The 72089-nt window shown below is 50.1% G+C and overlaps 3 protein-coding genes across 5 annotated transcripts in view; 1 reads left to right on the top strand and 2 right to left on the bottom strand.

Annotated features, from left to right (window-relative positions):
- Window positions 1-10066: 10066 nt before the first annotated feature.
- On the bottom strand, window positions 10067-20293 carry LOC142921846 (dead end protein homolog 1-like). Its single transcript, XM_076063181.1, has 2 exons — window positions 20175-20293; window positions 10067-11527 (listed from the first exon to the last, which is right to left on the bottom strand). Exon 2 carries the CDS (start codon window positions 11363-11365, stop codon window positions 10067-10069), a length of 1299 nt encoding a protein of 432 aa, XP_075919296.1. The 5' UTR covers window positions 11366-11527; window positions 20175-20293.
- Window positions 20294-22589: 2296 nt separating this feature from the next.
- LOC142921845 (mutS protein homolog 4-like) lies at window positions 22590-52116 on the top strand (the record flags this gene model as incomplete). Its single annotated transcript, XM_076063180.1, has 18 exons — window positions 22590-22889; window positions 24256-24363; window positions 24618-24733; window positions 25117-25290; window positions 26664-26833; window positions 27914-27981; window positions 28700-28774; window positions 30223-30287; window positions 34352-34529; window positions 35390-35518; window positions 42140-42243; window positions 43155-43279; window positions 44059-44259; window positions 45507-45625; window positions 46262-46390; window positions 46633-46855; window positions 50376-50464; window positions 50558-52116. Coding segments are annotated over 18 exons (2565 nt in total), but the record flags the coding sequence as incomplete, so codon positions are not given.
- A 19134-nt stretch (window positions 52117-71250) lies between these two features.
- Window positions 71251-72089, bottom strand: part of LOC142921811 (uncharacterized) — a 9131-nt gene continuing 8292 nt past the window's right edge. For all 3 annotated transcript variants that reach the window (XM_076063147.1, XM_076063148.1, XM_076063149.1), the window contains one exon: window positions 71251-72007. In XM_076063147.1, the coding sequence (XP_075919262.1) occupies window positions 71847-72007 (161 nt within the window). In that variant the 3' untranslated portion in view covers window positions 71251-71846. The remainder of the gene's footprint in view (window positions 72008-72089) is intronic.

Below are 72089 nucleotides of genomic sequence, written 5' to 3'. Positions count from 1 at the left end.
ATAACAAAACTAGATGTTAACAAAATCGTCATTAATCAGAGTAGCACCCCGATTTTGGACAATCTGAAAACAGTACTGGCTAGGGGACTAAATTTTGCTGTCACCCCAAAACACATACCAATAGATGATATCTCTCAGGTCGATGTAGCCCTCAAAGGCGTAGGACACATCCAAGCAGACGTTGCGAGAGCTGAAATAGCCACTATTCTTAAGAATGCTAAGAAACCCATTAGTAACATCAGCAAAAATGAACGCTCTGAACTCGCGAATTTAAAAAACAGAAGTGATATAGTCATCCTCTCAGCCGATAAAGGCAACGCTACTGTTATTATGGATAAAGATTCATACAACAACAAAATCCAGAATCTGCTCAACGATGGAAGTTACTCAAAAATAAAAAAATGACCCTACTAATAGCCTAGCGATAAAAACCAACAAGATCATCACAAGTCCGACCTCCCTAATCGACCCAACTAAACGTCCCTCCCTAAAGCATTCTGCTGCAAGACCCCCTAGATTCTATGGTCTTCCCAAGATTCATAAAGAAGGCACCCCACTTCGACCCATCGTATCCACGATCAACTCCCCTACCTATAGACTAGCCCGTTTTCTGTCAGATGCCTTGCTGCCTTTCACTGGCAAGACCGCCTCAGCAGTACTTAACTCAGCCCAATTGGTCTCTATGGTAAAAGACGTTGTACTGTCCCCTGACGATATCCTTGTCAGCTTCGATGTGGTCTCTTTGTTCACCAAGGTCCCAGTACCTGATACCATTGAAATAATTGAAAATTTGGTCCAACATGGACTAGACCCCGACACACCTGCACTGGTTAGGCACTGCCTCAACAATACCTACTTTACTTGGAATGGCTCCTTCTACAAACAAAATGAGGGTACCCCCATGGGATCCCCCTTATCACCAGTGATAGCCAATATTTTCATGGAGAAATTTGAATCAGATGCCATCCAGACTTCCACCCTCAGACCTTGCCTGTGGAAGAGATATGTGGATGACACTTTCGTCATTTGGCCACATGGCCTCCCAGCTCTGAACCTTTTCCTACACCACATCAATTCCAGACATCCCGCCATCAAATTCACCATGGAAGTGGAGAAAGATGGCAAGCTACCATTCTTAGATGTTCTGTTTGAGAGGAGACCTGATGGCTCATTGGGGCATTCTGTCTACAGGAAACCCACCCACACAGATTCCAGCTTGAAACCTGATTCCCACCACCACCCAGCCCAAAAGAATTATCTCATCAAAACTTTATACCATAGGGCTCATTACATTTCAGACCAACACCACCTGACCAGTGAATTAAAACATGTACACCTGGCCCTCAAAAGGAATGGTTACTCTGACCATACCATCCGCCAAGCTGTCTCTCCCTCCATACAGAAACAACCACTTGATACTCCGGTCAAAACCATCACACTTCCATATATAGCAGGCGTTACTAAAAAGATTTCCAAAATTCTAAACAAACACAAGATCCAGGTCCGGTTCAATACAGTACACAAAATTCGTGATCTGATCCCATCCGTGAAGGATGTCATTCCTGAGTTACAGTACCCCGGGGTTTACAAATTGAGTTGTACCTGCGGTGATTGCTATATCGGTGAGACAAAGCGACATGCCTCTGACCGAATTCGCGAGCACAAATCAGATTTGAAACACGGCAAAACGAATTCTTCTGCCGTGGCTGATCACTGTTACAACGCTGTGGGGGATCACGATATAATTTTCTCCGATACCAAGGTTCTTTGCAAACCCACGGGCTTTTATCAGAGATTTGTTCATGAAGCAATTCAGATCTACAAACACAGACACAATTTCAACCGAGAGGATGGTTTCAAATTAAGCAACCATTGGAAAGATGTTCTAAACCGAACTAAACATTAAACTAATTTCAATGGTACAGTATATTTTTCAAGTAGCGGTACCCCAAACTTTCGCAGCTCTTATAAATTCCCTTTTCACACCATCAATAGGTAAACTCCCCCTCCCCCCCTTCCCCCCCGCGCCAAACGGCACGTACACCACCTCTTTCCTAAAATCCGCCAATCAAATGCTAATTTTTATGCAAATTTCTTCGTCAGAACACCTTGTTTGCTCGCACACAGTTTAAAGGTCCGCTGTCTGAGCGTGGTTGTGTTTCGCTAAATTATCCCGTTTGATGATTACTAGGTGCCTCGGTAAATGTATATGCTCTGACTTTAACATAGCTATTTTTGTGACCAGTTACAAGCTAATCACTCAGCTATTTCAATGCTAAATTCTATGCTAATTCCTTTGTCAAGGGGTACCTCTGCGGATGTGTATACTTTAACTTAGCTATTTCAATGAGCCATTTCAATGCTAATTCCTTTGTCAAGGCGCTTTGTGTTTTTCTTCTCACATAGCTTAAAGGTCGTGATCTAAGCGTGGCTTCTCCCACTCCAGCGCTGTCCTCCAGACAGTCTCGTCCCTTCACCTGATGAAGGCCGCTTGTGTTGTGGCCGAAACGTCGTGATTTTTTGTTATTTTATTTTCACCTACGTGACTTTACCCAATAGAACCAAAGAGTATGGATCCTAGCAGTCACGAAAGCTTTAAATCTAAAATTTATTTGTTTCGGCATTTTTCTTTCTTGCAAGCATCAATTTTTTCCAGGGTTTTTCAGTGAAATAGAAGGGAATGCGAAGTTAACCAAAAACAAGAATCCAAGTCCCGGGCGAAGCTGGGTAGTGAAGCTCGTTACTAATAAACCCCAATGATCCTATCAAAATTAGGGATTTCTATCGGATCGTTGGGGGGGCACGTGCCACTCCACCCCCACTGGCTCCACCACTGTCACACACTGGCATGGTTCACAGGTGGTGCTGTGTCCAGACCCACGCCTGGCCACCTTCACCTGCTCAGTATTAATGCTTCCTCACTCCACCAAGTAGTTAATTGAGGATCAATCAACACAGCCGAGGCTGCGTTTCTCTCTCTCTCTCCCCGTGGTCGTGTGGATTTCCTTCCCGATCCCCCGGTCTCCCCTCTACATGTAGAGAATGAACACCTCCACGCGTCTAGAGTGAACACCACCAAGCGTCTAGAGTGAACACCGCCACGTGTCTAGAGTGAACACCGCCACGTGTCTAGAGTGAACACCGCCACGCGTCTAGAGTGAACACCGCCACGTGTCTAGAGTGAACACCGCCAAGGCGTCTAGAGTGAACACCACCACGCTGTTGACAAGCCCCACCTTACACCATTGGAAACCTCATTTGGCAGTAACAAAATGATAATTGGTTTTTTACCCTTTTATCTGGCAACAAAACTGACACCTTTTTTACAAGGAGTCATGTTTACATTGACCACAATACCTGCGGTCAGAACGCAAACAAAAGACAACAACTCTGATAATGTATGTGGCACTATCCTTGAAATTGATTGGTCCACACCCGAGACAGCTTTCTTTAGAGCCTCGTCTCACGTTGGTGTTGGACCAGAAGACGCCAAAAAGAAAGTTGTCTCGGGTGTGGACCAATCAATTTCAAGGACAGTGCCACATACATTATCAGAGTTGTTGTTTTGTGTTTGCGTTCCGACCGCAGGTATTGTGGTCAATGTAAACATGACTCCTTGTAAAAAAAGGTGTCAGTTTTGTTGTCAGATAAAAGGGTAAAAAAACAATTATCAAGTCCCACCTTATTGTTGTTATTGTTGTTGTGGGCAGATTGCTTCTGATAACAAGAGCGGTATAGCAGCTCAAGCGGGCTTGGCCTGGTGAAAAAAATAAAAACTGCGTGAATATTTACAATAAAACAAAGTTACAAAGTGGCGAGCCGGGTGAAGACAAATTAAACTTAAGCGAGATAATTAAAGTAAACGCAATCAGGCGAGGGCAGGAGGCAAGGCCCCGCGTGGCTAGGCCCCGCGTTGTAAAGTTCCAACCTGGACATCGATTCCCATGCTCGCTGCTACTCAACTGACATCCCTACGAGAGAGAGAGCGCGAGGCTCTACCTTGGTAAACAACAACCACCACCACCACAACCGCCACCACAACAACCACAATGAGAAGTTCTCACCTAGGATTTCAGTGCAGTGTTACCTCGTGACGTCACGCGGCAGCAGGTGACATGACGTAACATCCGGGGAACGATACACGCTCCTCCCACAATGAGCGGGTCCGTAACTAGAGAATAATGTTAATGTAACTCGACCCATGTGTCGTGGGCAATGAACTCGTCGGCTTTAACGAATAAATTATGTTAATGAGCTGCCGTCACTGGTCGTAGCTTTGCCCAAATAAGGATTGGCACTGGAACGCAATCGGCAATGACACTAGCGGAGGTGACGTCACGCTCAAGAGCGCGGTGTAATACCTTGGTGACATGACGTCACTAGCGAGGTACACCTCCCCCTGGCGTTTCACGCCGATGAAGTAATGCTGAGTGGTGACGTCACAGATAGGGATTGGAGTTTAACTTGATTTAGATTCATTTTCATTGCTCCCTCCCTTGGGTGCGTGGGCTCAGCTACAACAACAACGTGGACATTATTGTGTATACACTGTGTGTGTGTGTACACTGTGTGTGTGTGTACACTGTGTGTATACTGTGTGTGTGTACACTGTGTGGGTGTGTGTACACTGTGTGTGTACACTGTGTGTGTGTGGACAGTGTGGGTGTGTATACACTGTGTGTGTGTGTACACTGTGTGTACACTGTGTGTGTGTACACTGTGTGTGTGTGTACACTGTGTGTGTTGACACTGTGTGTGTACACTGTGTGTACACTGTGTGTGTACACTGTATATGTGTACACAATGTGTGTGTGTACACTGTGTGTGTGTACACTGTGTGTGTACACTGTGTGTGTGTACACTGTGTGTATACTGTATGTGTGTGTACACTGTGTGTGTGTGTACACTGTGTGTGTACACTGTGTGTGTACACGTACACACTGTGTGTGTGTGTACACTGTGTACACTGTGTGTGTACACTGTGTGTGTGTGGACAGTGTGTGTGTGTATACACTGTGTGTGTGTGTACACTGTGTGTACACTGTGTGTGTACACTGTGTGTGTGTGTACACTCTGTGTGTTGACACTGTGTGTGTACACTGTGTGTGTACACATACACACTGTGTGTGTACGTGTACACTGTGTGTGTGTGTGTACACTGTATATGTGTACACAATGTGTGTGTGTACACTGTGTATGTGTGTACACTGTGTGTGTGTACACTGTGTGTACACTGTGTGTGTACACTGTGTGTATACTGTATGTGTGTGTACACTGTGTGTGTGTACACTGTGTGTGTACACTGTGTGTGTACACGTACACACTGTGTGTGTGTACACTGTGTGTGTGTACACTGTATATGTGTACACAATGTGTGTGTGTACACTGTGTATGTGTGTACACTGTGTGTGTACACTGTGTCTGTGTGTGTACACTGTGTGTGTACACTGTGTGTGTGTGTACACTGTGTGTATACTCTGTGTGTGTGTACACTGTGTGTGTGTACACTGTGTGTGCACAGTGTGTACACTGTGTGTGTGTACACTGTGTACACAATGTGTGTGTACATAATGTGTGTGTGTACACAATGTGTGTGTACACTGTGTGTGTGTACACAATGCGTGTGTGTGTACACTGTGTGTACACTCTGTGTGTGTACACTGTGTGTTTACACTGTGTTTACACTGTGTGTGTTTACACTGTGTGTGTACACTCTGTGTGTTTACACTGTGTGTGTGTACACTCTGTGTGTTTATACTGTGTGTGTACACTGTGTGTGTACACTGTGTGTATACACTGTGTGTGTGTACACTGTGTGTGTACACTCTATGTGTGTTTACACTGTGTGTGTACACTGTCTGTGTACAGTGTGTGTGTGTACACTGTGTGTACACTGTGTGTGTACAGTGTGTGTGTGTACACTGTGTGTGTACACTGTATCTGTGTACACTGTGTGTGTTTACACTGTGTGTGTGTGTACACTATGTGTGTGTGTACACTGTGTGTGTACACTGTGTGTATGTATGTACACTGTGTGTGTGTACACTGTGTGTGTGTACTCTGTGTGTGTACACTGTGTGTGTACACGTACACACTGTGTGTGTGTACACTGTGTGTGTGTACACTGTATCTGTGTACACTGTGTGTGTTTACACTGTCTGTGTGTGTACACACTGTGTGTACACACACAGACACAACCTCTACCGTCAGCAGTGGATGGGTGTAGCGAGGTGCAATGCCCCCCCCCCATCTCTGTGATTAAAACACACAAACACCACTAGCCTATAATAATAAAGTGACCAAAAAGGACAAAGAGTACGTTTGACCTGTCAACTGATATAAATTCCACATTTATATGGCGTAGCCCAGTCTCTCCATTGGATGACTCCTGTTAACCTCACACAGAGTAGTATTCAATTTATTGAGCTCTGATGCCCAAACTGTATCTTGAAATTGCAACCTTTAAAACTGTGAGACAAACGTTTTAACCACATCACTTTCCAGCCAGATATCTCTGCCCAAGTTGGAGCACTCTACCAATGAATCCAGTCATCTGAAATTAACGTGATTGTAACATGCATTCGGAATTCCTTTGGTCGCCCAAATGAGCCTCCGCACCTTGGCATGGATAGCGAGTCCTGCACTCACGTCAGAAGCAATAACGTCCAGCTATTTTATTTCAGCATGGCAGATTTTAAGCCATGTTGACTTGGAATAAACCTCCCCAGGTACTTGGTCCGATTGAAACTGTAATAAAATTGTACCCTTAGGGGTTAGCCTGAATTGAACCCATGAGATCGGATCCAAGCGTAATGCATCAAAGCAGCACTCCCATCTCACTGGTTTGTACAAAATATCTGTGCTATACACCATACTACTTTACAGTAATATACTACTATACTTTAGCTGGAATGTAGCATGTTTATGGTAGAGTGGACTATTTGTAAATTTGATTGAAAATCCAAAGTGTCTTCAGTTATAAGACTCCGTCATTCTTCAAGCTGCATACCAATGTTGAACAAACATTTACATTGCTAAAGGACATTTGCAGATGATACATTAGTAATGTTTGAGACAGAGGGACATGCCAATGCACGTGAATGTTTTTCAACAAAACATATCAAAACTATACAGTTGCAATGATATTAAAATTAAATCCAAGCAACATTACCATTTTCCCTGCTCCTTGAGTTTGTGCTCAATACTTTAACGTGTACAGGGCCATGGCGGTGTGGGGGCCGATGTCCACCCCACCGCCCTCGCTAGGCAGGTGGGGCGCGACGTCCGCCCCTTCCGCCGCCTCCTCCACCGCGTCGGTCGGCTCCCGCCGAGCCCCCGCCGACCGAGCGATCGGGCCCCCCGCGCTAGCGCCCTCTCCGAGGGACAGACTCGTGCTGCTGGCTCACGGCCGCACGGAGTAAACCCACGCACCCCCGCGCGCACCGCGGCTATCGCTAACGCAGCGGACAGCGGCACGCTAGCGCCTACACCGGCGAGCGATGACCTCCACGAGCATCCGCGCGCACCGCAGCCGTCGTTAACACGGGGCCCGAACGGTCTCGCACCTGCGGGCGATTATCTCAACGCGCGTCCGTGCACGCCGCGCGCCCACTACGGCTGACGCAGCACGCGGCGGCCCACTCGCGTCCACGCCGACGGGCGATGATCTCAACGCGCGAGCTCCGGCCGCGGCTCCGCCGCGGAGCCGGTCCGCACGGGAATCACACACGCAACACACCGATGCTCTCTGCTAACTTTTATTCGTGGCGCAAACCCCGCACCGCCCGGAGGGAATATTCTACGAGCGGAGCCTAGGCCTACCGCTACCCAAGTCCGCAAATGCTCGCACGCCCCATCACGTACCTCGCGGCCGTGCTCACGGCGTCTCGCGGACGCCGTGAGAGTCGGAGGGACGAAGACGAAAGGGAACTTTGCCTATCGCCACCTCGTAGCGGCGCTCGCCGGCGTCGCACAGATGCCGCGAGCGGCTCGAGAAGGCGGGGAGCGTCGCGCGCGACTCGTCGCCGCCGATCCGGCGAACCTTCGCGCGCCCAAACAATTTGAAGCCAACTCAGGGGCGCCGCAATGTGACTCGCTCTGCGAGGGTCGGCCATTCTCCTGGCACCGGGAAACCGCGGGACTTTCATCCCAGAGACCCTTCGGATGAAAACCCGTCGTGACGGGCAAACCCCCGCCAGGACGCTACGTGTGCGCGCTGCAGGTGCGTGCTCGGTGTGGGGGGCCACGGGGGAGTCGAGGCGATGGCGGAGTTGCTCCAAGACCGTGGCACCACAACGGATCGGGAATTGCGTTGAAATCCGGCTCACGCAAAAGCACAAAAGGGGCGACCCAACGGGACCTGAAATCAAATCGATTCGCCGAGTCGACAAATGTGCACATTGCCCCGGGGATGGCAACTGACAGTCGAGTACGGAAAATAGTGATGTGAACAGATTCTGTTTATGTGCGACACAACTTCACGCCACATGGTCCCACGGGGAAAGACGGTGGCATAAGTAAATACAAAACGAACCAGTAAACCATTGGTGATTGAATTTAGATTTAAAGCTTTCGTGACTGCAGGGATTCATATTCTTGGTTCTTTCGGTAAAGTCACATATAAGGAAAACAATAAAATAATAAAAATATAAAACAATAAAATTCTCACGACGTTTCGACTGCAACACAAGCAATCATCATCAGGTGTGAAAACCACAGCAAGAAAATTTGAAAAAAAATTGGTAATGGATCAAAGCTATGAAGGTGATGATCCAGGAAAATTATATTATGATGCTGTGGGAAAAGGTAATAAGTTACTCTAAAGTGCCTGGCCATGGAAACGTTGGTAATGATTAGGAAAAAGTCTTAAATATGTTGACGTGTAAATCAGCAAATCAAATTAAATCCACAGAGGAGGGAAAGAAGGATCCCAAGCATGCGACACTCAGAACCAAAAGTGGCAGAGACTCGGCCGAGAGAGTGGAGAGAGAGAGAGGAAGATACTTTTCAGGACTTTATTTCCACTAAAAAATGTACAAAAAAACATTACAGGAAAAAAACACCTAAATTGAAAATCAATAAAACATCAAACTCTTAACAGCGGTATGTGCATGAAATACAAATGGCACCGGGATAGAAGCTGTGGAAACGAGGCGGTGCACGGACATCTCCGTGTGCAGCAAAGTTGTTCAAGGGTTTTTCAATTTTATAAAGAATCAAATGTTTTGACATCAGAATGCGATGTGAACAATATATATTTTTCTCCCGTACAAAACGAAATGTCAAACACCTGAATTAGTTTTTTTCTTCAAGGATTCTGTTGTCGTAGTTATGTATGCAGTCTGCAAGTTTTTTTTTAATGTGGGCACGTGCAAATATTGTCTGGGTACATTAAAATATATCTTTGAAAATGTGTCCTAGACACTATATTTGAAAGTTAATAAAAGTAAAATTGAAACATTAGCACAATGTAGATTTGTATATTGCAGGGTAGAAATATATTTATCATAGCGATGATCTAACATTGGTTTAATACAATTTATATGTTTACTTAGAATACTTTAGCCATGCAATAGACTAAATATAATGCTTGTGTTTTAAAAGAAAAAAATATATTTACCAGGATTAAAGTTGCGCGAAAGATTTTATAAAATCTGAGGCTTGGAGAATTGCATGCTGGGAATTAAATTGAGACAGAAAGGGGTTAATGCATGCCTTGCAGAGCAGGCGCACGTTACAGAGATTATTGACAAAACAGAATGCGATGTGAACAAAATATATTTTTCTCCGCTACATTTTCAAAACGAAATGGCGTCGACATGTAAAACACCTGAATTAGTTTTTTCTTCAAGGATTCTGTTGTCGGTTTTCATTAAAGTGTAATGACAGGGTGACACCTGCTGACATCACAGGGTGACACCTGCTGACATCACAGGGTGACACCTGCTGACATCACAGGGTGACACCTGCTGACATCACAGGGTGACACCTGCTGACATCACAGGGTGACACCTGCTGACATCACAGGGTGACACCTGCTGACATGACAGGGTGACACCTGCTGACATCACAAGGTGACACCTGCTGACATCACAGGGTGACACCTGCTGGCCTGGCAAGGGCTTAACAGGTAACAACCAATCAGGGAAGGAGGCGCATCTGGGGCAAAGGCAACAGGTGGGGCTAGCCGAGTTACTCCGGTAACCTGCTCGAAAGGTTCCACGAGAGGGCGTGGCCGGAGGCGGGGCCTAGCCACGCCTCTGGCCACGCCCTCTCGTGTAACCTGCTCCAAGGTTCCACGAGAGGGCGTGGCCGGAGGCGGGGGATTCGCATTGCTGAGGATGTTGTAGGCGAGCTGACACGCCACTTCCCGTGCTCCCTCCTCGCTGGAGCTCAGAAATTCGGGGAAGATGCCGGCGCCTCCTCCCACCCCAGGAATCGACATCTTATAGAGGAGGCCCACGGGTATCCCGGGCTCCGAGTAAGCGTGCAGCTCGAAGATTGGGTAGGTGACGCCGGCGGTCTGGCACAGCATCCGCAGCCGCACCTCCCACGACAGCATGGCCGCCTCCGGCAGTGCCTCGAGAGCAATGGGCATGGGCCGCAGGTGGAGAGGTACCCACCACAGCTGCATGCGTGCCCCCCAGCCCCCAAATTGGCTTTGTGCGGCTTTGCCGGTGCCCGTGCACTCCGGCTGCAGCAGGTCTGGCACGGCCGCCTCCATCTCCACCGCCGCGGCCGCAGCCACCCGCTCCGAGATGGCCCAGTCCACCTTGATGGTCCGGCCCCATAGCTGCAAGGTGATTCGAAGGAGCTTCTTCCTGGCCATGGCGGCCGCGCGATGGCTCCCGTACTCGATGAACGCGTAGCCTCGGTTGAGAGTTTTGTCCCAGCGACAGACGCTCATCTTGACGTCCACCACGCCCTCCGTGGCACCGCTCATCGCCATCATCACCTCCGCTCGCTTCTTGTCCTCTGGCAGCCCCCCAATGAAGAGGCGGCGATTGTCCACGCTAAAGTGGACTCCAATGCGGTGTCCGGGACGGATCTCTAATTTGTTGAGTTTCTTGACGGCATCCGTGGCTTCGGCGAGCGTCGCGTAGGTAGCGAACGCATAGCCGCGGTTCTCTCCGCTAATCTCCATCATGAGGCGGAGCTGGTAGAGCTTCCCCACCGTCTCCAGCACGGGCACCAGCTCATTCTCGTAGAGGTCGCGCGGGATCCTCCCCAGAAACACCTCGTAGCCACGGGCGGGAGGGGGCCCCTGCCAGTCGGGCGGTGGTCCGATCTTCCTCTGTCCGTTCTCCTGGACGATGTTGTACCCCGTGCGCAACATGCGGTCCAGCAAGACCTTCATATAGGCCATGCCGAGCACCGGTGGTTTGGCTACTACGGTGGTGCTGGGGCAGCACCTTGGGGCCCGGTGGAGCCCTTGACACTCCGCGCAGTCGCCTCGTGCCGACAAAGCCACGGGGGGAATCAGCTCCTGAAGAGCCAAATCCCCGGCAGGAACTCACTCGGCCCAAACCTACAGGCCAGCAGTGAAGAGAGGAAGAGAGAGAGAGTGGAGACGGATGGAGAAAGAGAGTCGCGTTTGTTCGGTCCATGGGCCTAAATGTGACGTTAGCGTAGCCTGTGCAGTATGCATACAGCGCTTTTGTCAATCCACTGCTGGATGAAGCCCTCCCCCACATTGCGCAGAGGAAACAAGAAACACAAACTCACACGGTTCCCGGCATGCGTTTGTTTGTCCTCGGAAATGTTCACCGAGCGATGATTTTGCGTTTCGAGCGGCGCTCACGAGGCGGCGTTTGACTTCGCGCGGTGAACTTCGCCCGTGATGACGTCACTGGGCACGACAGGAGAGGTCGGCGCTGACTTTTAGCGCCGGTTTTTTTCTCCCCATCCAATAGTCCATGAGACGCTTCAAAATGAGACCGTTTTGCCGGTATCAAAGTATGACAAAATAAGAAGAGTTTTGATCCTTTTTTGGCAATAAAACGGGTGTTTAGATGTTCAAACACCAAACAGAAACCTTCTTCAATGAATCTTAAGATCTGTTTTATTGCCAGAAAGGATACAACCTATTCTTATTTTTTCATAGCCCATGAGATGTCTCCTTTGTCGGTACCACGTGAGGTGGCCTACATTGAGCAGTTTCAATTTCTCTATGTGGCCAGTGATAAACAAATGCAATGAGTGAGACTATCAAGTAATTTACTTTCATTTTCCATCCAAATAAATGGGTACGACTGAAGTTTTGCTACCTTAGGTGGTACCGAGTTCTGCTCTGGACCATGAGTGGGCCGTTTAATCAATTTTGGCCAGTTTTCAACATTGTTAGGTCCCTAATAGCAACGTGAGCTGTTGTACTACAATTGTGTTCATATTGGATCATCTTTACAACAGAGCAGACATGCAGACAGAGCTAATGCTTAATGCTTTCAAACCCTCATTGTTGAAATGTGAGTTTACTTGCAAATGGAATCACAGTCCCAAATCATGACCGCAGAATGGTTGGAGCGAGTTGTTGGGGAGGGTGGTGGGTCGGGGGTTGAATTGCCATCATCAAAGCAGCACACGCCCCACCTTATGAACCACACAGAGTAATCACGTGAGGCAGACGTTGTATAGAAATGAGTATTGTTGTTGTAGCGTTCACCAAAACGATCCACGATATCTTCTTTGGTTCTTTCGGTAAAGTCACGTAGAATGAGAATAAAATAATAAATTGATAAAATAAAATAACACAAAAAATCCTCACGACGTTTCGGCCACAACACAAGCGGCCTTCATCAGGTGAAGGGACGAGACTGTCTGGAGGACAGCGCTGGAGCGAACAAAGCCAAGCTCAGATCGCGACCTTTAAGCTGTGTGAGAAGAAACAAAGCGCCTTGACAAAGGAATTAGCTTGGAATTTAGCATTGAAGCGGCTGAGTGATTAGCTTGTGACTGGTCACAGAAATGGCTATGTTAAAGTCAGCATACACATTCACAGAGGCACCTATTACAAATCAAACAGGAGAATTTAGCATTGAAATAACTAGGAGAATTTAGCATTGAAATAGCTGAGTGATTAGCTTGTGACTGGTCACAGAAATGGCTATCTTGAAGTCAAAGCCTACGGATCTGAGCTATTCACAGTAACTGGGTATACACTACACTATATTATATAGTGAACCAATAAAAAACTAAAATATAAATTACCTCAATGTTATCAATAAACTCTATATATTCTCCAATCAGCTAAGCTACCAACAATAAGTCGTTATATATCACAATTCTATATGGCGAAAAAATGGGTGGATTCTTACCCTCAACTTTAGCACGTACACCAGGCTCTCAGCCTCTCAGGGCTAATGGTTACTCCGACTACACAATCCGCAAAGCCATCACTCCAGTCATGAAGGATCCTCTTGTGGATCCACTCAAAACCATCACCTTATCCTACATTGCAGGGGTCACTAAAAAGATCTCCAAAATCCTGAATAAACACAAGATCCAGGTCCGATGCAACACAGTACATAAAATACGTGATCTGATTCCATCTGTAAAAGATGCTGTTCCAGACATACAGTACCCGGGCGTTTACAAACTAAAGTACCTCTGTGGTAGTAGCTACATTGGAGAAACCAAACGACATATCTCGGACCGCATCCGCGAACATAAAGCAGACTTGAAACACGGTAGAACGAACTCCTCTGCCGTGGCAGATCACTGTTATAATTCAGTGGGCTCACATGACATTGACTTCTCCAAGACGGAGGTTATTTGCAAACCAACCGGCTACCATGAGAGATTTGTTCATGAGGCTATTCACATATACAAGCACAGAGACAATTTCAACCGAGAAGATAGATTCTGGCTTAGTAACCATTGGAAAGATGTTTTAAACCATTTCCGTTCTTAATTTTGGTACCGCCAAAGGTGGTCTAATGATGTAGATGACTTCCCCACGCTCAGATTTTAATCTGGCTGAAAGAAAAAAATCATCCAATCCAAATCGATGTTATATCTGCCGAGTTTCCAAATCCAGAGGAAGACCCAAAATCTGTTTGCAGTAGTGACCGCAAATATGATTCATGGACCATGCGGAAACCTTAATGTCAATGCAGCAGCATGTATGAAGGACATAGAGAGCAGCAAGAAATATCCGAGACAATTTATTAAAGACACACAAACTGGAGATGATGGATATCTTCGCTATAGAAGGTGAGCTCCAGCAGACGGTGGATACACAGCAAGACTGAAGATTAGAGGCAACACGGAAATCGAAATGGACAACAGGTGGGTTGTTCCGTATTCTCCGCTTCTTTCTAAAATGTTTCAGGCGTAGATGTGTTGACCACGCTCCACCTCCTCCAGTCAGTGTGTGTATCATGGTGTGTCAGTGTGTGTGTCAGTGTGTGTCCGGCAAAACAACCCCCTACCTCCTCGCGGTGCCGGACGGGCAACTCTGTCGTGGACAGTGCTGTGGGGGGAGATCCAATTTTGATTGGCTCCTCCCCTCATGGCATATGTGTCCACCACAGGGGCTAAACGGGGGCTCTGGACGGGTGCGAGGGGCTGGTAACCCCTCCACCTTCAATTAATTACCACGAAACCACGAATTAAACTGAAATATGTAACTAATAAGCTTGTGCCGGAGGCCCCGGGGGGCCAGGCGTCTATGACGTCTCCTGGCCAAACCCCAATTGGCGGAGCCAGGAGATTGAATACCTACCCTCGGGGCTACTCCAGAAACAACGAAAAGCCACTACGGGTGGCCACGTGGAATGTTCGAACGCTCACTGCAGAGGAGAGGCTGCCACTCCTCTGTCGGGAGCTGGACCGGTACCGCCTGGATCTATGCGGCATTCAGGAGGTCCGGTGGACCGGCTCTGGCTCCTGCCACCATGAGGGGTGGACAGTCCTCTACTCGGGGCAGCAGACTGCCAAACAACAGGGTGTGGGTCTTCTTTTGAACAAAAGAATGAAGGGGGCGTGGGAGCATGGCGTGGCGGTGAGGTGTGGGAAGCTGTAAGCCCCAGGCTACTTTGGGCTCGCCTTCCCATCAACCGGAGGCGAGGAATGGTGGTCGTGGTTACTTATGCCCCCACCGAAGATGAACATCCGTGGAGGGATGCAGGCAAAGCCGATGAGTCAGATGCCTTCTATGACCTCCTGTCACAGGTGCTGGCTAAAGTGGCCCCTCGGGATAGAGTCATCATGTTGGGTGACTTCAATGCCCGAGTTGGTCATGATACTGTCACCTGGTCTGGAGTGATTGGAGGGCATGGGCCAGATCAGCTCAATAACAACGGTAGGAGGCTGCTAGATTTTTGTGCAGCCCATGGGCTTGTAATTACCAACACGGTGTTCCGGCATCGGCGCATCCACACAACATCATGGATGCATGCCGGGTCCAAGCAAGAACATCTGCTGGACTACATAGTGACGGACCAACGAATGCGAGCTCATGTCCTTGACACCAGGACCTACCGTGGAGCTGATCTGCCCTCTGACCATCGACTAGTCATCTGTAAGATGCACCTGCCATTCTTCCACTCCGGTGGTGGGTGTACACCCAGGACCCCATTCCAAAATAAAGTGGCCTGGTCTCAGTTATCTGATGAAAGTTGCAAGCGAGAATTTCATCATCGCTTGCGGCTGGGATTGGCATCGTCCCCGACTCCTCCTGATGTCGAGGGTAAATGGGCGAGGTTTAGGACTGTGACTCATGCAGCTGCAATGGCTGCTTTGGGTACGCGGTCCAGACCTCCCCAGAGACCCTGGCTGACAGAGGAGGTGTTCAGGATGGTTGAGAAAAAAGCGACAGGCCCACTGTCATCGGCTACAGAATCCCACATCAGAGAATGAGGAGGCTTACCGCAGCCTTCGCTCGGAGGTCCGGAGAGCCGTGAGGCGCTGCAAGGATGGGTGGTGGTCGCGGGTTGCTGAGGAGATGGAGTCTGCCTCAGTGGCCCGTGATCACAAATCTCTATTTAACTCCATCAAAAAAGTAACCTGCAGCGCCACACCTATTACCATCATTAGGGGAAAAAACGGTGATCCAATCTCCGACCCCCAGGAACAGGTTCGCAGATTTGCTGAGCATTTCTGTGAGGTCCTGGGGGAGGGAAAATCCCTCAGCCAGGAAAACATCATGGCACAAAGTGAGGATGACCCTGCTGAGGCTGCGGTGCCTCAAATATTGGAAGAAGTCACCCCTGTGAGTGGCTGGCTGAGGTGCCATCCGTTGAGGACAGCAAGTTGGCACAGTAGGGGGCACAGGTGGTGCATCAGCCAGTCGTCTCAGTCAGTCGACCTGTCGCATCTGGGTCTGCCCCGTGACCTCCTGCCAGCGGGCGTTCGACAATTCACGTGGCCTCAAGGTGCACATCGCCTGGCACAAGCGTCGTGGTGATGTCACCGCCACTTAGTGGCGAACTGCGGTTGTTGTTGTTGATAGTGGAGCTGCTGTTAGTATATTTGGAGTGTGCGTGTCTCTGCCTCGTGGTTGCATGGATTTGTTTCTGGTTCCTCCGGTTTCCCCCCCTCCAGATTTAGAATTAACGTCACGCATTTAAAATATTTAACTGCGATACATTTCCACACGATGAAGTCACTTTGTGTTGAGCTTTCATTCGTGATGGCCAGGTCGCTTGTGAAAAAAAGCTACATAGCTCAGTGGGCCTTACCTTGTACAATAAAATAGAAAAACTAGTTTATAGTTTAAGAGAGATTAGTTGGATCTGTCACGTGGGTTATTTTAAAAAAATGTTATTCGTTTCATCAGGTCATGTGCACAGATTACAAAAACATTTGGAGGGAAAAAAAAACATGCTGGCCGTTATGTGACTTCACCGAAAAAGCCAAAGAGTACGTTATGGTCAAGTTTTATCAAAACATTTTTTTTAGAATATTTGCTCTTAATGTGCTTACTTTCCCCCAGCACATTCACTGCATTGTCTTGGTGAATGCGAGGCATCGCGTGGTCATAACCCACCGGGTTATTTTCCCCTTAAGCGTCAAGAGATTGACATTCTCAATGGAAATCATTTCAGGTATTCACTGAAAGTGTCAGAGCTGAATGTTCAGGATAAAACTGAACATTCGTGCTAAAGATTGGTGCCATATTGTACGATTATAATTGTGCAAAATGCAACCAAAACACAATTAGCACGGTTAGCTACGTACCGCTACAGTCTACATTATAGACTGCAGGTACACTCACTCAGCTTAATAACCATTGCTACAGTCAACATTATAGACTATCAGTACACTCACCATACTTAATAACCATTACTACAGTCTACATTATAGACTGCCAGTACACTCACCATACTTAATAACCATTACTACAGTCTACATTATAGACTGTCAGTACACTCATTCAGCTTAATAACCATTACTACAGTCTACATTATAGACTGTCAGTACACTCACCATACTTAATAACCAGGCTACAGTCTACATTATAGACTGTCAGTACACTCACCATACTTAATAACCATTACTACAGTCTACATTATAGACTGTCAGTAAACTCACCATACTTAATAACCGTTACTACAGTCTACACTATAGACTGTCAGTACACTCACCATACTTAATAACCATTACTACAATCTACATTATAGACTGTCAGTAAACTCACCATACTTAATAACCATTACTACAGTCTACATTATAGACTGTAGTACACTCACCATACTTAATAACCATTACTACAGTCTACATTATAGACTGTCAGTAAACTCACCATACTTAATAACCGTTACTACAGTCTACACTATAGACTGTCAGTACACTCACCATACTTAATAACCATTACTACAATCTACATTATAGACTGTCAGTAAACTCACCATACTTAATAACCATTACTACAGTCTACATTATAGACTGTAGTACACTCACCATACTTAATAACCATTACTACAGTCTACATTATAGACTGTCAGTACACTCACTCAGGTTAATAACCATTACTACAGTCTACATTATAGACTGTCAGTACACTCACCATACTTAATAACCAGGCTACAGTCTACATTATAGACTGTCAGTACACTCACCATACTTAATAACCATTACTACAGTCTACATTATAGACTGTCAGTACACTCACCATACTTAATAACCAGGCTACAGTCTACATTATAGACTGTCAGTACACTCACCATACTTAATAACCAGGCTACAGTCTACATTATAGACTGTCAGTACACACACCATACTTAATAACCAGGCTACAGGCTACATTATAGACTGTCAGTACACTCACCATACTTAATAACCATTACTACAGTCTACATTATAGACTGCCAGTACACTCACCATACTTAATAACCATTACTACAGTCTACATTATAGACTGTCAGTACACTCATTCAGCTTAATAACCATTACTACAGTCTACATTATAGACTGTCAGTACACTCACCATACTTAATAACCAGGCTACAGTCTACATTATAGACTGTCAGTACACTCACCATACTTAATAACCATTACTACAGTCTACATTACAGACTGTCAGTAAACTCACCATACTTAATAACCGTTACTACAGTCTACACTATAGACTGTCAGTACACTCACCATACTTAATAACCATTACTACAATCTACATTATAGACTGTCAGTAAACTCACCATACTTAATAACCATTACTACAGTCTACATTATAGACTGTAGTACACTCACCATACTTAATAACCATTACTACAGTCTACATTATAGACTGTCAGTAAACTCACCATACTTAATAACCGTTACTACAGTCTACACTATAGACTGTCAGTACACTCACCATACTTAATAACCATTACTACAATCTACATTATAGACTGTCAGTAAACTCACCATACTTAATAACCATTACTACAGTCTACATTATAGACTGTAGTACACTCACCATACTTAATAACCATTACTACAGTCTACATTATAGACTGTCAGTACACTCACTCAGGTTAATAACCATTACTACAGTCTACATTATAGACTGTCAGTACACTCACCATACTTAATAACCAGGCTACAGTCTACATTATAGACTGTCAGTACACTCACCATACTTAATAACCATTACTACAGTCTACATTATAGACTGTCAGTACACTCACCATACTTAATAACCAGGCTACAGTCTACATTATAGACTGTCAGTACACTCACCATACTTAATAACCAGGCTACAGTCTACATTATAGACTGTCAGTACACACACCATACTTAATAACCAGGCTACAGGCTACATTATAGACTGTCAGTACACTCACCATACTTAATAACCATTACTACAGTCTACATTATAGACTGTCAGTACACTCACCATACTTAATAACCAGGCTACAGTCTACATTATAGACTGTCAGTACACTCACCATACTTAATAACCATTACTACAGTCTACATTATAGACTGTCAGTACACTCACCATACTTAATAACCATTACTACAGTCTACATCATAGACTGTCAGTACACTCACTCAGGTTAATAACCATTACTACAGTCTACATTATAGACTGTCAGTACACTCACCATACTTAATAACCATTACTACAGTCTACATTATAGACTGTAGTACACTCACTCAGCTTAATAACCATTACTACAGTCTACATTATAGACTGTCAGTACACTCACCATACTTAATAACCATTACTACAGTCTACATTATAGACTGTCAGTACACTCACCATACTTAATAACCAGGCTACAGTCTACATTATAGACTGTCAGTACACTCACCATACTTAATAACCATTACTACAGTCTACATTATAGACTGTCAGTACACTCACCATACTTAATAACCATCACTACAGTCTACATTATAGACTGTCAGTACACTCACCATACTTAATAACCAGGCTACAGTCTACATTATAGACTGTCAGTAAACTCACCATACTTAATAACCAGGCTACAGTCTACATTATAGACTGTCAGTACACTCACCATACTTAATAACCAGGCTACAGTCTACATTATAGACTGTCAGTACACTCACCATACTTAATAACCAGGCTACATTATTATTCACAAATTAAATCGTTTGTATTTTGTCAATGGCCATAGACTCAGTACCGCACCCATAGACCCAACACTGCCCATAAATTCAACAGTGCATATTTAAACTATCTGCGAATCACGGGCTGGACATTTGAGGCCACTTTTTACCTCACGTTTTCCCTCACGAGAGGCGATCTCGCACCCCTGGGGGGTCGTCATCGTCGTTAATTTCTGCTCTGAAATAAAAAAAATTCAAATCCGCACCCCACGACTCTCAAAATGGCGCCTGGCCGAACAGGAGTCTCAAAAATTTGGCGGGAAAAAAAATCCCGCGTCACGTGGCTAGGGAGGAACCAAATCTGATTGGCTCCAAGTCGCCGCTTGGACCAATCAGAGAGCTCCAAGCGCCTCGCCTCACAGCAGCTCCGCTCCTGCACTGATAGATCACTGCAGAAGGTCTCTCGTCTATAGTTGAATAGTGTAATAGTGTGTGTGTATCTGTGTGTATGTGTGTGTGTATGTATCTGTGTGTATGTGTGTGTATGTATCTGTGTGTGTGTATCTGTGTGTGGTGTGTGTCTCTGTGTGTGTCTGTGTGTGTCTCCGTGTGTGTGTCTCTGTGTGTGTGTCTCTGTGTGTGTGTCTCTGTGTGTGTGTTTGTGTGTGTGTCTGTGTGTGTCTCTGTGTCTCTGTGTGTGTGTGTCTGTGTCTCTGTGTGTGTCTCTGTGTGTGTACATGTGTGTGTGTCTCTGTATGTGTGTCTCCGTGTGTGATGTGTGTGTCTCTGTGTGTGTGTCTCTGTGTGTCTCCATGTGTGATGTGTCTCTGTGTGTGTCTGTGTGTGTGTCTCTCTGTGTGTGTCTCCGTGTGTCTCCGTGTGTCTCTGTGTGTGTCTGTGTGTGTGTATGTGGGGAGCGGTAGTGTAGTGGTTAGCGCTACGCCGCGCTACGATTCTCTGAACCGGTCCTGGGCCTCCCCTAGGTCGACTCAGCCTCAAATGAGTACCTGGTGTGGTGGTGTGTGTAGTAAACATCACCACTGGGGGAGACAAAGGCGGTCGGGCGTGGTGCTGGCCACCCACCCCCTCGTGTGCCACAGTGCCGGCCCTTATAGGTGCTGCTACTCGCTTACAGCACTCGCCCCTACAGATTGTTAAGGCTGTACGGGGGGTCTTTGTGTGTGATATCTGTGTGTGTCTTGTGTGTGTGATGTGTGTGTGATGTCTGTGTGTGTCTTGTGTGTGTGTGATGTCTGTGTGTGTGTGATGTCTGTGTGTGTGTGATGTCTCTGTGTGTGTCGTGTGTGTGTGATGTCTGTGTGTGTGATGTCTGTGTGTGTGTCGTGTGTGTGTGATGTCTTTGTGTGTGTGTGATGTCTGTGTGTGTCTTGTGTGTGTGTTGTGTGTGTGATGTCTGTGTGTGTCTTGTGTGTGTGTGTGATGGCTGTGTGTGTCTTGTGTGTGTGTGTGATGGCTGTGTGTGTGTGATGTCTGTGTGTGTCTTGTGTGCGTCTGTGTGTGTGTGATGTGTGTGTGATGTCTGTGTGTGTCTTGTGTGTGATGGCTGTGTGTATGTGATGTCTGTGTGTGTCTTGTGTGTGTCTGTGTGTGTGATGTCTGTGTGTGATGTCTGTGTGTATGATGTGTGTGATGTCTGTGTGTGTCTTGTGTGATGTGTGTGTGTCTGTGTGTGTCTTGTGTGTGTGATGTCTGTGTGTGTGTCTTGTGTGTTTGTGATGTCTGTGTGTGTGTGTGATGGCTGTGTGCGTGTGATGGCTGTGTGTGTCTTGTGTGTGTGATGTGTGTGTGATGTCTGTGTGATGTCTGTGTGTGTGTGATGTCTGTGTGTGTCTTGTGTGTGTGTGATGTCTGTGTGTGTCTTGTGTGTGTGTGTGATGTCTGTGTGTGTGTCTGACAGGTGATCCGCTCTTTTGAAATCGGATGAGGTAATCTCGCACAGAGACCCGTAGACTCACCACCCTTCATAGACTCACACAGAGACCCATAGACTCACCACCCTTCATAGACTCACACAGAGACCCGTAGACTCGCACAGAGACCCATAGACTCACACAGAGACCCATAGACTCACACAGAAACCCATAGACTCACACAGAGACCCATAGACTCACACAGAGACCCATAGACTCACACAGAAACCCATAGACTCACACAGAGACCCATAGACTCGCACAGAGACCCGTAGACTCACACAGAAACCCATAGACTCACACAGAGACCCATAGACTCACACAGAGACCCGTAGACTCGCCACCCTTCATAGACTCACACAGAGACCCGTACACTCGCACAGAGACCCCGTAGACTCACACAGAGACCCGTAGACTCACACAGAGACCCATAGACTCACACAGAGACCCATAGACTGACACAAAAACCCATAGACTCAGACAGAGACCCGTAGACTCACACAGAGACCCATAGACTCACACAGAGACCCATAGACTGACACAAAAACCCATAGACTCAGACAGAGACCCATAGACTCACACAGAGACCCGTAGACTCACACAGAGACCCGTAGACTCACACAGAGACCCGTAGACTCACACAGAGACCCGTAGACTCACACAGAGACCCGTAGACTCACACAGAGACCCGTAGACTCACCACCGTTCATCGACTCACGACAGGAGGCAGCACCCCGTCTCTCTTGTGGCCCCGCAGCGACCTCGTTCTCCACGACTGACGACGCCGACGCCGGCGACGATGAGGAGGAGGAGGAGGTGGAGGCGAGGTCGGTGGTGGTGGCGTTGGCAGAGGGCCGAGGTATCGCTCGGGGCGAGGTCGGCCTGGCCAGCATCGACCTGCGCTGCCCCGAGCTGGTGCTGTGTCAGTTCCCCGACAGTCAGCCCTACGTCAAGGTCAGCCTCCGCCCCTCCTTCTCTCTCCGTGCACGAACACAAAGGGCCCCCCCCCCCCCCTGTGCAGTGCGTGTTATGAACCGGGCCCTGAATTAAAACTAAAACACGCACATTCTTCACCTGCGCGGTAAAGCGATTGTCATTTTTGTCACTTGCTGTACGGCCGGATAATGCGACGCATCTCTAACCTAAGTTTTCTTTGTGGTTGTGGTTGTTTTGATTTGAAGCTTTCGTGACTGCAGCAGTAATTCATATTCTTAGCTCTTTCGGTAAAGTCACCACGTTGAAGGGAAACAATAAAATAATAAAATATATATAAAACTATAAAAATTCTCACGACGTTTCAACCATAACACAAACGGTCATCATCAGGTGTCAAAACCAACGGCAAGAAACATTTGAAAGAAGTGGCGGTTCACATTTATTTATTTATAATCGGAGCATTTATTTATTTATAAAAATACGTTGGCGCCACGATTTGTCAGTTTATTTAGAATGACGAGTCCATCTATGTTCTGAAAAGAGGAGGGGGGAGACGAAAAATTAATGTATGCTGTCTGAAAGCCACCGTAAGCGTGAACAATCAATTAAGACCTGAAATAGTTTATCAAATCCTTACAATGATTGCTAAGCCAGAATACATCTTCTCGGTTTAAATTGTCTCTGTGCTTATTATTTTATTGTTTCCCTTCAACGTGACTTTACCGAAAGAGCTGAGAATATGAATCACTGCAGTCACTGGTCGTGTTTTTGTTGGTTTGTTGGTTTGTTGCGGTTGCACTCCGATTCAAGAGCCGGATGGCTCACAGGGCTATACCGAAAATAAACTGAAAACTGAAACTGAACCTTCAACACACTCGGCCGTTCGTAAAAGCTGAAGGGTGGTTTCGTACTCTGGTAAGAGAGCAGAATCACCGAACCGGAATTGATCGCTTGAAAGCGTTTAGCGCGGGGCCCTTGAAAGTGCGGGGCCCAGTAGCCACGTAAGTAGCTACGTGCCAATGTGTGCGTGTCGTTATTCTGACGGTATGCAGTATATTTATATACATTGACAGGTTGAGTTAGTATTAAACTATTAAACACTAGTTTTTTTATTTTACCTTACCTCATGCACCTAGCTTGGCACAGCAGTCAACCCACTGCACCTGGGTCTGTCCCGTGACCTCCTCCTGGTGCACCTAGCCTGGCACAGCAGTCAACCCATTGCACCTGGGTCTGTCCTGTGACCTCCTCCTGGTGCACCTAGCCTGGCACAGCAGTCAACGCACTGCACCTGGGTCTGTCCCGTGACCTCCTCCTGCTGCACCTCAGCCTGTTATTCTCGTTGCTGGCGCTGCTGCTGCTGTTGCTGCTGCTGCTTGTTCAGGCGATCACCAAGCTGCAGGTGCTACGCCCGCTGGAGGTGGTGATGCCCCAAACGGCCTGCAACCCAAACGCCAGCAAAATGTTCACCCTGCTGAGGGACTACTTCCCTGTGAGCACGCACGGAGGGCATCGCCACTACTCACCACGCGGAGACTCCTAGACTCATCACACAGAGACCCACAGACTCACCACACAGAGACCCATAGACTCATCGCATAGAGACCCATAGACTCACCATACAGAGACCCACTGACTCACCACACAGAGACCCATAGACTCACCACACAGAGACCCACAGACTCACCAGAGACCCACAGACGCACCACAGTGGGTGCTGCCACCTCGTGGTGAATGCGTGTGCAGGAGGCCCACGTGACCACGGTGCTGAGGAAATATTTCAACGAGGAGCGGGGCATGGACGCCGTGCGAAGGCTCTGCGTGCCCCACATGGCCACCGTGCTCATGGACGTGCAGGGGAAGTGAGTGGGTGTGTGTAGGTGTGTGTGTGGATGTGTGTGTGGGTGGGTGAGTGGGTGGGTGAGTGGGTGAGTGAGTGTGTGGGTGAGTGTGTGGGTGAGTGGGTGAGGAGCTCACCGGTGAGCTCCTCCGGCAGGCAAGGCTGCGTTGGCTGGGCCATGTAGCCCGCATGCCCAGCCACCGCATGCCCAAACAGCTTTTGTTCGGCCGCATCGAGGGGGCTAAACGGGCACGGTACGGGCTAGAGAAGAGATGGAGTGGTTAGGGTTAGGGTTACCCACTCACTCACCCACCCACCCATCCACTCACCGATCCACTCATCCACCCACTCACCCATCCACTCACCCACCCCCCTCTCACCCTCCCCCCTGCCCACCACCCCCAGATACTACTGCCTGGCTTCGCTGGCGGCGCTGCTGCAGTATGTGGAGTTCATCCAGGGCGTGGTGCTCGCCCCGGCCTCCGTGCGCGTCTCCTTCTGCGGCAGTGAGCGCACCGCCATGATCGACGGCACAACGGCCGCCAACCTGGAGCTGCTGCGCAACTCCCACGACCCCCGGTAGACGATGCCTCCTCCTCCCTCGCTAGCGGGGATAGCCGCTCCCTCTTCTGTGTGTTGGTGTGTGTGTGTTGGTGTGTGTGTTGGTGTGTGTGGTGTGTGTGTGTGGGTGTTGGTGTGGTGTGGGTGTGTGGGTGTGTGTGGTTGTGTGTGGAGCCAGGAGATTGAATATCTACCCTCGGGGCTCCTCCAGAAACAACGAAAAACCACTACGGGTGGCCACGTGGAATGTTCGAACGCTCACTGCGGAGGAGAGGCTGCCACTCCTCTGTCGGGAGCTGGACCGGTACCGCCTGGATCTATGTGGCATTAAGGAGGTCCGGTGGACTGGCTCTGGCTCCTGCCACCATGAGGGGTGGACAGTCCTCTACTCGGGACAGCAGACTGCCAAACAACAGGGAGTGGTTCTTCTTTTGAACAAAAGAATGAAGGGGGCGTGGGAGCGTGGCGGTGAGGTGTGGGAAGCTGTAAGCCCCAGGCTACTTTGGGCTCGCCTTCCCATCAACCCGAGGCGAGGAATGGTGGTCGTGGTTACTTATGCCCCCACTGAAGATGAACATCCGTGGAGGGATGCAGGCAAAGCCAATGAGTCAGATGCCTTCTATGACCTCCTGTCACAGGTGCTGGCTAAAGTGGCCCCTCGGGATAGAGTGGCCCCTCGGATAGGTCATGTAACCCGCATGCCCAGCCACCGCATGCCGAAACAGCTTTTGTTCGGCCGGATTGAGGGGGCTAAGCGGGTGCGGCACGGGCTAGAGAAGAGATGGAGTGATGTGGTACAGGAGGACGTGGAGCTGAGTGGACTTGCCGATGACTGGTACCAGCGGTGTCAAGATCGGCCTCTGTGGAGGAGGCTCGTGAAGGACGCTACTGGGCAGTTGGAGGCAGTCGCCCTCCAACAACAATGGAGGGCAGAGGAGCGACGCTCACAACAACGAGCGGAGCGCCGGGTGGCTAAAGCACAGCAGGTTGCCACAGTAGGGGGCACAGGTGGTGCATCAGCCAGTCATCTCAGTCAGTCGACCCGTGGCACCTGGGTCTGCCCCGTGACCTGCCAGCGGGCGTTCGACACTTCACGTGGCCTCAGGGTGCACAAGCGTCGTGGTGATGTCACCGCCACTTAGTGGAGAATGGTGGTTGTTGTTGTTTTGTGGTTTGTGTTGGTGTGTGTGTGTTGGTGTGTGTGTTGGTGTGTGTTGGTGTGTGTGGGGGTGTGTGTGGGTGCAAGTGTGGTAGTGTGTGTGTGTTGGTGTGTGTGCATGTATGTGTGGGTGCGAGTGTGGTATGAGTGTGTGTGGGTGTGTGTTGGTGTGTGTGTGTGTGACCCTCCTCCACCCGTGTGTGTGCGTGTGTGCGTGCGAGCGTGCACCCAGGAGCTCCCACTCGCTATTCGGGGTGCTCAACTACACGAGGACGCGTGGAGGAGCGCGCCGGCTCAGAGCCAACATCCACGAGCCGCTGGTGGACGAAGAGACGCTCAGAGGCCGTCTCGACTGTGTGGATGAGCTGATGCAGGAAGACAACTTCTATAGAATGCAGGCCGGTGGGTGGGTGGGTTGGTGGGTGGGTGGCTGAGTGGGTGGGTTGGTATGTGGGTGGGTGAGTGGGTGAGTGAGTGGGTGGGTGGGTGAGTGGGTGAGTGAGTGGTTGGGTGGGTGGGTGAGTGGGTATGTGGGTGATGGGGCAGTTGTGGAGAGAGTGGAGAGTTTCCCATACCTGGGCAATGTGCTCATGACCGGCTCCAGTTTAACAGCAGAGGTCTCACTCCGAATCAGTCGAGCGGCATTATCTTTTAATCGGTTGCGTAACGCTGTGTGGAAGTTACCTGGTCTGTCGCTCCGCACGAAGCTTCGGGTCTTCCCTCCCTTCTCTACGCTTGTGAAACGTGTACCCCCCTAATGGAACATCTTCGCCGGTTAGAAATATTTAGGCTGGCCTGCCTACGATCAATCCTGGGTTTAACCAGGCTGGATTGTGTAAGGAGCTCACAAATCCTCGAAAAATTTGGACAAAGTCCCATCGGTGAGCTCCTCCGGCAGGCAAGACTGCGTTGGCTGGGCCATGTAGCCCGCATGCCCAATCACCACATGCCCAAATAGATTTTGTTCGGCTGGATTGAGGGGGCTAAACGGGCGCGGCACGGGCTAGAGAAGAGATGGAGTGATGTGGTACAGGAGGACGTGGAGCTGAGTGAACTTGCCGATGACTGGTACCAGCGGTGTCAAGATCGGCCTCTGTGGAGGAGGCTCGTGAAGGACGCTACTGGGCAGTTGGAGGCAGTCGCCCTCCAACAACAACGGAGGGCGGAGGAGCGACGCTCACAACGACGAGCGGAGCGCCGGGTGGCTAAAGCACAGCAAGTTGGCACAGTAGGGGGCACAGGTGGTGCATCAGCCAGTCATCTCAGTCATCTTAGTCGACCCGTGGCACCTGGGTCTGCCCCGTGACCACCTGCCGGTGGGCGTTCGACACTTCATGTGGCCTCAAGGTGCACATGGCCTGGCACAAGCGTCGTGGTGATGTCACCGCTACTTAGTGGCGAATGGCGGTTGTTGTTGTTGTGTATGTCTGTGTGTGTGTGTCTGTGTGTATATGTGTGATGTCTGTGTGTATGTGTGTGCAGCTATCAGTCAGTTTCTGGATGTAGACCACCTGCTCTCAATGCTGATTCAAATCCCTAAGACAGAGACGGTGAGATGATCACTTTAATCAGCATCACCTCGCTCAGCACCACACAGTACCCCTTCATCACGTTAAACAGGGGTGGGGAACGTCTGGTCTCTGGCCCTGCCAAGGCAACCGCAGGCAGGACTCGAAATTCAATAAATCTAGGTAGAGCAAACCTGGAAGAGCAGTTGCGAGTAGCAACAACATCGTCAATACCGGCTAACATCACCAAACGCTTCGCCAAAGAGAAGCAGTTCCATCCCATCACATTAGGGGCGAGTTAATTAAACGTTTGACCGGATATAACGGGCTAATTTTTAAGTTGATCAATTTTGTATGGCCCGCGAATGATGTTGTAAATATCCAAATGGCCCTTGGTAGAAAAAAGGTTCCCCACCCGTGATGTAGAGAGAGAGGCTATTTAGTGATCTATTTATTTGTCTATATTTATCTCTACATGTATCTATCTATATTCGGTAAAGTCACGTAGAAGGGAAATAATATAAATATAAAACAATACAATTTTCTTGCTGTGGTTTTCACACCTTGATGATGATTACTTGTGTTGCAGTCGAAACTTCTTGATAATTTTATTGTTTTATATTTTTATTATTTTATAGTTTCCCTTCTACGTGGTGACTTTACCGAAAGAACCAAGAATATGAATCCCTGCAGTCACGAAAGCTTTAAATCAAAATGTATCTATCTATGTATCTGTCTATCCATCCACCCTGTTCCCCAGTTGAGAACTGCTGAGTCTAAGATCAACTACGCCATCCACCTCAAGCATGTCCTGGAGTTGGTGTCTCCACTGCAGGTTACATCGCCTGCCCAAGATCACTGTCATCACTAATTATTGTTAATCACTACCATCACTAATTATCATTAATCACTGTCATCACTAATTATTGTTCATTGCTATGATCACTAATGATCATTAATCACTGTCATCACTAATTATTGTTCATTGCTATGATCACTAATGATCATTAATCACTGTCATCACTAATTATTGTTAATCACTACCATTACTAATTATCATTAATCACTATCATCACTAATTATTGTTAATCACTATCATCACTAATTATTATTGATCACTGTCATCACTAATTATTGTTAATCACTATCATCACTAATTATTGTTAATCACTATCATCACTAATTATTGTTAATCACCATCATCACTAATTATTGTTAATCACTGTCATCACTAATTATTGTTAATCACTATCATCACTAATTATTGTTAATCACTATCATCACTAATTATCGTTAATCACTGTCATCACTAATTATTGTTAATCACTAGCATCACTAATTATTGTTAATCACTATCATCACTAATTATTATTAATCACTGTCATCACTAATTATCGTTAATCACTATCATCACTAATTATTATTAATCACTATCATCACTAATTATTGTTAATCACTATCATCACTAATTATTGTTAATCACTGTCATCACTAATTATTATTGATCACTATCACCACTAATTATTGTTAATCACCATCATCACTAATCATCGTTAATCACTATCATCACTAATTATTATTAATCACTGTCATCACTAATTATTATTGATCACTATCATCACTAATTATTATTGATCACTATCATTATCATTAAGCTGCCACTGGGGGTGCCCCTAGGCCACAGCAGACTCACACACAGAGACAACTGCCACTGGGGGTACCCCTAGGCTACAGCAGACTCACACACAGAGACAGCTGCCACTGGGGGTGCCCCTAGGCAACAGCAGACTCACACACAGAGACAGCTGCCACTGGGGGTGCCCCTAGGCAACAGCAGACTCACACACAGAGACAGCTGCCACTGGGGGTGCCCCTAGGCAACAGCAGACTCACACACAGAGACAGCTGCCCCTGGGGGTGCCCCTAGACCACAGCAGACTCACACACAGAGACAGCTGCCACTGGGGGTGCCCCTAGGCAACAGCAGACTCACACACAGAGACAGCTGCCACTGGGGGTGCCCCTAGACCACAGCAGACTCACACACAGAGACAGCTGCCAGTGGGGGTGCCCCTAGTCAACAGCAGACTCACACACAGAGACAGCTGCCACTGGGGGTGCCTCCACAACACCCACAGGTAGGGTGAGTGGCAGGTGAGTGGTGAGGTGAGGGGTGGGTGAGTGTTGAGTGAAGGGTGAGGTGAGTTGAGTGGTGAGGTGGTGAGTGGTGAGTGACAGGTGCAGGTGTCACCCTCACCTATCTCTCCCCTGCTGTGTTCCCAGCGAGCGCTCAGCCCCTGCAAGACTCCACTGCTGACAGCCTACCAGAGCTCCCTGTTGGACTGCAGGTGACGAGGAGACCAGGCTGGTGGTGGTGGTGGAGGTGGTGACTGTGGTGACGGTGGTGGGGGTGATGGTGGTGGAGGAGGTGGTGGTGGTGGGGGTGTGGGTGATGGTGGGGGTGGTGGTGGTGGGGGTGATGGTGGTGGAGGAGGTGGTGGTGGTGGTGGTGGTGTGGGTGGGGGTGGTGGAGGAGGTGGTGGTGATGGTGGGGGTGGTGACGGTGGTGGTGGTGGTGGTGGAGGTGTGGGTGGTGGTGGGGGTGATGGTGGTGACGGTGGTAGTGGTGGTGGTGGTGGTGGTAGTGGGGGTGGTGGTGTGGGTGGTGGTGGTGATGGTGGTGATGGTGGTGACGGTGGTGAGGGTGATGGTGGTGATGGTGAGGGTTGTGACGGTGGCAAAAACAACCCCCTACCTCCTCGTTGGTGCCGGATGGCAACGCTGTGGTGGGCAGTGCCATGGGGGGAGGGCCTATTTAGATTTTTGGCTTTTCACTTCATGACGTTTGTAGCCACCACAGCAGCCAATTGGGGGCTCTGGATGGGTGCGAGGGGCTGGTAACCCATCCACGTTCAATTAATTATCACCAAACCATGAATGAAAAATGTAATTAATAAGCTTGTGCCGGAGGCCCCGGGGGGATAGGCATTCATGACGTCTCCTGGCCAAACCCCATTTGGCGGAGCCAGGAGATTGAATCCTTCCCCTCGGGGCTCCTCCTTTAACAACGAAAAGCCACTACGGATGGCCTCGTAGAATGTTCGAATGCTCACTGCGGAGGAGAGGTTGCCACTTCTCTGTCGGGAGCTGGACCGGTACCGCCTGGATCTCTGTGGTAATCAGGAGGTCCGGTGGACCGGCTCTGGCTCCTGCCACCGTGAGGGGTGGACAGTCTTCTACTCAGGGGAGGAGACTACCAAACAACAGGGAGTGGCTCTTCTTCTAAACAAAATAATGAAGGGGGCGTGGGAGCGTGGTGGTGAGGTGTGGGAAGCTGTAAGCCCCAGGCTACTTTTTGGGCTAGCCTTCCCATCAACCGGAGGTGAGGAGTGGTGGTCATGGTTAGTTATGCCCCCACCGAAGATGAACATCCGTGGAAGGATGCAGGCAAGGCTGATAAGTCAGATGCCTCCTATAACCTCCTGTCACAGGTGCTAGCTAAAGTGGACCCTCGGGATAGAGTCATCTTGTTGGGTGACTTCAATGCCCGAGTTGGTCATGATGCTGACACCTGGTCTGGAGTGATTGGAAGGCATGAGCCAGATCAGCTCAATAACAACGACAGGAGGTTGCTAGATTTTTGTGCAGCCCATGGGCTTATAATTACCAACACGCTGTTCCGGCATTGGCGCATCCACACAACATCATGGATGCATGCCGGGTCTAAGCAAGGCCATCTACTGGATGTCATAGTGACGGAACAGCGAATGCGGGCCCATGTCCTTGACACCAGGACCTACCGTGGTACTGATCTGCCCACTGACCATCGACTAGTCATCTGTAAGATGCGCCTGCCATTCTTCCACTCCGGTGGTGGGTGTACACCCAGGACCCCATTTAAACCCATAGTGGCCTGGTCTCAGTGTGGCTGGGGTTGGCATCGTCCCCCACTCCTCCTGATGTCGAGGGACAATGGGAGAGATTTAGGACTGTGGCTCATGCAACTGCAATGGCTGCTTTGGGTACACGGTCCAGACCTCCCCAGAGACCTTGGCTGACAGTGGAGGTGCTCAGGCTGGCTGAGAAAAAGCGACAGGCCCACTCTCATAGCCTACAGCATCCCGCGTCGGAGAATGAGGAGGCTTACCGTAACCTTTGCTCGGAGGTATGGAGAGCCGTGAGGTGCTGCAAGGATGGGTGGTGGTCGCGGGTTGCTGAGGAGATGGAGTCTGCCTCAATGGCCCGCGATCACAAATCGCTCTTTAACGCCATAAAAAAATATAACCTGCAGCGCCACACCTATTACCATCATTAGGGGAAAGAACAGTGACCAAATCTCCGACCCCGAGGAACAGGTTTGCATATTTGCTGAGCATTTCTGTGAGGTCCTGGGGGAGGAAAAATCCCTCAACCTGGAAAACATCGTGGGCCAAAGTGGGGATGACACTACTGAGGCTGCGGTGCCTCAAATATTGGAAGAAGTCACCCCCTGTGAGTGGCTGGCTGAGGTGCCATCTGTTGAGGAAGTACTGAAGGCAATCCAGAGTCTGAGACCAGGAAAGGCACCGGGTAGAGACAATCTCCCAAGCAAAATGCTGAGGAAGGGTGGCGTTTGTGCACAAACTGCCCTACATGACATCATAACAACAGTCTGGACCACTGGATGGGTTCCGCAGGATTGGAAGAATGCCCTGGTGGTCCCCCTCTTTAAGAAGGGGGACCGCACAGACTGTAACAACTACAGGGGTATCTCACTCCTCAGTGTGCCGGGAAAGGTCCTGGCAAGGATTATTCAACATCACCGTGCAAGGCACGCTTAGGAGAGGCATGCGGAACCCCAATGCGGTTTCAGGAAAAGGCGTTCCTGCACATGTCATATTTTCTGTCTGTCTGCTACAGTATAGGTATAGGGAATTCCAATAAGACCTACATCTCTGCTTTATTGACCTGGTCAAGGCCTATGACACCATCAGTAGGCCTGGGCTCTGGGTTGTTCTTCGTGCTTTCGAAGTCCCTGACCCTCTGCTCATGATCATTAAGGACCTTCATGATAGTGAGCGGGCCCAGGCAAATCTACGTGGCCGGGAGTCGGAGCCATTCCCTGTACACCTTGGGGTGCGGCAGGGATGTCCTCTGGCTCCCACATTATTAAAGATCTATTTTGACCACGTAGTTCGTGAAGTCTTCGGTAGCTGTTGCGGAGGAATTCCCATCTGGTACAGATAGAATGGGAGGCTGATCGATGCCCGGGTGCGGTCAAGGGATGGCTCCCGATTGTTCAACCATGTAATGTATGCCGATGATCTGGGAATTGCTGCTCACTCAGAGGAGGAGTTGGAGGCACTGCTGCTGAACCTGGAGCTTGCCACTAAGAGGTGGAGCCTTACCCACTGAAACTAAGCACTTGCCTGGGTATTTTGTGCCATCGGACACTCCACCCCCACAACTTCCAATTGGTGATGGGATAGTTGTGGGGAGAGTGGAGAGTTTCCCATACCTGGGCAGTGTGCTCATGACCGGCTCCGGTTTAACAGCACTCGGAATCGGTCAAGCGGCATTATCTTTTCATCGGTTGCGTAATGCTGTGTGGAAGCTACCTGGTCTGTCGCTCCGCACTAAGCTTCAGGTCTTCTCGACCACAGTCATTCCCTCCCTTCTCTATGCCTGTGAAACGTGGACCCCCCTAAGGGAACATCTTTGCTGGTTAGAAACATTTAGGCTGGCCTGTCTACGATCCATCCTGGGTTTAACCTGGCTGGATTGTGTGAGGAGCTCACAAATCCTTGAAAGATCTGGGCAAGGTCCCATCAGTGAGCTCCTCCGGCAGGCAACACTGTGTTGGCTGGGCCATGTAGCCCGCATGCCCAGCCATCATATGCCGAAACAGCTTTTGTTCAGCCGGATCGAGGGGGCTAGAGAAGATGGAGTGACGTGGTACAGGAGGACGTGGAGCTGAGTGGACTTGCCGATGACTGGTACCAGCGGTGTCGAGATCGGCCTCAGTGGAGGAGGCTCGTGAAGGATGCTACTGGGCAGTTGGAGGTAGTCGCCCTCCAACAACAACGGAGGGCGGAGGAGCGACGCTCACAACAACGAGCGGAGCGCCGGGTGGCTAAAGCACAGCAGGTTGGCACAGTAGGGGGCACAGGTGGTGCATCAGCCACTCATCTCAGTCAGTCCCCCCCTGGCACCTGGGTCTGCCTCGTGACCTTCGTGCCAGCGTGCGTTCAACACTTCACGTCGCGTTGAAGTGCACATGGCCTGGCACAAGCGTCGTGGTGACGTCATCGCCACTTAGTGGCGAACGGCGGTTGTCGTCGTCGTTGTTGTTGTCGGCGACCGTGGCGGCGTCGATGGCGGCGGCGACACCACAACCCCCACCGCGTCTCCTCCCCCGCTGTCCCCGTGCCAGGTTCCCTGCGATCCTGGGCAAGCTGCGCACGGTGCTGACCGACGATTTGCCCTTCCGCAAGGGCAACCTCCTCTCGGCCAGGACACGGCGCTGCCACGTCGTGCGCCCCGGCCTCAACGGCTTCCTGGACCTCGCTCGGCGCATCCTCTCCGAGGCTGTCGGAGACATCGAAGGCACGGCACGGCTCACCCACCCGTAGCCCTCCCTGGCCGTCTTTGTATCTCTCTCTTCCTCTCTCTCTCTACCGCCTGCTGCTGTACGTTTGGAGTTTGCGTGTCTCTCTCATCATCGTCATCATCACGGTGGCTGCGAGATGTCAAGTACCTCGCCTGGTACGCAGGAGGTCGTGGGTTCCACCATCATCTCCCCCCCCCCCCTCTCCTCCTTTCTCCCCCACTCTTCCCCCTCTCTCCCCTGCCCATTCTCTCTCTCAGAGATCATCAAACAGCTCTCCGTGATTCACAACCTGCCCATTCTCTCTCCCAGAGACCATCACACAGCTCTCCGAGATTCAGAACCTGCCCATTCTCTCTCTCCCAGAGATCATCAAACAGCTCTCCGTGATTCACAACCTGCCCATTCTCTCTCTCCCAGAGATCATCAAACAGCTCTCTGAGATTCACAACCTGCCCATCTCTCTCTCCCAGAGATCATCAAACAGCTCTCCGTGATTCACAACCTGCCCATTCTCTCTCTCCCAGAGATCATCAAACAGCTCTCTGAGATTCACAACCTGCCAATTCTCTCTCTCTCTCTCAGAGATCATCAAACAGCTCTCCGTGATTCACAACCTGCCCATTCTCTCTCTCCCAGAGACCATTACACAGCTCTCCGAGATTCAGAACCTGCCCATTCTCTCTCTCCCAGAGATCATCAAACAGCTCTCCGTGATTCACAACCTGCCCATTTTCTCTCTCTCCCAGAGATCATCAAACAGCTCTCCGAGATTCACAACCTGCCCATTCTCTCTCTCCCAGAGATCATCAAACAGCTCTCCGTGATTCACAACCTGCCCATTTTCTCTCTCTCCCAGAGATCATCAAACAGCTCTCCGAGATTCACAACCTGCCCATGTCCATGAGCTACAGCGCCCTGCGTGGCTTTTACATCCAGACGTCCGCTCACTCCCTGCAGCCCGAACAGCGTCTGCCAGAGGTCTTCATCAAGGTCAACGCACAGAGACTCACAGACTCTTCACACAGAGACTCACAGACTCACCACACAGACTCATAGACTCATCGCACAGAGACCCATAGACTCATCGCACAGAGACCCACAGACTCACCACACAGAGACTCATAGACTCATCACATAGAGACTCATAGACTCATCGCACAGAGACCCATAGACTCATCGCACAGAGACCCACAGACTCACCACACAGAGACCCATAGACTCACCACACAGACTCATAGACTCATCGCACAGAGACTCACAGACTCATCACACAGAGACTCACAGACTCACCACACAGACTCATAGACTCATCGCACAGAGACCCATAGACTCATCGCACAGAGACCCACAGACTCACCACACAGAGACCCACAGACTCACCACACAGAGACTCATAGACTCACACAGAGACCCATAGACTCATCACATAGAGACCCATAGATTCATCACACAGAGACCCATAGACTCATCACACAGAGACCCATAGACTCACCACACAGAGACCCATAGACTCATCACATAGAGACCCACAGACTCACCACACAGAGACCCATAGACTCACCACACAGAGACCCATAGACTCACCACGCAGAGACGCATAGACTCATCACACAGAGACTCAGACTCACCACTCACAGACTCACCACTCATAGACTCACCACTCACAGACTCACCACTCATAGACCCAGAGTCTATGTGTGAGTTTATGTGTCTAGGTGTGAGACTATGTGTGAGTCTGTGTCTATCTGTGAGTCTATGTGTCTTTGTGTGAGTCTATGTGTCTATGTGTGAACTATGTGTGAGTCTATGTGTCTACTTGTGAGTCTGTGTCTATGTGTGATTCTATGTGTCTATGTGTGAGTCTATGTGTCTATGTGTGTGTCTACGTGTGAGTCTATGAGTCTATGTGTGAGTCTATGTGTCTGTGTGTGAGTCTATGTGTGAGTCTATGTGTCTATGTGTGAGTCTATGTGTCTATGTGTGAGTCTCACCCCTCACCCCACCACTCACCACACCCCTCACTCACCACCCCTCACTCACCCCTCACCACCCCTCACTCACCACTCACCACCCTCACTCACCACTCACCACCCCTCACTCACCACTCACCACCCCTCACTCACCACTCACCACCCCTCACTCACCACCACTCACTCACCACTCACCACCCCTCACTCACCACTCACCACCACTCACTCACCACCACTCACTCACCACTCACCACCCCTCACTCACCCCTCACTCACCACTCACCACCCCTCACTCACCACTCACCACCACTCACCCCATCACTCACCACTCTCACTCACCACTCACCACCCTCACTCACCACTCACCACCCTCACTCACCACTCCCCACCACTCACTCACCACTCACCATCCTCACTCACCACTCACCACCACTCACTCACCACTCACCACTCTCACTCACCACTCACCACCCTCACTCACCACTCACTCACCCCTCACTCACCCCTCACTCACCACTCACCACCCCTCACTCACCACTCACCACACCCCTCACTCACCACTGACCACCCTCACTCACCACTCACCACCCCTCACTCACCACTCACCACCACTCACTCACCACTCACCACCCCTCACTCACCACTCACTCACCACCCCTCACTCACCACTCACCACACCTCACTCACCACTCACCACCCTCACTCACCCCTCACTCACCACTCACTCACCACCCCTCACTCACCACTCACCACCCTCACTCACCACTCACCACCCTCACTCACCACTCACCACCCCTCACTCACCACTCACCACTCACCACCCCTCACTCACCACTCACCACCACTCACCCCACCACTCACCACCCCTCACTCACCACTCACCACTCACCACCCCTCACTCACCACTCACCACCCCTCACTCACCACTCACCACCCCTCACTCACCACTCACCACCCCTCACTCACCCCTCACTCACCACCCCTCACTCACCACTCACCACCCCTCACTCACCATCCTCACTCACCACTCACCACCACTCACCCCACCACTCACCACCCCTCACTCACCACTCACCACTCACCACCCCTCACTCACCACTCACCACCCCTCACTCACCACTCACCACCCCTCACTCACCACTCACCACCCCTCACTCACCCCTCACTCACCACCCCTCACTCACCACTCACCACCCCTCACTCACCATCCTCACTCACCACTCACCACCACTCACCCCACCACTCACCACCCCTCACTCACCACTCACCACTCACCACCCCTCACTCACCACTCACCACCCCTCACTCACCACTCACCACCCCTCACTCACCACTCACCACCCCTCACTCACCACTCACCACCACTCACTCACCACCACTCACTCACCACTCACCACCCCTCACTCACCCCTCACTCACCACTCACCACCCCTCACTCACCACTCACCACCACTCACCCCATCACTCACCACTCTCACTCACCACTCACCCACCCTCACTCACCACTCACCACCCTCACTCACCACTCCCCACCACTCACTCACCACTCACCATCCTCACTCACCACTCACCACCACTCACCTCACCACTCACCACTCTCACCACCACTCACCACCCTCACTCACCACTCACTCACCCCTCACTCACCCCTCACTCACCACTCACCACCCCTCACTCACCACTCACCACACCCCTCACTCACCACTGACCACCCTCACTCACCACTCACCACCCCTCACTCACCACTCACCACCACTCACTCACCACTCACCACCCCTCACTCACCACTCACTCACCACCCCTCACTCACCACTCACCACACCTCACTCACCACTCACCACCCTCACTCACCCCTCACTCACCACTCACTCACCACCCCTCACTCACCACTCACCACCCTCACTCACCACTCACCACCCTCACTCACCACTCACCACCCCTCACTCACCACTCACCACTCACCACCCCTCACTCACCACTCACCACCACTCACCCCACCACTCACCACCCCTCACTCACCACTCACCACTCACCACCCCTCACTCACCACTCACCACCCCTCACTCACCACTCACCACCCCTCACTCACCCCACTCACCACCCCTCACTCACCATCCTCACTCACCACTCACCACCACTCACCCCACCACTCACCACCCCTCACTCACCACTCACCACTCACCACCCCTCACTCACCACTCACCACCCCTCACTCCACCACTCACCACCCCTCACTCACCACTCACCACCCCTCACTCACCCCCTCACTCACCACCCCTCACTCACCACTCACCACCCCTCACTCACCATCCTCACTCACCACTCACCACCACTCACTCACCACTCACCACCCCTCACTCACCACTCACCACCACTCACTCACTCACCACCACTCACCACTCACTCACCACTCACCACCACTCACTCACCACTCACCACCCCTCACTCACCACCCTCACTCACCACCACTCACTCACCACTCACCACCCCTCACTCACCACTCACCACCACTCACCTCACCACCACTCACCACTCACTCACCACTCACCACCACTCACTCACCACTCACCACCCCTCACTCACCACTCACCACACCTCACTCACCACTCACCACCCCTCACTCACCACCACTCACCACTCACTCACCACTCACCACCACTCACTCACCACTCACCACCACTCACTTACCACCACTCACCACTCACTCACCACCCCTCACTCACCACTCACCACCCCTCACTCACCACTCACCACCACTCACTCACCACCACTCACTCACCACTCACCACCCCTCACTCACCCCTCACTCACCACTTACCACCCCTCACTCACCACTCACCACAACTCACCCCATCACTCACCACTCTCACTCACCACTCACCACCCTCACTCACCACTCACCACCCTCACTCACCACTCACCACCACTCACTCACCACTCACCATCCTCTCTCACCACTCACCACCACTCACTCACCACTCACCACTCTCACTCACCACTCACCACCCTCACTCACCACTCACTCACCCCTCACTCACCCCTCACTCACCACTCACCACCCCTCACTCACCACTCACCACCCCTCACTCACCACTCACTCACCCCTCACTCACCCTCACTCACCACTCACCACCCCTCACTCACCACTCACCACCCCTCACTCACCACTCACCACCCCTCACTCACCACTCACCACCCCTCACTCACCACTCACCACCCCTCACTCACCACCCTCACTCACCACTCACCACCCCTCACTCACCACTCACCACCACTCACTCACCACCACTCACTCACCACTCACCACCCCTCACTCACCCCTCACTCACCACCCCTCACTCACCACTCACCACCACTCACCCCCATCACTCACCACTCACTCACCACACCCTCACTCACCACTCACCACCCTCACTCACCACTCCCCACCACTCACTCACCACTCACCATCCTCACTCACCACTCACCACCACTCACTCACCACTCACCACTCTCACTCACCACTCACCACCCTCACTCACCACTCACTCACCCCTCACTCACCCCTCACCTCACCACTCCCCCACCCCTCACTCACCACTCACCACACCCCTCACTCACCACTCACCACCCTCACTCACCACTCACTCACCACCCCTCACTCACCACTCACCACCACTCACTCACCACTCACCACCCCTCACTCACCACTCACCACCACCACCCCTCACTCACCACTCACCACACCTCACTCACCACTCACCACCCTCACTCACCCCTCACTCACCACTCACTCACCACCCCTCACTCACCACTAAAACCACCCTCACTCACCACTCACCACCCTCACTCACCACTCACCACCCCTCACTCACCACTCACCACTCCACCCACCCTCACCTCACCACTCACCACTCACCCCACCACTCACCACCCTCACTCACCACTCACCACTCACCACCCTCACTCACCACTCACCACCCCTCACTCACCACCCTCACTCACCACTCACCACCCCTCACTCACCACTCACCACCCCTCACTCACCCCTCACTCACCACCCCTCACTCACCACTCACCACCCCTCACTCACCATCCTCACTCACCACTCACCACCACTCACTCACCACTCACCACCCCTCACTCACCACTCACCACCACTCACTCACCACCACTCACCACTCACTCACCACTCACCACCACTCACTCACCACTCACCACCCCTCACCACCACCCTCACTCACCACCACTCCTCCACTCACCACCCCTCACTCACCACTCACCACCACTCCCACCACCACTCACCACTCAGTCACCACTCACCACCACTCACTCACCACTCACCACCCTCACTCACCCCTCACCACACCTCACTCACCACTCACCACCCCTCACTCACCACCACTCACCACTCACTCACCACTCACCACCACTCACTCACCACTCACCACCACCTCACTCACCACCACTCACCACTCTCTCACCACCCCTCACTCACCACTCACCACCCCTCACTCACCACTCACCACCACTCACTCACCACCACTCACTCACCACTCACTCACCCCTCACTCACCCCTCACTCACCACTTCACCCTCACTCACCACTCACCACAACTCACCCCATCACTCACCACTCTCACTCACCACTCACCACCCTCACTCCACTCACCACCCTCACTCACCACTCCCCACCACTCACTCACCACTCACCACCTCACTCACCACTCACCACCACTCACTCACCACTCACCACTCTCACTCACCACTCACCACCCTCACTCACCACTCACTCACCCCTCACTCACCCCTCACTCACCACTCACCACCCCTCACTCACCACTCACCACCCTCACTCACCACTCACTCACCCCTCACTCACCCCTCACTCACCACTCACTCACCACCCCTCACTCACCACTCACCACACCCCTCACTCACCACTCACCACCCCTCACTCACCCTCACCACACCTCACTCACCACTCACCACCCTCACTCACCCCTCACTCACCACTCACCACCCCTCACTCACCTCTCACCACACCTCACTCACCACTCACCACCCTCACTCACCCCTCACTCACCACTCACTCACCACCCTCACTCACCACTCACCACCCTCACTCACCACTCACAACCCTCACTCACCACTCACCACCCCTCACTCACCACTCACCACCACTCACCCCACCACTCACCACCCTTCACTCACCACCCCTCACTCACCCCCACCCTCACTCACCACTCACCACCCCTCACTCACCACTCACTCACCACTGACTCACCACTCACCACCCCTCACTCACCACTCACCCACCACTCACCCACCACTCACCACCCCTACTCACCACCCCTCACTCACCACCCCTCACTCACCACCCCTCACTCACCACTCACCACCCTCACTCACCACACACCACACCCCTCACTCACCACTCACCACTCACCACCCCTCACTCACCACTCACCACCCTCACTCACCACTCACCACCCTCACTCACCACTCACCACACCTCACTCACCACTCACTCACCACCCCTCACTCACCACTCACCACCCTCACTCACCACTCACTCACCACCCCTCACTCACCACTCACCACACCCCTCACTCACCACTCACCACCCCTCACTCATCACTCACCACCCCTCACTCACCAGGTGAGCAAACGTGGGAACCTTCTCAGCTACACCACCATGGACCTCATGAGGCTGAACTGCCGCAGCCAGGAAGCCGTGGAGGAGATCTACCTCATGTCCAACGTGTGAGGGAACACCCCTACCCCAGGCAGAGTGTGGTGGACTAATCTCCATCTGTTCCTTGACTCACTGCCGCTTCTACCTGTGGGGGTTGCAGAGGAACCCCCTGGCTATGCCCTGCACTACTATACACTACACTATACACTACACTATACACTACACTACACACTACATTATACACTACACTATACACTACACTATACACTACACTACTATACACTACACTATACACTACACTATACACTACACTACTATACACTACAATATACACTACACTACTATACACTACACTATACACTACACTACTATACACTATACTATACACTACACTATACACTACACTACTATACACTACACTATACACTACACTATACACTACAATATACACTACACTATACACTACACTATACATTACTATGCACTACACTATGCACTACACTATACACTACACTATACACTACACTATACACTACACTATACACTACACTATACTATACACTACACTATACACTACTATACACTACTGTACACTACTACACTACACTATGCACTACACTATACACTACACTATACACTACACTATACACTACACTATACACTACTGTACACTACACTATACACTACACTATACACTACACTATACACTACTGTACACTACACTATGCACTACACTATACACTACACTATACACTACTGTACACTACACTATACACTACTATACACTACTCTACACTACACAATGCACTACACTATACACTACACTATACACTACTGTACACTACACTATACACTACTATACACTACTACACTACACTATGCACTACACTATACACTACACTATACACTACTGTACACTACTCTTTACACAACACCCTTTGGGGGGGGAGGGTGACCCCCGCTCTGTCTCCGTGCCCAGGGTGTTGTCCAAGCTGTTTGCGGAGATCCGGGAGGACATAGTGTGTCTCTACAAGCTTGCTGACGCAGTGTCCATGGTGGACATGCTGCTGGCATTCGCTCACCGCACCACGCTCACCAAGTCCGGTACGCGGTGGGTGGGTGGGTGAGTGAGTGGGTGAGTGAGTGGGTGAGTGGATGGGTGGGTGAGTGGGTAAGTGGGTGAGTGAGGGAGTGAGTGAGTGAGTAGGTGGGTGGGTGAGTGAGTGAGTGAGTGGGTGGGTGGGTGAGTGAGTGAGTGGGTGGGTGGGTGGGTGAGTGAGTGAGTGGGTGGGTGGGTGGGTGAGTGAGTGGGTGGGTGGGTGGGTGAGTGAGTGGGTAAGTGGGTGAGTGAGGGAGTGAGTGAGTGAGTGGGTGAGTGAGTGAGGAGAGTGAGTGAGTGGGTGGGTGAGTGGATGAGTGAGTGAGTGAGTGGGTGAGTGGGTGAGTGAGGGATTGAGTGAGTGAGTGGGTGAGTGGGTAGGTGAGTGAGTGGGTGAGTGGGTGGATGGGTGGGTGAGTGAGTGAGTGGGTGAGTGGATGAGTGAGGGAGTGAGTGAGTGAGTGGGTGAGTGGGTGGGTGAGTGAGTGAGTGGGTGGGTGAGTGAGTAAGGGAGTGAGTGATTGAGTGGGTGGGTGAGTGGATGAGTGAGTGGCCTTCACCCCCCGTGACCTCCCCCCGTGACCTCCGCCCCCGTGACCTCTGCCCCGTGACCTCTACCCCGCGACCTCCCCCCCTTGACTCCTCCCCCCCGTGACCTCCCCCCCCGTGAATCCTCCCCCCTGTGACCTCCCTCCCATGACCTCCCCCCCTTGACCTCCACCCCCATGACCTTCACCCCCGTGACCTCCCGTGACCTCCCCCCGCTGTCTGTGGTGAGCTGCAGTCCGTCCGGAATTCTCTGACACACTGGCCCTCAAGGGGGCTCGCCACCCCATCCTGGAGCGGGTGCTGGGCTGGCCGCTGGTGCCTAACGACGTCTTCCTGTCGGACGCCTCCAACTTCCTCGTTGTCACGGGGCCCAACAACAGCGGCAAGTCCACGCTGCTGAGACAGGTGGCACTCTGCCAGGTGATGGCACAGATCGGTGAGTGGGTGGGGGGGGTGAGTTGGTGAGTGAGTGAGTGGGTGGGTGAGTGAGTGGGTGAGTGGGTGGGTGAGTTGGTGAGTGGGTGAGTGAGTGATTGAGTGGGTGAGTCAGTGAGTGAGTGAGTGGGTGGGTGGGTGAGTGACTGTTTGAGTGAGTGAGTGGGTGAGTGATTGAGTGGGTGGGTGGGTGAGTGAGTGGGTGAGTGATTGAGTGGGTGGGTGAGTGAGTGAGTTGGTAAGTGGGTGGGTGAGTTGGTGAGTGAGTGAGTCGGTGGGTGAGTGAGTTGGTGAATGGGTGGGTGAGTTGGTGAGTGAGATGGTTGGTGAGTGGGTGGGTGAGTTGGTGAATGAGTGAGTTGGTGAGTGAGTGAGTGGGTGAGTGGGTGAGTGATTGGGTGGGTGAGTCAGTGAGTTGGTGAGTGAGTGGGTGAGTGATTGAGTGGGTGAGTCAGTGAGTGAGTGAGTGGGTGGGTGAGTGACTGTTTGAGTGAGTGAGTGAGTGGGTGAGTGATTGAGTGGGTGGGTGGGTGAGTGAGTGGGTGAGTGATTGAGTGGGTGAGTCAGTGAGTGAGTGAGTGGGTGGGTGGGTGAGTGACTGTTTGAGTGAGTGAGTGAGTGGGTGAGTGATTGAGTGGGTGGGTGGGTGAGTGAGTGGGTGAGTGATTGAGTGGGTGGGTGAGTGAGTGGGTGAGTGATTGAGTGGGTGAGTAAGTGGGTGAGTGATTGAGTGGGTGAGTGAGTGGGTGAGTGAGTGAGTGGGTGATTGAGTGAGTAGGTGAGTGGGTGAGTAAGTGAGTGAGTGGGTGATTGAGTAGGTGAGTAAGTGAGTAGGTGAGTGTTTGAGTGAGTGAGTAGGTGAGTGAGTGAGTAGGTGAGTGTTTGAGTGAGTGAGTAGGTGAGTGAGTGAGTAGGTGAGTGAGTAGGTGAGTGAGTGAGTGGGTGATTGAGTGAGTAGGTGAGTGAGTGGGTGAGTAAGTGAGTGAGTGGGTGATTGAGTAGGTGAGTAAGTGAGTAGGTGAGTGTTTGAGTGAGTGAGTAGGTGAGTAAGTAAGTGAGTGTTTGAGTGAGTGAGTGAGTAGGTGAGTAAGTAAGTGAGTGAGTGTTTGGGTGAGTGAGTGAGTGAGTAAGTAAGTGAGTGAGTGTTTGGGTGAGTGAGTGAGTAGGTGAGTAAGTAAGTGAGTGAGTGTTTGAGTGAGTAGGTGAGTAAGTAAGTGAGTAAGTGTTTGGGTGCTACCACTGCTTCAGGTTGCTTCGTGCCAGCCGACTTTGCCTGCATGAGGATCGCTGATCAGATCTTCACTCGCATCGGTGTGGACGACGATATCCAGCCACTCTCCTCCACCTTCACCATCGAGATGAGAGAGGTGGGTGTGGAGTGAGAGGGTGGGTGAGTGGGTGGGTGGGTGAGTGGATTGGTGAGTGGGTTGGTGGGTGAGTGTGTGAGTGGGTGGGTGAGTGTGTGAATGGGTTGGTGAGTGGGTGGGTGAGTGGTTGGTTGGGTGTGTGAGTGGGTGTGTGAGTGGGTGAGTGAGTGGGTGGGTGAGTGGTTGGGTGGGTGAGTGGGTGGGTGAGTGGTTGGGTAGGTGGGTGAGTGGGTTGGTGAGTGGGTGTGTGAGTGGGTGGGTGAGTGGATGTGTGAGTGGGTGGGTGAGTGGGTGGGTGAGTGACTGGGTGGGTGAGTGGGTGGGTCGGTGAGTGGGTGGGTGAGTGGTTGGGTAGGTGGGTGAGTGGTTTGGTGAGTGGGTGGGTGAGTGGGTGGGTGGGTGTGTGAGTGGGTGGATGGGTGTGTGAGTGGGTGGGTGAGTGAGTGGGTGTGTGAGTGAGTTGGTGAGTGAGTGAGTGGGTGGGTGTGTGGGTGGGTGTGTGGGTGGGTGAGTGGTTGGGTGAGTGGGTGGGTGAGTGAGTTGGTAAGTGAGTTGGTGAGTGAGTGAGTTGGTGAGTGGGTGGGTGTGTGGGTGGGTGAGTAGGTGGGTGACCCCCGGTGACCCCCATGACCCCAGGTGAACTACATAGTTCGCACAGCCACCGACCGCTCTCTGGTGATCATCGACGAGCTCGGGAGGGGCACCGGGGTCCACGAGGCCCTGGGGATCTGTCACTCGGTCTGTGAGTGTCTCCTGCAGCGCAAGGTGGTGACCACTCACACTCACCACTCACACTCACCACTCACACTCACCACTCACACTCACCACACTCACCACTCACACTCACCACAAACACTCACCACACTCACCACTCACACTCGGTCTGTGAGTGTCTCCTTCAGCGCAAGGTGGTGACCGCTCACAGTCACACTCACTACACTCACCACTCACACTCACCACCCTCACCACCCTCACCACCCCCGTGTGTCTCCCCCCCCCTCCCCCAGACGTTCACCATCTTCGCCACCCACCACCTGGAGCTGAGTCACCTCTCCACCCTCTACCCCAACGTCTCCAACAGCCACTTCCTGGTGGAGTCGCGCAATCAGCAACAGCAGCTGCAGCAGCATCGTGACGGTAAAGCCGCTGGTGCCGACGACTCGCGGACGGTGCCACGTGTGACGTGCACGTACAAGCTGGTGCAGGGGCACACGCCGGACACGCACTACGGTACTACGCGTGTGTGTGTGTGTGTACGTGTGTGTGTGTATGTGTGTGTACGTGTGTGTATGTGTACGTGTGTGTGTGTACGTGTGTGTGTACGTGTGTGTGTGTGTGTACGTGTGTGTGTACGTGTGTGTGTACGTGTGTGTGTACGTGTGTGTACGTGTGTGTGTACATGTGTGTGTCTGTCCGTCTGCTACAGCAGAGGTGTAGGGAATTCCAACAAGACCTACATCTCTGCTTTATTGACCTGGTCAAGGCCTATGATACCATCAGTAGGCCTGGGCTCTGGGTCGTTCTTCGTGCTTTTGGAGTACCTGACCCTCTGCTCACGATCATTAAGGACCTTCATGATGGTGAGCGGGCCCGGGTAAAACTACGTGGCCGGGAGTCAGAGCCATTCCCTGTACACCTTGGGGTGCGACAGGGATGTCCTCTGGCTCCCACATTATTTAACATCTATTTTGACCACGTAGTTCGTGAAACCTTCAATAGCTGTACCGGGGGAATCTCCATATGGTACAGATATAATGTGAGGCTAATCGATGCCCGGGTGCGGTCAAGGGATGGCTCCCTATTGCTCAACCACGTTATGTATGCTGATGATTTGGTAATAGCTGCTCAGTCAGAGGAGGAGTTGGAGACGCTGCTGCTGAGACTGGAGCGTGCCACTAAGAGGTGGGGCCTTACCATCAGCCCCACCAAAACTAAGCACCTGCCTGGGTATTTTGTACCATCGGACACTCCACCCCCACAACTCCCAATCGGTGATGGGGCAGTTGTGGAGAGAGTGGAGAGTTTCCCATACCTGGGCAGTGTGCTTATGACTGGCTCCAGTTTAACAGCAGAGGTCTCACTCCGAATCAGTCGAGCGGCAATATCTTTTCATCGGTTGCGTAACGCTGTGTGGAAGCTACCTGGTCTGTCGCTCCGCACTAAGCTTCAGGTCTTCTCGGCCACGGTCATTCCCTCCCTTCTCTACGCTTGCGAAACGTGGACCCCCCTAATGGAACAACTTCGCCGGTTAGAAACATTTAGGCTGGCCTGCCTACGATCCATCCTGGGTTTAACCAGACTGGATTGCGTGAGGAGCTCACAAATCCTTGAAAGATCTGGGCAGGGTCCCATCGGTGAGCTCCTCCGGCAGGCAAGGCTGCGATGGCTGGGTCATGTAGCCCGCATGCCCAGCCACCGCATGCCGAAACAGCTTTTGTTTGGCCGGATTGAGGGGGCTAAGCGGGCGCGGCACGGGCTAGAGAAGAGATGGAGTGATGTGGTACAGGAGGACGTGGAGCTGAGTGGACTTGCCAATGACTGGTACCAGCGGTGTCAAGATCGGCCTCTGTGGAGGAGGCTCGTGAAGGATGCTACTGGGCAGTTGGAGGCAGTCGCCCTCCAACAACAACGGAGGACGGAGGAGCGACGCTCAGAACAACGAGCGGAGCGCCGGGTGGCTAAAGCACAGCAGGTTGGCACAGTAGGGGGCACAGGTGGTGCATCAGCCAGTCATCTCAGTCCTCCTGCCAGCGGGCGTTCGACACTTCACGTGGCCTCAGGATGCACATAGCCTGGCACAAGCGTCGTGGTGACGTCACCGCCATTTAGTGGCGAATGGCGGTTGTTGTTGTGTACGTGTGTGTACGTGTGTGTGTGTACATGTGTGTATGTGTGTGTGTGTACGTGTGTCCGGCAAAAACAACCCCCTACCTCGTTGGTGCCGGACTGCAACGCTGTGGTGAGCGGTGCCGTGGGGGGAGGGTCAATGTAAATTGACCATTCCCCTCGTGGCGTTTGTGACCATCACAGTGGCCAAATGGGGGCTCTGGATGGGTGCAAGGGGCTGGTAACCCCTCCACCTTCAATTAACTACCACCAAACTACGATTATAATTTTTTTTATTAAGCTTGTGCCGGAGGCCCCGGGGGTACAGGCGTCTATGACGTCTCCTGGCCAAACTCCACTTGGCGGAGCCAGGAGATTGAATATCTACCCTCGGGGCTCCTCCAGAAACAACGAAAAGCCACTACGTGTGGCCACGTGGAATGTTCGAACGCTCACTGCGGAGGAGAGGCTGCCACTCCTCTGTCGGGAGCTGGACCGGTGCCGCCTCGATCTCTGTGGTATTCAGGAGGTCCGGTGGACCGGCTCTGGCTCCTACCACCATGAGGGATGGACAGTCCTCTTTTCACGGCAGGAGACTGCCAAACAACAGGGAGTGGTTCTTATTCTGAACAAAAGAATGAAGGGGGCGTGGGAGCGTGGCGGTGAGGTGTGGGAAGCTGTAAGCCCCAGGCTACTTTGGGCTCGCATTCCCATCAACCGGAGGTGAGGAGTGGTGGTCGTGGTTACTTATGCCCCCACCGAAGACGAACATCCGTGGAGGGATCCAGGCAAGGCCGATGAGTCGGATGCCTTCTATGACCTCCTGTCACAGGTGCGAGCTAAAGTAGCCCCTCGGGATAGAGTCATCTTGTTGGGTGAATGCCCGAGTTGGTCATGATGCTGGCACCTGGTCTGGAGTGATTGGAAGGCATGGGCCAGACCAGCTCAATAACAACGGCAGGAGGCTGCTACATTTTTGTGCAGCCCATGGGCTTGTAAATACCAACACGCTGTTCCGGCATCGGCGCATCCACACAACATCATGGATGCATGCCGGGTCCAAGCAAGAACACTGCTGGACTACATAGTGACGGAACAGCGAATGCGAGCCCATGTCCTTGACACCAGGACCTACCGTGGAACTGATCTGCCCACTGACCATCGACTAGTCATCTGTAAGATGCACCTGCAATTCTTCCACTCCGGTGGTGGGTGTACACCCAGGACCCCATTCAAACCCTTAGTGGCATGCTCTGCCGGCTGGGATTGGCATCGTCCCCCACTCCTCCTGATGTCGAGGGACAACGGGCAAGGTTTAGGACCGTGGCTCATATAGCTGCAATGGTTGCTTTGGGTACGCGGTCCAGACCTCCCCAGAGACCCTGGCTGACAGAGGAGATGTTCAGGATGGTTGAGAAAAAGCGACAGGCCCACTGTCATCGGCTACAGAATCCCACGTCGGAGAATGAGGAGGCTTACCGCAGCCCTCGCTCGGAGGTTCGGAGAGCCGCGAGGCGCCGCAATGACGGGTGGCGGTCGCGGGTTGCTGAGGAGATAGAGTCTGCATCAGTGGCCCGCGATCACAAATCGCTTTTTAACTCCCCATCAAGAGAGTAACCTGCGGCGCCACAACCGATTACCATCATTGGGGGAAAGAACGGTGACCCGATCTCCGACCCCCAGGGAACAGGTTTGCAGATCTGCCGAGCATTTCCGCGAGGTCCCGGTAGGGGAAGGGGGAAAACCCCTCGGCCCGGAAAAACACATCACGGCACAGAGCGGGGACGGCCCTGCCGAGGCCGCCGGCGCCTCAAACATCGTAAAGAAGAAGCCGTCGCCTTCCGCGACGCGGTCGGCGTCTCACGGCCACCACCACCCTCCTCCCCCTCCCCCCCCCCTCCCCCTCCGCGTGCCCCGCGTCCAGGTCTGGAGATGGCCACGCTGTCATCGCTGCCGCCCTCCCTGCTGCGCGACGCCACGGGGCTGCTGGCGCGGATCGGCGGCAAGAGCTGGGTAACGACGCTGACCCCCGCCGACACCCCCGCCGCGACCCCCCCGCGACCCGCCCGTGACCCCCCCCCGTGACCCCTCCGCGACCCCCCCCAGATGGAGCGTCAGGCCGACTCCGCGCCCGTGCTGCGCCGAGCGGCCGTCCACCGCCTCGCGACGCGGCTGGGCCAGGCGGCGCGACACTCGCGGCTGGACGGAGCCAGCCTGGCCACGTACCTGGGGTCGCTGAGACAGCGGTACCTCGACGAGCTGGAGCACATCGCTGACGCCACCGTTAACACCCACTGAACAACACCACCACGAACACCACCACCGCTAACACCCACTGAACGACACCACCACCAACACCACCGCTAACACCCACTGAACGACACCACCACCACCGCTAACACTCACTGAACGACACCACCACTACCACCGCTAACACACACTGAACGACACCACCACCAACACCACCACCGCTAACACCGCTAACACCCACTGAACGACACCACCACCATCACTACCACCGCTAACACACACTGAACGACACCACCACCAACACCACCACCGCTAACACCGCTAACACCCACTGAACGACACCACCACCACCACCGCTAACACCCACTGAACGACACCACCACCAACACCACCACCACCGCTAACACCCACTAAACGACACCACCACCACCGCTAACACCCACTGAAGGACACGACCACCAACACCACCACCACCGCTAACACCCACTGAACGACACCACCACCACCACCACCGCTAACACCCACTGAACGACACCACCACCAACACCACCACCACCGCTAACACACACTGAACGACACCACCACCAACACCACCACCACCGCTAACCCCCACTGAACGACACCACCACCAACACCACCACCGCTAACACCCACTGAACGACACCACCACCAACACCACCACCAACACCACCACCACCGCTAACACCCACTGAACGACACCACCAACACCACCACCACCGCTAACATCCATTGAACGACACCACCACCAACACCACCACCAACACCACCACCACCGGTAACACCCACTGAACGACACCACCACCACCACCGCTAACACCCACTGAACGACACCACCAACACCACCACCACCGCTAACACCCACTGAACGACACCACCACCAACACCACCATAAACACCACCACCACCGCTAACACCCACTGAACGACACCACCACCGCTAACACCCACTGAACGACACCACCACCAACACCACCACCGCTAACACCCACTGAACGACACCACCACCACCACCGCTAACACCCACTGAACGACACCACCACCAACACCACCACCGCTAACACCCACTGAACGACACCACCACCACTACCGCTAACACCCACTGAACGACACCACCACCAACACCACCACCGCTAACACCCACTGAACGACACCACCACCAACACCACCACCGCTAACACCCACTGAACGACACCACCAACACCACCACGATCCAACACCACCAATGCCACCACCACCACCAATTCCAGCACCACCACCACCACGGTGGAGGGGTAAGCGTGTGGGTACCATTGTGTGGTGTGGGGTAGGCTGACGGAGGTCCTGATTAGCCAGACGATGATGTTATTTCGTGCTGTGTTGTTGGATATATAAACATAAAGTTTACTGTCAAACTGGCTCAGTGATTGAGTAATTTCGTGAGCAAGCGACTGAGTGAGCAGCTGAGCTCCTGAGTGAATCACTGGCTGAGTGAGTGAGTCACTGGCTGAGTGAGTGACTGGCTGAGTGAGTGACTGGCTGAGTGAGTGAGTGAGTGGTTGAGTGAGTGAGTGATTGGCTGAGTGAGTTAGTGGCTGAGTGAGTGACTGGCAGAGTGACTGGCTGAGTGAGTGAGTGACTGGCTGAGTGAGTGACTGGCTGAGTGAGTCACTGGCTGAGTGAGTGAGTGACTGGCTGAGTGGGTGGCTGGCTGAGTGAGTGAGTCACTGGCTGAGTGACTGGCTGAGTGAGTGAGTGAGTGACTGGCTGAGTGAATGACTGGCTGAGTGAGTCACTGGCTGAGTGGGTGACTGGCTGAGTGAGTGACTGGCTGAGTGAGTGACTGGCTGAGTGAGTGAGTGGCCGAGTGAGTGACTGAGTCCGTAATAGAGGTTTTGTTGGTTTAGATGGCGTAAATATATAAATGTTGTGTCGTTAAAATCAGCCAGGCTAGGTGCATGAGGTCACTGAGACAGACCCAGCAGGTGCCGTGGGTTGTACTGCTGTGCCAGGCTAGGTGCATGAGGTCACTGAGACAGACCCAGCAGGTGCCGTGGGTTGTACTGCTGTGCCAGGCTAGGTGCATGAGGTCACAGATACAGACCCAGCAGGTGACGTGGGTTGTACTGCTGTGCCAGGCTAGGTGTATGAGGTCACTGAGACAGACCCAGCAGGTGACGTGGGTTGTAGTGCTGTGCCAGGCTAGGTGCACGAGGTCACAGAGACAGACCCAGCAGGTGATGTGTGTTGACTGCTGTGCCAGGCTAGGTGCATGAGGAGGTCACAGAGACAGACCCAGCAGGTGCCATGGGTTGTACTGCTGTGCCAGGCTAGGTGCATGAGGTCACAGAGACAGACCCAGCAGGTGCCATGTGTTGTACTGCTGTGCCAGGCTAGGTGCATGAGGTCACAGAGACAGACCCAGCAGGTGACGTGGGTTGTACTGCTGTGCCAGGCTAGGTGCACGAGGAAGTCACGTGACAGACCCAGCAGGTGGCGTGTGTTGTACTGCTGTGCCAGGCTAGGTGCACGAGGAAGTCACGTGACAGACCCAGCAGGTGGCGTGTGTGTTGTACTGCTGTGCCAGGCTAGGTGCACCAGGAGGTGACAGAGACAGACCCAACAGGTGCCGTGTGTTGTACTGCTGTGCCAGGCTAGGTGCATGAAGTCACGTGACAGATCCAGCAGGTGACGTGTGTGTGTTGTACTGCTGTGCCAGGCTAGGTGCATGAGGAGGAAGTCACGTGTGTGTGGTGTTGAACAAGGCGTGGTCGTCAACAGCTGTGGTGGGATCGCTGTGGCTCCGTGCCGTGCCCTCTGTGCTGGTCACCCCTGACCCCCAGGGGTCAGGGGTCAGCGCCACACACAGCTCGGACAAAGCGCCCTGACGAATATTTATTAACTCTGGGCTTGCACAGTATCACAGAAACAAGTTGGGTTCTTAAATGCATTCTAGATTTAAAGCTTTCGTGACTGCTAGGATCCATACTCTTTGGTTCTATTGGGTAAAGTCACGTAGGAGAAAATAAAATAACAAAAAATCACGACGTTTCGGCCACAACACAAGCTGCCTTCATCAGGTGAAGGGGCGAGACTGTCTGGAGGACAGCGCTGGAGTGGAAGAAGCCACGCTTAGATCACGACCTTTAAGCTGTGTGAGAAGAAAAAGACCAAGCGCCTTGACAAAGGAATTAGCATATAATTTAGCATTGAAATGGCTCATTGAAATAGCTAAGTTAAAGTATACACATCCGCAGAGGTACCCCTTGACAAAGGAATTAGCATCGAATTTAGCATTGAAATAGCTGAGTGATTAGCTTGTAACTGGTCACAGAAATAGCTGTGTTAAAGTTAGAGCATATACATTCACCGAGGCACCTTGTACTCATCAAACAGGAGAATTTAGCGAAACACAACCACGCTCAGACATCGGACCTGTGTGCGAGCAAACAAGATGTTCTGACAAAGAAATTAGCATAAAAATTAGCATTTGATTGGCGGATTTTAGGAAAGAGGTGGTGTACGTGCCGGTGGACTTGCAGTTTGGCGCGGGGGGGGGGGGGGGGAAGGGGGGAGGGGGAGTTTACCTATTGATGGTGTGAAAAGGGGGAATTTATAAGAGCTGCGAAAGTTTGGGGTACCACTACTTGAAAAATATACTGTACCATTGAAATTAGTTTAATGTTTAGTTCGATTTAGAACATCTTTCCAATGGTTGCTTAATTTGAAACCATCCTCTCGGTTGAAATTGTGTCTGTGTTTGAAGATCTGAATTGCTTCATGAACAAATCTCTGATAAAAGCCCGTGGGTTTGCAAAGAACCTTGGTATCGGAGAAAATTATATCGTGATCCCCCACAGCGTTGTAACAGTGATCAGCCACGGCAGAAGAATTCTTTTTGCCGTGTTTCAAATCCGATTTGTGCTCGCGAATTCGGTCAGAGACATGTCACTTTGTCTCACCGATGTAGCAATCACCGCAGGTACAACTCAATTTGGAAACCCCGGGGTTCTGTAAATCAGGAATGACATCCTTCACGGATGGGATCAGATCACGAATTTTGTGTACTGTATTGAACCGGACCTGGATTTTGTGTTTGTTTAGAATTTTGGAAATCTTTTTAGTAACGCCTGCTATATATGGAAGTGTGATGGTTTTGACCGGAGTATCAAGTGGTTGTCTCTGTATGGAGGGAGAGACAGCTTGGCGGATGGTACGGTCAGAGTAACCATTCCTTTTGAGGGCCAGGTGTACATGTTTTAATTCACTGGTCAGGTGGTGTTGGTCCGAAATGCAATGAGCCCTATGGTATAAAGTTTTGATGAGAGGATTCTTTTGGGCTGGGTGGTGGTGGGAATCAGGTTTCAAGTAGGAATCTGTGTGGGTGGGTTTCCACTCCAGCGCTAATTCCTTTGTCAAGGGGTACCTCTGCGGATGTGTATACTTTACCTTAGCTATTTCAATGAGCCATTTCAATGCTAAATTATATGCTAATTCCTTTGTCAAGGCACGTGGTCTTTTTCTTCTCACACAGCTTAAAGGTCGTGATCTAAGCATGGCTTCTTCCACTCCAGCGCTGTCCTCCAGACAGTCTCGTCCCTTCACCTGATGAAGGCCGCTTGTGTTGTGGCCGAAACGTCGTGATTTTTTGTTATTTTATTTTCACCTACGTGACTTTACCCAATAGAACCAAAGAGTATGAATCCTAGCAGTCACGAAAGCTTTAAATCTAGAGCTTGAGACAGGTTCAACCTGCAGAGTAAGAGCGAGCGGCCAGTCTTTGTGGACCTGTGGGTTGGGGAGATCTCTGACCAGGAGCATTCACTATGTTATCATAATAATTGCTTTTACACGGTGCTTGATAAATCGCCTCAGCAACTCGGAGTTTTGTATCTCGTCTGAGACGCTCGAAGAGCATCCCCAAGTAGCAGCTGCCCCGGTGTGGCACAAGGTGGTGGCCCTGCATGAAATAAAATAAAGATTCATCTGTTTGTGCGAAGCGGCAAAAACTCTCGAACGCTGACACTCCGACATCATGAAATTTCTTCTTTGGTTCTTTCGGTAAAGTCACCGCGTAGAATGAGAATAACATAATAAATTAATAGAATAAAATAACACAATAAAATTCTCACGACGTTTCGGCCACGACACAAGTGGCCCTCTTCAGGTCGGACGACAGGTCTGTTCCTTTCACCTGAAGAGGGCCACTTGTGTTGTGGCCGAAACGTCGTGAGAATTTTATTGTGTTATTTTATTTATTATTTTATTCTCATTCTACGTGGTGACTTTACCGAAAGAACCAAAGAAGATGAATCCTTGCAGTCACGAAAGCTTTAAATCGTCATGAAATTTGCACAGCTTACGCCGTCTGGAATTTCTAAGGGAACGCGACAATTTTCAGCTCTTCTTTGTTTTTTTCGGTAAAGTCAGATAGAATGAGAATAAAATAATAAATTGAAAAATAAAATAACACAATAATATTCTCACGACGTTTCGGCCACAACACAAGCGGCCTTCATCAGGTGAAGGGACGAGACTGTCTGGTAGCACAGCGCTGGAAGCTTTAAATCGAAATTTTCAGCTCGCCACGTCATTCCCCTTCCGAGTTGCCTGGTTAAGGTTCAATTTCCTTAAGTGAAAGACATCCGATTTAGTTAAATTGATTTGTTTCGAATGTTTTTCCTTCTTGCAGGCATCAATGTTTTTTCAGGGTTTTCCACTGAAATAAAAGGGAATATTAAATTAATCCAAGACGATAATCTAAGTCCCCGGCGAAGCCGGGTAGCAAAGCTCGTTCATAATAAAGGCTGTCACAAGTCCTACCTGCCTCATGTGGATTTACAATTCCATTTACGTACGAATAAGGTACGCAGAGGTTGATCAAATACAACTGTAAAAGCGAGGTATTGTTGTATAAGCTGAGCAGGATTAACTTCGTATTGTCTTACTCGGGGCCAAGAGGTTGATCAAATACAAATGTAAAAGCGAGGTGTTGTTGTATAGCTGAGCGGTATTAACTGCGTATAGTCTTACTCGGGGTCAAGGGGTTGATCAAACACAACTGTAAAAGCGAGGTGTTGTTGTATAAGCTGAGCCGAATTAACTGCGTATAGTCTTACTCGGGGTCAAGAGGTTGATCAAATGCAACTGTAAAAGCGAGGTGTTGTTGTTTAAGCTGAGCAAGATTAACTGCGTATAGTCTTACTCGGGGTCAAGAGGTTGATCAAATACAACTGTAAAATCGAGGTGTTGTTATACAAGCTGAGCGGTATTAACTGCGTATAGTCTTACTCGGGGTCAAGAGGTTGATCAAACACAACTGTAAAAGCGAGGATATTGTTGTATAAGCTGAGCGGTATTAACTGTGTATAGCCTTCCTCGGGGTCAAGAGGTTGAACATTCAAATGAAAGTCGAAGGTCGACTTAGGCCATAATACGTCAGAGGCGATAACAAAAAAACCGAGCACCACAAAGGCCCTTCTCTCTTAAAACACACATCCCGAGTAGGCGTGTGTATTAATATATAACGCGAGACACGGTCGTGCACACATCAAACTCTCCCGTGCCGCAGCCTGAGCTGTCAATGCGCCCAGTCGCCGCTGTCCACATCTTCAGTTGCATTGTCGTCGTAAGACGCTGTTTGTAATCGGTCGTCTTTCGCGTCGCAGCAATGAGGGATCTTCACGACGAGCTCGCAGCTGCCGATCTGGGAAGGGTGGCGGCAATGCTTGGGTGAGCAGCAGCAGCAGAAGAAGAAGAGACGCTTTGAAATGGGTTCCATTGCCAAAGAAGTCAGCGGCTCTCGTCTGGTACGGCCACCAAGGGAGGAGGAAGTGGGGCAAGCCCCCCCAAGTTTCGGGTTTGCTCCGACAAGCCCACAGCTGCGAGCCACAGCGGTCTCCGCCGCTGGCAGCAAACTCTGAGTCTGAACCGACGACGTTCCACAAATACGCAGCCCCCTACGCGCCAACACCGACGTCGCATCGAACAAACATCCACTGAATTAATCATTGTTTTTTTCGGTAAAGTCACGTAGAAATAAGAAAAAATAAAATTACATAACATACGATGTTTCGATTGCAACGTAAGCAATCATCAGCAGGTAGAGGAAACACGTAACCGCAGATATATATACAGACCTTAAGTAGAGGGAATTAACACAGATATACCAGGGGATACAGAGAGACGGAGCATCACACTTATCAAACAGGGTTTAGCAAAATTTGGAAACTGTATAAAGCAACACAGACGGTCGGTTAAAACACAATTAACACATGGTCTGGTTGAATACACTATTTCAAGATTGTTAAATTGTAAGTTGAGTGTGAAATTTAAGATAGTGATAGAATACATACCGTAGAGAGACCTATGGGGGGAGACACGCACACAGTTAAGAGGTGAAGCAGCTCTGTACCGAGGCCTTAAATAGCCAGAGATGGAGGGACTGGGTTTCAGAGAGAATGGGACACAAATTAGCATGTACCGAGGCGCAAACCGTTTAGCTATTGCGAATCGTGTGTTGTGTTTCACATCGATATTCTTGGTTCTTTCGGTGAAGTCACGTAGACGTAGACTGCAAATGAGGAATATTTTAATTCCTGCAGCCGCGAAAGTTTTTGGTTGTCGCCGCGGTGAGCGCGGTGCGCGATGAACTCGACCGCCCGAGTTTGATTCTCCTTCACGACTAACCGTCAAGTAGCGAGTGACACCTGAGCCAGACCTGGACACCCCCTCATTCAGTATTTGATCCCCTGCTGATTTTGTACGTTTTCCCGCAGACGAAGAAATGATCAGTCTGTAATTTTAATGGTAGGTTTATTTGAACAGTGAGAGAACAGAATGACAAGAAAATCCAGAAAAACGCATGTCAAAAATGTTATGAATTGATTTGCATTTTAATGAGGGAAATAAGTATTTGAACCCTCTGCAATTTGTTGCTAATGTTTAGAATTCGCCAGCATGCAGTGGCCTACTCGTTTTGAATGAAACTATAATAGTATGTTTTACATCCACTGTTAAGCAGACGGTGCATATTTTTTTAAATAGCTTCTTAATCTGATGCAGTATATTTCACTGCAGTAATTAAATGTTGTTAAAATGCCTGTCAATTATTTCGATTAAACACTTGTCTGATTTTGTGTGTACATGCATCATTTCATTTATAAGGGTCAAACATTGAATAAGTGATGTTAGGACAAAGTGCGTGTGTGTGTTTTGGAAGTAACCTGTACAGAGAAGTCAGGTGAGACCCGTTGTTCTTGTGATACAGGTCAAAGGGTACTTTTGTGTTTCACGAAGCATCTGGAGCAACTCATTGTCTTTGACATAGGAAGCACACTCGGATCATTCATCAGTTACAAGGCATACCACCTTAAAGTTACACGTATAGGAGGAGATACATTCTCTACAACACGAATTGTAGTTTTGTCTTACGTGTTGACGTAGATTTTGTCGAACTTGGACTAGAAATGCTCCTTGCTGATTAACGTCTGGATGTTCACAACCATGGCTTGAAGCAAGCCCCACTGCTGTTGAGACATTGTCCACCAAAACCGGTCCACAGTTGGCTTGCACACACAGTGTACACACACAGTGTACACACACATAGTGCACACACACACAGTGTACACACACAGTGTACACACAGTGTACACACACACATAGTGTACACACACAGTGTACACACAGTGTACACAGTGTACACACACAGTACACACACAGTGTACACACACACAGTGTACACACACAGTACACACACAGTGTACACACAGTGTACACACACACAGTGTACACACACAGTACACACACAGTACACACACACACAGTGTATACACACACAGTGTACACACACAGTGTACACACATAGTGTACACACACATAGTGTACACACAGTGTATACCCTGTGTATGTACATACAGTGTATATATACGTACACACAGTGTACACACACACAGTGTACACACATTAATGTCCACGTTGTTGTAGCTGAGCCCACGCACCCAAGGGAGGGAGCAATGAAAATGAATCTAAATCAACTTAAACTCCAACCCCACTCTGTGACGTCACCACTCTGCATTACTTCATCGGCGTGAAACGCCAGGGGGAGGTGTACCTCGCTATTGACGTCATGTCACCAAGGTATTCCACCGCGCTCTTGAGCGTGACGTCACCTCCGCTTGGGTCACTGCCGTTATCGTTCCAGTGCCAATCCTTATTTGGGCAAAGCTACGCCCAGTGACCGGCGGCTCATTAACATAATGTATTAAAGCCGTCGCGAGTTTATTGCGACGGGTTCAGCACATATATATCGAATGGTACATTAACATAATTTATTCACACTCTAATTTATTTATTTACGGAGAAGCTCATTGTGGGAGGAGCGTGTCTCGTTCCCCGGAAGTGATGTCATGTCACCTGCTACCGCGTGACGTCACGAGGTAACAGGAAGCTATCGCTTCCTGCACTGAAATCCGAGGTGAGAAATTCTCATTGTTGTGGTGGTCGTTGTGGTTGTTGTGGTGGTGGTGGTTGTTGTTGTTTACCAAGGTAGAGCCTCTCTCTCTCAGGGATGTCAGTTGAGTAGCAGCGAGCATGGGAATCGATATCCAGGTTGGAACTTTACAACGCGGGGCCTAGCCACGCGGGGCCTTGCCTCCTGCCCTCGCCTGATTGTGTTCACTTTAATTATCTCGCTTAAGTTAAATTTGTCTTCACCCGGCTCGCCACTTTGTAACTTTGTTTTATTGTAAATATTCACGCAGTTTTTATTTTCTTTTTCACCAGGCCAAGCCCGCTTGAGCTGCTATACCGCTCTTGTTATCAGAAGCGACCTGCCCACAACAACACAAGGTGAGGCTTTGTCAACGTGTGTGAATGTTTTGACTTAAAACTTTGGTGACTGCAGGAATTAATATTCTTGGTTCTTTCGGTAAAGTCACGTAGATAGAAAATTAAATAAAAATAACTATTAAAAAAATTGTAAATAAAGCAAAAAAACTCAGGTCGTTTTGATCGCAACACAAGTGGTCTTTATATAATGTAATTGTATTATCTGTTATTGTTATTTTCTATCTGCGTAACTTTACTGAAAGAGACAAGAATACGTGTGTCAATCTCTATCGGTCAAAGATGCTCAGCGGAGAGACACGCAAACTCCAAATATACAGCAGGCGTCAGGGTCGGGATCGAACCCACGACTTCCTGTACACCAGGTGAGGTAGTTAACATCTCACCACGGAGAGAGACACGCAAACTCCAGTTAGCCTCGGCTATGTTCGTTGATCCTTAATGACTTGGTTTAGTGAGGAAGAAATAATGCTGAGCAGATGAAGGTGGCCAGGCATGATTCTAGACACGCCACCAACTGTTTAACCAGTGACAGTGTACAGTTTGTGTTTGCAGTAACGTCTATTAACTCTGTTGAACACGGAGGTTATAGCATAACAATAGTTTACTTTTGTTTTCCTCTGGAACTCTTTATAAGATTGGAAACAGGAAGTTTACACAGCACACACATTCAGCTGAAGTCGGAACTGTTCATCCCAGCATTCAAGGACATCTGAGCCTGGATTCACACCTCTAAGTTGCGATTGAACGTTAATTTATGAATTTCTGCATAACACAAATAGTATTGTTTTCAACACTTTTTGCTATGTCAGCTGAATTTAGCTCTCATAAATATTCCTTTTGTAGCCAGACAGCTGAAATTGTGTACTCAGAGTTTTGGGTGAACATTCATTTTGAAGATACGAGGGCTTCCATGCATGTTTATAATAATTTGCCCTCTCATTGTGTGCCATAACAGCCCTGTGATGAATTTGGGACACTTTTATACTACATCCTGAATATATGAATAAGTATAGACGTGTAAGTCACATGTGACTATATATGCATTCCTCTGTGCATCGATACTGACGTGTCGATGGTGTGGATATTATTTTTTTCTGTCTGCAGCTGACGCTGGTCTGATGGAGCAAAGGCAGTCGGCACAGCTCGGTACGACAAGTCAACAATGCGACCAGCGTGCATACAGCACGGATCGGACTGGAAATTTGACACGGCACCAGAGAACTCGCACAGGAGAGAAACCCTTCAAGTGCAGTGTGTGTGGGAAGGCTTTTGCATGGCCATCTGCTCTTAAAATACACCAGAGAACACACACGGGAGAGAAACCCTTCAAGTGCAGTGTGTGTGGGAAGGCGTTTCCACGTTCATCTGCTCTTGTAATACACCAGAGAACACACACGGGAGAGAAACCCTTCAGGTGCAGTGTGTGTGCAAAGGCGTTTGCACAGTCATCTGCTCTTGTAATACACCAGAGGACACACACAGGAGAGAAACCCTTCAAGTGCAGTGTGTGCGTGAAGGCGTTTGCACATTCATCTGATCTTGTAAAACACCAGAGAACACACGGGAGAGAAACCCTTCTGGTGCACTCTGTGCGGGAAGGCGTTTTCACAGCAACAAAATCTTCAAGTACACCAGAGAACACAGAAGCATCAGAAGATCCACAAGGAGTGGAGTTTGAAATCAGCTTGTGAAAGTCAAAGTGCCACAATAAGCCCATCCCTCATGATACAAGAACCGGAGGAAAATCCCAGCTTTGACACTGAAAAGGAACCGAGGTGAAATATGATGAGGTGAAGGTGAAGAGGGAAGAAGTGATGGTGAAGAGCAAAGAAGTGAAGGTGAAATGTGAAGATGAAGATTCAACTCCAAAATGGGACCTTCATATTGATGGAGGCAACGTGAAGCAGGAGGATAATTCTGACTGTGAGGCAGAGCGAGGCAACTCCCAGCAGTTTTAGATTTGAAGCTTTCGTGACTGAAAGGATCCATACTATTTGGTTCTAATCGGTAAAGTCACGTAGGTAAAAAATAAAACAACAAAAAAGGCCACTTGTGTTGTGGCCGAAACGTTGTGATTTTTTGTTTTATTTTTTACCTACGTGACTTTACCGAATAGAACCAACGAGTATGGATCCCAGCAGTTTGTGGAAGTGTGGGTGGACTTACTCCTAGACAATACAACGTCAAGTGGAGACCCGGTAGATGTGAGAGCCAGAGACGATGTCGCTACAATAGATGCACCTTTGTCACAGGCCTTTAATGACAAGAATGTGAAGTTGAACACTCAGCTCCTAGGTTCAACCTGCAGAGTAAGGACGGCCAGTCTTTGTGGACCTGTGGGTTGGGTTGATCTCTAACCAGGAGCGAGAGCCAATAAGCTCCCAAGCATTCACTATTTTATCAATTGCATTTATATGGTGCCTGCTTAATCGCCTCTACGTGACTTTACCGAAAGAACCAAGGAGTATGGATCCCTGCAGTCACAAACTTCAAATCTAGATTGTCTCAGCAATTCTAAGTTTTGTATCCCGTTTCAAACACTCGAAGAGCACCCCCAAGTAGCAGCTGCCCCTGTGTGGCACAAGGTGGTGACCCTGCACCGGCCTGCATGTTGGCAAGAGCCTGTCAGTAGGGGGCATTGGTTGATGTGGCATCTTAGTTGTGGAGTTTGTAGGTAATTTTTCGATTTAAAGCTTTCGTGACTGCAGGGATTCATCTTCTTGGTTCTTTCGGTAACGTCACGTAGAAGGGAAATAATAAGGTAATAAAAATAAAACATGAAATAAAATTCTCACGACGTTTTGGCTACTTGCGAACGTCGTCAGAATTTATTTGATTATTCTCTTATTATTTCCCTTCTACGTGACTTTGTAGGTAATGTTTAGAATTTCGATTTAAAGCTTTCGTGACTGCAATGATTCATCTTCTTTGGTTCTTTCGGTAAAGTCACGTAGAATGAGAATAAAATAATAAATTGATAAAATAAAATAACACAATAATATTCTCACGACGTTTCGGCCACAACACAAGCGGCCTTCATCAGGTGAAGGGGGCGAGACTGTCTGGTAGGACAGCGCTGGAGTGAGAGAGCCACGTTCAGATCACGGCTTTTAAGCTGTGTGAGAGGAACAAAGAGCCTTGACAAAGGAATTAGCATAAAATTTAGCATTGAAATGGCTGAATGATTAGCTTGTGACTGGTTACAGAAATAGCTATGTTAAAAGTTAAAGCATACACATCCGCAGAGGCACCCATTGTTAAAAGGAATTAGCATAGAATTTAGCATTGAAATAGCTAAGTTAAGGCATACACATCCGCAGAGGCACCCCTTGACAATGGGATTAGCATAGAATTTAGCATTGAAATGGCTGAGTGATTCGCTTGTAACTGCTACAGAAATAGTTACGTTGAAGTCAGAGCATACACATTCACCGAGGCACTTAGTACAAATCAAACAGGAGAATTTAGCATTGAAATAACTAGGCGAATTTAGCATTGAAATAACTGGGTGATTTGCTAGTGACTGGTCACAGAAATGACTACACATCTGAGCTATTCACAGTACTATATAGTGAACCAATAAAAACTAAAATATAAATTACCTTCATGTTATCAATAAACTCTATATTCTCCAATCAGCTAAGCTACCAACCATAAGTCGTTATATAAGAATCCACCCATTTTTTCGCCATATAGCATTGTGATATATAACGACTTATGGTTGGTAGCTTAGCTGATTGGAGAATATAGAGTTTATTGATAACATGAAGGTAATTTATATTTTAGTTTTTATTGGTTCACTATATAGTACTGTGAATAGCTCAGATGTGTAGTCATTTCTGTGACCAGTCACTAGCAAATCACCCAGTTATTTCAATGCTAAATTCGCCTAATTTCAATGCTAAATTCTCCTGTTTGATTTGTACTAAGTGCCTCGGTGAATGTGTATGCTCTGACTTCAACGTAACTATTTCTGTAGCAGTTACAAGCGAATCACTCAGCCATTTCAATGCTAAATTCTATGCTAATCCCATTGTCAAGGGGTGCCTCTGCGGATGTGTATGCCTTAACTTAGCTATTTCAATGCTAAATTCTATGCTAATTCCTTTTAACAATGGGTGCATCTGCGGATGTGTATGCTTTAACTTTTAACATAGCTATTTCTGTGACCAGTCACAAGCTAATCATTCAGCCATTTCAATGCTAAATTTTATGCTAATTCCTTTGTCAAGGCTCTTTGTTCCTCTCACACAGCTTAAAAGCCGTGATCTGAACGTGGCTCTCTCACTCCAGCGCTGTCCTACCAGACAGTCTCGCCCCCTTCACCTGATGAAGGCCGCTTGTGTTGTGGCCGAAACGTCGTGAGAATATTATTGTGTTATTTTATTTTATCAATTTATTATTTTATTCTCATTCTTATTGTTAATACGATGTAACCTGATGCAGTATATTTCACTGCAGTAATTAAATTTTGTTAAAATGCCTGTCAATAATTTAGAATGAATGCTTGTCTGATTGTGCGTGTGCATGTAACATTTTGTCTGAGGGCTAAACATTGAATAAGTGATGTTAGGACAAAGTGTGTCTGTTTGGAAGTAACCTGTACAGAGAACTCGGGTGAGACCTGTTGTTCTTGTGATACGGGTCAAAGGGTACTTTTGTGTTTCACGAAGCGTCGGCCTCTGAAGTAACTCATCGTCTTTGCAATAGGGAGCACGCTCGGATCATTCATCAGTTACAAGGCATACCACTTAAAAGTTACACGTATAGGAGGAGGTACATTCTCTACAACACGAATTGTAGTTTTGTTACGTGTTGATGTAGATTTTGTCTAACTAGGACTAGAAATGCCCTTTGCTGATTCACGTCTGGATTTTCGTACCTATCGGTTGAAGCAAGCCCCACTGCTGCTGCTGCTGAGACGCTGTGCACCAATGAGGGTCCAAGCATTTTAGGGCCTTCGGCCAGGAAAGTCACAACATTTACGGCACACGAAGGACGCATTCACGCAAGCGGCCCATGCTCCGTTTTCAAGTTTTAAAATGAAACATCTTTGAATCGTGTTGTGTTTTGAATTAGATGATTGTTATTTCTTCATTAAAAGCTTCTTTCAAGCATATTTCGTCTCTAACAGCGACTACAGGGACCACGTGATTGTTAAAAAAAAATGTCTTTGATTATAACTATATTTGCCTACAATTCGTATTGTGTAGCTTATTTAGACTATAATTTATTCACTACCCAAACTGTATTGACTTGAAAACATAGGAGCTGATATTTGTAAGCAATGTCTTTGTTATTTATACGTTTGACAAAAAAATATTTGCACAAATTGAACTTGTTCAGATACAAGGTGAATTCACAAGGCTTTGTAAAAAATCCAATATTTCAGAATTTTGCCTTAACGGAGAATATTTTTTTAAAATGTTGGTAAAAATAAAGATTCAGAAATATATATTGTGCCGTGTCTACAATTTTATTGTAAAGTGGAATTGGTAAAAAAAAAATGTATTTGTACACGTAGAGGCGTTGTGGTCCATAAGTCTGGTGACACAGAAGTTTAATTTATTAGGTATAGCCCTGTGAGCCATGCGGCTCATAAGTCGGGTGCAACCGCAACAAACATAAGTCTGGTGACACAGAGACGTTGTGGTCCATAAGTCTGGTGACACAGAGACGTTGTGGTCCATAAGTCTGGTGACACAGAGGCGTTGTGGTCCATAAGTCTGGTGACACAGAGACGTTGTGGTCCATAAGTCTGGTGACACAGAGGCGTTGTGGTCCATAAGTCTGGTGACACAGAGGCGTTGTGGTCCATAAGTCTGGTGATACAGAGGCGTTGAGGTCCATAAGTCTGGTGACAGAGGCGTTGTGGTCCATAAGTCTATGGGCTGTGTTGAGTCTATGGCAGTGTTGAGTCCATGGGTAGTGCTGAATCTATGGGCAGTGTTGAGTCTATGGGCAATGTTGAGTCTATGGTAGTGTTGAGTCTATGGTAGTGTTGAGTCTGTGGGTGGTAGTGTTGAGTCTATGGGTGGTAGTGTTGAGTCTATGGTAGTGTTGTGTCTATGGTAGTGTTGAGTCTATGGGTGGTAGTGTTGTGTCTATGGTAGTGTTGAGTCTATGGGTAGTGTTGAGTCTATGGTAGTGTTGAGTCTATGGTAGTGTTGAGTCTATGGGTGGTAGTGTTGTGTCTATGGTAGTGTTGAGTCTACAGTGAGGGAATAAAGTATTTGATCCCCTGCTGATTTTGTACGTTAGCCCCATGACAAAGAAATGATCAGTCTATAATTTTAATGGTAGGTTTATTTGAACAGTGAGAGACAGAATAACAACAAAATCCAGAAAAACGCTTCGCTACGTGGCCACGAGTGACGGTGAAATATGAAGAAGGGGCGACCCTGAAGCGTGAAGGTCAGGAATCTTCTCCGGGTGCTCCTCCTCCCACGTTTGCAGGCGCCTATCACCGTCATCACAGCATCCCAATGGCAGTATTCTCGACACGAATATCTCGAGACTCAAGGAGGCTATTCTGGACAAATTCATTCGCGTTATTCTTATTATTATTGTAATCCTCATGTGTGTATGTTGAACTTCTTTCGCACAGTACGTAGCAAACCTTGCTATACATCCTAAATAGAAGAGTCATCCTATGCAGAGGCCGGTGCCTGCCAATAAATGTATAATTTCCACCCTCAAGCTCAGATGAGAGCCGTCAAATGTATATTTGACAATGGTGACACTTTGATTTGTGTTTCTGGATAAGGTTAACATATAGGTTGCATTTTGCATTCAAACAGATGCTTATACAGGAATACAGCTTCTGACCTTCAAGTGTGCATAACGTTAATTTTATTTAAGCCGAGATGCCATTCATTAATGTGAATGGAAATAAGCTCAAATATATGTTTTATGGAAGTATACCACATTGATGAAATGTATGGTGTGCATTATTGAAGGTCTGTGAACTTTCTAACAGTTTTCCCAGGAAGTGAAGAAACTTGTCAAGCATTTCTAAAACACTTTATATAAACAAGGTTAATGTTTTAATGGTATCTGTGAAAGCAGAGGATGGAGCTCTTTTTTCATCAGCGGAGTACGGTGCCCACACTCCTCTTACACAGCAACTCTTTGAGTTATGGATCACGCAGAGATCGTAAAACTCTGCACGCCCGACTTGTGAGGGCAGCACTGTGGTGTCTGTAAGAGCATTCATTTTTATCTATGCACGTAGTCTTCAGTCTCGGTGGTGCTTTCCTGGGTAAATATTCTAATGAAATATGGATGATGAACGTTAGCAACTGCTCAATCTGCTGTGTGTGTATATTTACATTTCTGCTCTAATTTGATGCGTGAGAAGGGGAGATCCATTTTTCACTTAATGGGAACCAGTCTCCCCGAAAAAAGACTGCAGTATAGTGGTTGTACAAATATACTTACAGCTTTGTTGAACAGCACCACTCACCTTCATTACAGTGGAGATAACCCATGTATATCAGTTCACCAACATTGATCTGTTGTTCACACATTACTAAGGTTGTGGTTATGGTGGTGGAAACAGAAAAATGCATTTGTGGGGGCTACCGTCCCCCGCCATCACCGAATTGTCGGGGCCGTTGGCCCCCGACTCCCCCGTTAAATTCATACCACTACCACAACTGCAACACCCGTTGTATGATTATGCCCGTGGGTACCCGTGTACCTCACGGCGCAGCTCTACTCACGCGGTAACCACCGCCAGCAGCATCGCGTGCTTGAATTGTGTAATCTTGTTTCATTTACCTTCGCAGCCGGTCGGAAGCAACTAATTAGGCCGCGCTGCGCAATTCCCGGCACGCGCGGCGCGTGCCGTGAGCGCCGCTGCTCCTGCACGTCCCCGTACTGGCGCGGGCGAAGTGCAACCAGTACCACACAATGCAGAGGCTCACCACACCACGCACGAGTGCATTTAATGATCGAAGGACCCGTACTTTAATTCCCAGGGCGATAGCACGTTGCTGCTGCCCCGGCATGCGCGTCAAGCCCCGAGTGGACTCACCCGTGCGAGCGTAAACACGTGGGTAAAATTACTCACTCACGCGCAAACAAAAGAATCACCGCGGGCAGGCTCGCCACACCACGCACCGCCCCTCCGTACTCACAGAGACAACACGATACGGTTTATACCCTACGGACGGTTTATTCCCCACGAATAAACGAACTAGACTGTGCGTGTCAGTACGGACCAGCAGGACAGGTCTAACCTATCTCGCTACTGCCTGATACTTAATCGACCTGTCTGCCCTCTATTTTCTCTCCCCGTGCTTCCCCAAAGCGTCCCTTTTTATCCTCCTTTCAAAGCCCTCGCACCGCCCATCCGCGGTGCATCACGGGTCAGGCCGTTAATTCGCGGTGCATCATGGGTAGGGCCGTTAATCCGCGGTGCATCATGGGTAGGGCCGTTAATTCGCGGTGCATCATAGGTAGGGCCGTTAATCCACGGTGCATCATGGGTAGAGACGCTAACCCGCGGTGCACCATGGGTAGAGACGCTTAACCCGCGCTGCCCCGCTCCCCACCTGTCTGCTGGTCCGCGTGTGTCCTAGGCATCTCCTCACTGCAGTTCTCAGCGAGTTCTCCAGGGTCATTTAATTCTAAGTTAAGCCACGGCGCCGCAGTGCCATTTGGCCTGGGGGGGGGGGGGTGCCTGCCAATTCCCTAACCCTGAGAAACCGTGGAGCACCCCCACGAGGGGGCCTCTCGGGTAACAACTCAGGGCAGGTGCCCCCCCCCCTCCCCATGAGGCCCTACTTGAGTGTGTGTGTGTTTAGGTGGGGGGGGGGGGGCAGGGGAAGTGCTGTGATGGGAGCCAGGTGGCTTCTCGGTCGCAGCAGCACAGCGACTGCCCCGGTTTCGACGGAGCGGCTTCTCTGTTGTGGCACCACAATGGCAATTGTCATCCCGGCCGAGGGGCGCCTGACAGCGAGGGACATCCGTCGCTTCATTACTGAGAACTTCCCCTTCTATCAGAACAATGACAAGAAGCGGGGAAACTCTGTCCGTCGCTGCCTCACGTTTGAAGACTGCTTCGTTAAAGTGCCCAGAAGGCCGGGCCGGCCGGGCAGAAGCAATCACTGGGTCGTGGACCCGGCGGCTGCGAACATCTTTGATGACGGCTCGTATCAGCGCAGGAGGAAGAGGTTCAAACGGTGCGGTGTGGTGTGGGGTGAGTGGGCGAATGACTGGATGGGTAGGTGAGTGGGTGGGTAGGTGAGTGGGTAGGTGAGTGGGTGGGTGAGTGGGTGGGTAGGTGAGTGGATGGGTAGGTGTGTGGGCGAATGACAGGGTGGGTAGGTGAGTGGATGGGTAGGTGAGTGGGCGAATGACTGGGTAGGTAGGTGAGTGGATGGGTAGGTGAGTGGGTGGGTAGGTGAGTGGGTGGGTAGGTGAGTGAGTGGGTAGGTGAGCGAGTGGGTAGGTGAGTGAGTGGGTAGGTAGGTGAGTGGGTGGGTAGATGAGTGGGTGGGTAGGTGAGTGAGTGGGCGAATGACTGGATGGGTAGATGAGTGGGTGGGTTGGTAGGTGAGTAGGTGGGTAGGTGAGTGGGTGGGTAGGTGAGTGGGTGGGTAGGTGAGTGAGTGGGCGAATGACTGGATGGGTAGATGAGTGGGTGGGTAGGTGAGTGGGCGAATGACTGGATGAGTAGATGAGTGGCTGGGTAGGTGAGTGGGTAAGTGAGTGAAAGGGTGGGTGAATCGGTTGGTGGGTGAGTGGGAGGGTGGGTGTGGATGTGTACTGTGATGCATCTGCCAATTGTCTCAAGTGAGTCAACCCATGGCATCTGGGTCTGTCCCGTGACCTGTCAGCGAACTTGGCCTAAGCTCCGTGGTGATCTCACGGGTGGTCGGGGCATTTAAACTGGAGCATGATGTTTATTTTGCTCCCCATAGAATGTGGAGATTTTACGTGGTAACAACTTCTTTAAACACCACCGAGGCGTCGTTAAGCGTCTCTTTCAAACCGTGATAGTTTGCGAACGGTAGTTTCCCTTATCTCCAGATATATAAAAGGCAAAGTTGTGATTATGTGTGTCTGTTCAAAATGTTTAGCGTACTTCCCGACATGCAACAAACTTTAAATTTGCCATGTGGGTACTTTCCAGACTGTACACCGTGCAAACATTATAAAAATACACTTTTAGCTTCTATTTTAGGGGGGGAGGGGAGCTCAATAATGCATTTATTTTTTGCACGGCAAGTGAGCTGTGACATCAAATCTGTCACGTGACCCGCGCACGTGGAAGCGTAACGCATTGTAGTGTAGCGGTTAGCGTTGTCTGTGTGTGTCTGTGTGTGTGTCTGTGTGTGTCTGTGTGTGTCTGTGTGTGTGTCTGTGTGTGTGTGTCTGTGTGTGTGTCTGTGTGTGTCTGTGTGTGTGTCTGTGTGTCTGTGTGTGGCTGTGTGTGTGTCTGTGTGTGTCTGTGTGTGGGGGGGGGAGCGGTAGTGTAGTGGTTAGCGCTACGCTGCGCTACGAACCCGGCGACCCGAGTTCGATTCCCGCTCACGGCCACCACCGGTGACGATTATTTCAACCAGTCCTGGGCTTCCCCTAGGTCGACTCAGCCTCAAACGTGTAAATGTTGTGGTGTGAACATCGGGAGACAAAGGCGGCCGGACGTGGTGAATCCAAGTCCCGGGCGAAGCCGGGTAGTTAAAGCTCATGCTGTTATATTCACAATCAGATGTTTTTATTTCGACTCGAGGAAAATCGGTGAAATCGGAAGCCAACGATAGGCCCCAGTTGTGGGCCCTTCTTAACCTGGTAACAAAATAATATTCTTAATCAGTGATGTCCTCACCTAAGCGTGTGAGACGAGACGGACGCACAAGACTCTAGTCTCCCTTTGCTGTACATCACTCACAGAGCACCACAGCGCCCCCCCCCCACCCACCAGATCCACAACAGCGTTCGCCCCGCAAGACTAAGGCAGCTTCTCCCTGCCTCAGCTGGACCATCAACAACAGCAACATTTGTGTCAACAACAGCAGCAACAGCTAACTTGGCGCCTTTATCATTACGTCTTCAGCACGGCAGCAGCAGCACGGAACAACTTCAGGGCATGACTCAGTCGCAACTCGCGTTTAAAATCGTCACGCAAGACGGCTCTCCGCGAGACGTCGCGGGCACACGGCGAGTTACTTTTTTCCCCGAATAAAACTCGGGACAACGTGAATGCGTGGAAACGAGAAACGATGTCGGAACGCAACGGGGCATCGCAAATCGTAAAGATTTTTGCGAGAGCGAGAAAGAAAAGCTTCCTTCTAGACGTCGCCGCCGCGCGCCAACGACGGCACCAGCGCGAGCAGAAGCGCCGTGGGCCAAGCGGCACCGGGGCAGCAAGATGCCTTGCTGGTGGCGGACGCCCGCCCCGCTGACGTCGTCACCACTGACGTCGTCGCCGCTGCTGATGACGCCATCGCCGCTGCAAAGGGGCAAGCGGAGAAACGAGACGTCAGTCGCCATCGCTACGATGAGAGCGATGTACGAGTACCGGGGGGGCCTCC

Source organism: Petromyzon marinus, unplaced genomic scaffold (assembly GCF_048934315.1).
Source record: "Petromyzon marinus isolate PM22_M1 ecotype Great Lakes invasive population unplaced genomic scaffold, UKy_Petmar_22M1.pri1.0 PM_G_Scaffold_9, whole genome shotgun sequence".
In the NCBI taxonomy this organism is placed as follows: domain Eukaryota; kingdom Metazoa; phylum Chordata; class Hyperoartia; order Petromyzontiformes; family Petromyzontidae; genus Petromyzon; species Petromyzon marinus.
Note: the sequence above shows the minus strand (reverse complement) of the source record. Positions and strands in the feature narration are given on the sequence as shown.

Coding starts and splice junctions, on each gene's coding strand:
- LOC142921846 (XM_076063181.1), bottom strand. CDS start 11,365: ATGGCCTATATGAAGGTCTTGCTGGACCGCATGTTGCGCACGGGGTAC.